The sequence below is a fragment of the Peromyscus californicus genome, unplaced genomic scaffold (assembly GCF_007827085.1).
Source record: "Peromyscus californicus insignis strain IS unplaced genomic scaffold, ASM782708v3 Scaffold_14__1_contigs__length_90479793_seg_2, whole genome shotgun sequence".
NCBI lineage: Eukaryota > Metazoa > Chordata > Mammalia > Rodentia > Cricetidae > Peromyscus > Peromyscus californicus.
In genome coordinates this window covers 80,160,652-80,232,740 of record NW_026294436.1, presented here as the reverse complement: position 1 = coordinate 80,232,740, position 72,089 = coordinate 80,160,652, and the positions used below count along the sequence as shown (strand labels likewise).

General features: G+C 36.7%; 1 protein-coding gene across 1 annotated transcript; it reads left to right on the top strand.

The window, feature by feature from the left end:
* The first annotated feature begins 24,121 nt into the window (after nucleotides 1–24,121).
* LOC128110188 (complement receptor type 2-like) lies at nucleotides 24,122–68,702 on the top strand. The gene is made up of 25 exons (XM_052738098.1): nucleotides 24,122–24,179; nucleotides 29,186–29,365; nucleotides 30,583–30,682; nucleotides 31,074–31,159; nucleotides 31,686–32,084; nucleotides 34,298–34,474; nucleotides 34,558–34,660; nucleotides 35,290–35,375; nucleotides 45,178–45,567; nucleotides 54,182–54,370; nucleotides 54,451–54,550; nucleotides 54,807–54,889; nucleotides 55,392–55,796; nucleotides 56,492–56,668; nucleotides 56,743–56,833; nucleotides 57,126–57,202; nucleotides 58,020–58,427; nucleotides 59,283–59,364; nucleotides 60,142–60,224; nucleotides 60,691–61,083; nucleotides 61,961–62,146; nucleotides 64,090–64,275; nucleotides 64,879–64,902; nucleotides 65,564–65,636; nucleotides 68,495–68,702. The coding sequence occupies exons 1-25, from the start codon at nucleotides 24,122–24,124 to the stop codon at nucleotides 68,586–68,588; spliced, it is 4,230 nt and encodes a 1,409-aa protein (XP_052594058.1). The 3' UTR covers nucleotides 68,589–68,702.
* Nucleotides 68,703–72,089: the final 3,387 nt, after the last annotated feature.

Below are 72,089 nucleotides of genomic sequence, written 5' to 3'. Positions count from 1 at the left end.
ACACAATACATGAAGAAGTGGAAAATAGGCCTGAACTGGAGGCCTCACAAATAGTTACTTGGCTCCATCTGAACCTCTCTTTCTAAAAATTCCATAGCTTCCCACAGCTAGAGAACAAGATTAAACACATGAACCTATAGGGGACATTTCAGATTCAAACAATATCAGGCACAGAAGAAAACCTAAGAGCATCAGCTTTAGACACCACTCTCAGGATGAGTAGCCTCACTTAGATGGAGGTGAGGGGTGGTAATGGAAGATGTAACTAACAGTCAATAAAGATTATATTGACAAGTTCTAACAAGGTGTTGATATGCCCTGCATGTACATAGGATGGCACTCATGTTGATCAATGGCTGGTAATTGAAGAACTAAAGAAAAGAGCTGGAGGCTAATGCCAAGCCATTAGGTTGGAAATATAGAAGATATGCCTTGACTATCATTTATTTAGTGATATTAACATTACAAGCAAACCATAAGAAGATAGAGCTAGAAACTCAGTGCACACAAAATGACAATACTACAAAGAGTGAAATTTAGATGTGTAGAACTTATATGCTGTTAAGATGAACCTGGATAGACAGCATTTCTTTCTCCTGTACTACCACAGGTGAATCCATACCACTGACACTAAGGTAATTTAAAGTTAAAAATTTTGGAAAAGTCCTCAATAGACTTGCATCTAGTAAGGGATATTGCAGTACACATAGAAAGAAAATTGGGATGTTGCTCCACTGATGAAAATTTTAAAAATCAAGTACAAAATAAGACTTTATAAAAGTTCCATAAACTTAAAATTTAACAAAATGTTATTGTTTTTGTGTAGAAACTATAATTTTCATTATTCCTTAACTATAAATAATGTTTCATTATGACTTTCATACATACATATTATTGTACTTTGGTAAATATTTCCACCCTATTACCCTCCCTTTTTACTTTCTCCCCACTTCTGATCTACTTCTCCCCTCCCATGTCATGTCCCCTCCCCTCCCCTTCTTTCATGTCATATGTATACATTTTAATCTAAATTCAGAATGTGATATTTGCCTTCTTGAGTCTGGATTATTTCCTTTAATAAGATGATGCCCAGTTCCATCTGTCTTTCTGAAAATGAAACTATATTCCCTATGAGTGAATAAAACTCAAATGTGAATGTATAACCTGAAGAAAGTGCAGAAAGCATGAAAATAGTAAGAGGACCAAGGCTAGGGGGAGCACTAGAGAGAGTAATAGCAGAATATACACTACTTGGAGGGAGATGGATAAAATGGAGGAGGCTTTAATTGGTGATAGGGACAGGAGGGCAATACAGAAAAAGAGGGAGGGTAAAATAACACTAAGGATGTCTGAAGAAGTCATAAGGAATCAACTTAATATTTATCTACCTAAAATTGCATATTATATATATATATAATTTTATGCATATACATTAAACAGATACAGTTTAAATCACATGTGAACCAACAATTCTCCTCTCAAGACTATTTAATAAAATTCCCAATGCCAGACATAAAAAAAAACCTTTCAAATTGTAGGTCATGGGAGTCCAAGACACTCCCAAAACAACACAGGCTATTCCTCTTGTCCTTGGTTACCCCACAGAGCTTAAAGGCATGTTCTTAATTCTGGAGATACCACAAATTTTAGACACAAGACCAAGAGGACCCAAGGTGGATTTGGCTTGAAAGCCTCATCTCTGAGGACTAGCTTTCATAGTACTGGAAGATGCTATGCAAGCTTCTAAGGGAGAGATTCAATAACACATGAACCACAATGACAACCAGTCATGATATCCCTCAAGATGCAGTAGTGGCACTTACATATTGGTAATAACCAACAGTTCTCTAATTGGACTTAAGGCCCACTCAACTGAAAAGAAATTACACTTGGCACTGGAAAACCAGCCAATTATCCAGTACTAGTGAGGTGATGGATCTTAGAGGAGAAACTACCATCAAAATCAGAATAATTTCTAATTGCATTCTAAATACTTATCCTTATACCCACAGATAAGTGCAGCTCTTACCCCTCATCAAAGTAACTTTTCTTTGCAACAGAAGGAGACCATTACATAAAACAACTGATTAAAATACAGAGAACAAATGATTGTGTTTGATATAATTGATCCACCTAACATAACTCCTGCACCTAAGGATCAAGGGGGAACATGGAAGACATGGTGGAAAGATTATAAGAGCCAGAAGACCAGAAAATCTGATGTGAGATTGTGTCTCCTTGAAAGGACAGAGATATTTCACTCATGATACCTCAACAATATGGCTGCTTAAACAAGGCCTGAAGAAGTACATCACCAATAGAGAGTTAACATAGAATAAGGAAATCTCATGGGGCCCTACCCATAGAAAAAGAACCACAGGCAACTAATGAATGCTGAGAGCAGATAAAATGATGTTCCCCAGAGATAATGCACTTAATTGGTTATCCAATACCAAGTGGTCAGCTTTGAAATTATATATATTCAAGTAACACTGAATGGACTGAGCAGGTTGTATTTATATATTGAGCTCTCTCTCTCTCTCTCTCTCTTCTCTCTCTCTCTCTCTCTCTCTCTCTCTCTCTCTCTCTCTCAGTGTGTGTGTGTGTGTGTGTGTGTGTGTGTGTGTGTGTGTGTGTGTGACAACAACAAAGAAAAAGAGGCCATAATTTCAAGAGTAGGTTGGGAGTAGAGCACAGTGAAGGTACTGGGGGGGGAACAAAGGGAATGGGGAAATGAAAAAACTTGACACTAATAATAAAAACTCTATTGCAGCCGGGCGGTGGTGGCGCACGCCTTTAATCCCAGCACTTGGGAGGCAGAGCCAGGCGGATCTCTGTGAGTTCGAGGCCAGCCTGGGCTACCAAGTGAGTTCCAGGAAAGGCGCAAAGCTACACAGAGAAACCCTGTCTCAAAAAAACCAAAAAAAAAAAAACAAAAAAAAAAAAAAAAAACAACTCCATTGCATGTATACCACATTTTCTTTATCTGTTTGTCAGTCGATGGGCCTTTAAGTTGGTTCCATTTCTTACCTATTGTGAATTGTGCTGCAGGATGTGCCAGTATTGTGATATGTTGACATCAGGAGTATGTGCATGAATGGTATAACTGGGTTAGATGTTACGTCTAGTTTTAGATTTTTTTTTTTTGGTTTTTTGAGACAGGGTTTCTCTGTGTAGCTTTGCACCTTTCCTGGATCTCACTCTGTAGACCAGGCTGGCCTTGAACTCACAAAGATCTGCCTGCCTCTGCCTCCTGAGTGCTGGGATTAAAAGCGTGCACCACCACCGCCCAGCCTAGTTTTAGATTTTTTTAGAAACCTCTATACCAAGTCCTATGTCTGCATCAGTTTACATTCCCATTAGCAATGTCTGAGTTCCTTCTTCTTTAGATACTTGCTGGCATTTGTTGTTGTTTATATCCTTTTTGTTTGTTTGTTTGTTTGTTTTTTGAGACAGGGTTTCTCTTTGCAGCTTTGGAGCCTGTCCTGGAATTCATTTTGTAGACCAGGCTGGCCTCGAACTCACAGAGATCCACCTGCCTCTGCCTCCTGAGTGCTGGGATTAAAGGCACGTGCCACCACCACCTGGCTGTGTATATATTCTTCAAAGTAGCCTTTAGCTAGAGAGTTTTTCCCTCTGGGTCCCGCCAAGCCCCGGCAGTGCAGTAGCCCTTTTATAAAATAAACATACAGATGCTTATATTATTTAAACTGCTCAGCCATTAGCTCAGGCCTACCATTGTCTAGCCCTTACTCTTTTACTCAGCCCATTTCTATTAATCTATACTTTGCCATGTGGCTCGTGGCTTACTGGCGCCTTACATCTTCCTTGTCCTGGCAGGGGTTCGCAGTGTTCCCTCCTGCCTTCCTGTTCTCTCAATTTTCCTCTCTGTTAGTCCTGCCTATACTTCTGCCTGGCTACTGGCCAATCAGTGTTTTATTTATCAATTAATCATCCACAGCTGCTGTGGGATGGTCTGTATGTCAAATGTGTTGCTTATTGGTCAATAAATAAATCACTGATTGGCCCGTGGCCAGGCAGGAAGTATAGGCAGGACAAGGAGGAGAATAGAGCTGGGAAGTGGAAGGCTGAGTCAGAGAGACACTGCCAGCCGCCATGATGAGAAACAGCATGTAAAGATGCTGGTAAGCCATGAGCCATGTGACAAGGTATAGATTAATGGAAATGGATTAATTTAAGCTGTAAGAACAGTTAGCAAGAAGCCTGCCACGGCCATACAGTTTGTAACCAATATAAGTCTCTGTGTTTACTTGGTTGGGTCTGAGTGGTTGTGGGACTGGCGGGTGGCAGAGATTTATCCTGACTGTGGGCCAGGCAGGAAAACTCAAGCTACACACAGCACTTCCCCTTTTTCTTTTTTTTTCAAAAAGGAAGGTTTTAACTTTAACATAGTAAAATTACATATAACAAAACAATTATCAAGCAAGAATTATAGTTACAATATTAAAGAAGATATCCTATCTATCTTATATTTGTGAGTCTAAGGTTTTATATCTAAGTTATCTTTTATCATAACTGAGGAAGTTATAACTCTAGTCTTCAACTACATCAAAGACCCCAGAAGGATATACTATTACTTGAGAAATGGGAGAAGGATGCAAGCAACTTTTAGGAGTCTTGCAGGGTAGACAGAGACAGCTGGAAGCCTGGACAGTCACCTAATGTTCCTTTGTAAAGTTGGGGCATCTGTCTTCAGCCCACAGGTCTAGAGTTTCTCAGTCACTTCTCTCTGTGTCCTATAGAATGTCTGGCAGTTTCCTCTGTGAAGCAGGAACCTAAAGGACCATATTGCCAGGCAAAGTTCAGTAGTCACCTTCCTATGCGTCCTGCATGTCCAGTTGATACATTTTTTTAAAAACAGTCCAGGCAAGAACAGTTTCTTGCCCAAATGGCTATTTTTGCCAAGGTGAAGATAAACTCCATATGGAGTGTCTTCGATACCCATCCTCATCTTGAAGTAAATCGGTGCTGCCAGGAGCAGACATGTCTCACTGTCCAGAAAGTCTAAATTTTTAAAACATTTCAAATGCCATATTCTGTAGGTCTTTGAAGTGTTTGAAGATTACCTATTTATCTGAAATATATCTATGTATACCTAGAAAACTTAACTAGCAAACTACAAGTTTGACTATCAAAGAATACTAATTATTAATCTATTTCTTAATTATCCATTACAATTTAAATGAGTTACATAAACATAATACCTCAAACAAGAGTAGAAATATATATATATATATATATATATATATATATATATATATATATATATACAGTATAACAAAATTAAGTTTAAACTTGTATCAATAAACTAAAATCCATAACAATGTAAAACATTTTTAAACAAGTTGCTCTTTAAAAGTAGGTTTAATAATCTACCCATTTATCCTATCATATCTATATCCCATTCCCTTTTTTTAGAAAGACATTATTTATAATTAACTTGTTTTAAATAAAAATATTGGTTTTTGTTTGTCCCACACCAGAGGGCTCTTCTGATATGGAACACAAGAATCTCTTAACCTTTTCTTTTTTAGTAATATGCTTGGGTTTAGAGAACAAGTGAGCCAATTCCCTCTCCAAAGCCAGCTTGGTATATTTGGGAATTTGGGCATAGATTCTCTTACTACTTCCTGCTGGAGGGGGGTGCTGTATCTTATGGGGACACAAAGAAAATTTTAGGATTATGGCGTAGTCCATGAGGGTGTATCATCTGAGCCAGTTGCCTTGAAACGGTTCTGGATGTTGGATAATCTGGGCCATGGTGTCATCGGAGACCTTTCAGGGGGTCTTAGCTGGTCAAACCTGATGTATCTTAATCTGGAACAAATCCATAGCCTCTGGAAACAAAAGCAGAGCCTCCTTTCCAAAGCAACATATCATTAGATCCAAATTTTGAAGTCACATACATAGTGGCTTAACTCAACAACTTTTGCAATCAAATGTTTTTCTGTAGTTAAAAATCCCAAAGACAACACAATCCAGATTCTCTGTGTAATATCCATCTTTACGTGGCTTATTTTTTATACTACCTTTACTGTCTCTTTAAAGACTTTATTTTTAAAAACTATTTGTTTATATAACTGTATATATTCCTTTTTCTCTCTCTTTCAAGCCTTTGTACATTTATATAAACATTGTAAAGCATTTAAAGTCTTGTTCCATCTGAATCTGTCTTATTGTGAATCTATTGCTTTAAACTGTAGCATTTCTAAGACTGAAACGGGCTGCTGTGGCTGTTGGCTCCGCCCACCTCAGTTTCCCAACATGGCGGTGGTACAGTTTACCATCTCTGGGTCTGGAGCCATGTGTACCATCAACTATCAGAAGCAGTTCTATCAAAGCAGCATGCAGCCCAGAAACCTCTCTCTCTCTCTCTCTCTCTCTCTCTCTCTCTCTCTCTCTCTCTCTCTCTCTCTCTTTTATACTAGCAAAGACTAAATCTACCACACAGCATAATGTGCTGCTGGCAGATGCCTCATTCCCGCCATACTGCTGGTCAAATGCACACACCAGGAACCCACCATCTTGAGAGAGACAACTAGGAAGCTGTTTTTAGCTCTGTTTTAGAATCTTTTTTTCTCAGGTTTTAGGTGGAAACTCTTGCCCCACATTGGGCACCATTTGTAGCTAGAGAGTTTTTCTCTCCGGGTCCCGCCAAGCCCTGGCAGTTCAGTAGCCCATTTATAAAATAAACATACAGATGCTTATATTACTTAAACTGCTCAGCCATTAGCTTAGGCCTACCATTGTCTAGCTCTTACTCTTTTACTCAGCCCATTTCTATTAATCTATACTTTGCCATGTGGCTTACTGGTACCTTATATCTTCCTTGTCCTGGTGGTGGCTCACAGTGTTCCCTTCTGCCTTCCTGTTCTCTCAGTTTTCCTCTCTGTTAGTCCCGCCTATACTTCCTGCCTGGCTACTGGCCAATCAGTGTTTTATTTATCAGTTAATCATCCACAGCAGTAGCCATTCTGCCTGAGATAAGATAGAAACTTTGTGTAGCTTTGATTTGAATTTCCTTGATTATTAAGAATGTTGAGGTTCATATCTTATGTTTATTAACCACTGCATTTGTTTTGAGAATTGTATATTCAGTTCATTTCATCCACACTTTTGGAATGAGAGTGTAGAGTCATAGTTAAGTTGGTAAATGTTTAAGCAAATTTTGGAATATGACTAGTGAGATCCTATATGAATATTGAAATAATGTATATGAATATTTTAGAAAAATTAAGACAAACAGATGAAAAGGTACACATATGGTATAGAAGTAATTTTTGAGACAGGGTTTCTCTGTGTATCTCTTGCTGTCCTGGAACTCGCTCTGTAGATCAGGCTGGACTCGAACTCACAGAGGTCCACCTGCCTCTGCCTCCAGAGTGCTGGGATTAAAGGCATACACCACCACACCTGGCTAAGAAGTAATTTCTAAACAATAAAATAATATGATGATAAATATTATTGGTATTATTATTATAACAATAGAAAATTTATTTTGTATTTGGATAATGATATATATGTATTATTTTAAGTATATTGGCTTATGATATAATCTTTTGTATTGAAATAATGGACATTTTATAAAATAGTTAAGTAGAATCTTTAGCCTAAAGTTAGAATCAATACATAATATAAAGTTTAGGGGGTTGGTAGAAAGAATTTAATGAATAAAATACATCTTTATCATATCATATAACCTTAGAAAGAATTGACAATTCATGAATAGGAAACACACAAGAAAAATGTACACTAGAATTATGTAGTGGTCAAAAGTGAATGAATGAATACTTTATACTGAACCATTTTAAAGTATATAATAAAAATGCATAAAAGATCATTTGACTAGACTACCAATCTCTAAAATTCTAAATTAATATAAAAAAGCTATAAAAATCTATAAGCTCTAGAATGAGTTTTCTGTGAGGTAAATGGCAACTTCCAAAAATAGGTTGCCAGTAATCACATGGAAAGACTTTTAAGTACATTCTCTATTTTGTAAAGATAATGCTTTCCTGATCTTCAGGAGTCATTGTCTATAACAAGCACTGGGGAAGAACTTGGGGCTGTCTTGATACACCATGAAAAACTTCCTGCAGTTTGGACATGACTGAAGTCGTTCTCTTTTTTTAAATGCATTTCTTAATCATAGGCATTTGGTGTTCTAAATTTATTCATTCTTTCTACATGCTGTTTTCATTAACAAACTCTATGATAATTTATTTTTACCCAAATATAAGTGGAAGTCATCGCCAGGGGAGGTGATTTCAGAAAAATGTTATTAGAGGAATAAGGAAATGAGAGAAGGAAAGAAACCAGTTGTCTTAGTTTGGGTTTCTATTGCTGTGAAGAGACACCATGACTACAGCAACTCTTATTTTAAAAAAGCATTTAATTGGGGCTGGCATAGAGTTTCAGAGGTTTAGCACATTTATCATCATGGCAGGATCTGGTGACATGCAGGCAGACATGATGTTGGAGAAGGAGCTGAGAGTTCACATCTTGATCTGTAGGCAGTAGAAGGAGAGACTTACTGGGCATAGCTTGAGCATGTATGATGAAACCTCAAAGCCCATCCCCACAGTGACACACTTCCTACTCCAACAAGGCCACACCTCCTAATAGTGCCAGTTCCTATGGGCCAAGCGTTCCAAAACATGAGTCTATGGTGGTCATACCTATTCATACTACCATACCAATAATACGTGTGTCATATTAGTAACCTATGAATACAACTGGACCTGGGGAACTCTGAGGGATAGTGAAGAATTCACCTGTTGCTTATCACAAAGGAGGGACAGAGAGGCTAACATGTCATCCTACCTGTCACCACCTTGATACATGACTCCAGCAGTTCTAACTTACTCTTTAGGGCCCAACATTTTCTCATAGTTAGAAAAACTCTATTGACAGTGTTATATTTGTACAGATAAATACTCAGGAGAATCCATTGCTATAGTACCTTCTTCAACAGCCCCTTTCATACAGGAAAAAAGTCATGTCTAAGACAGTGTGACTTGTTTTCCTCTTCTTATGTCCATTTTCCAAAAGAAGCCATCTTCTTGTTCAGTGCTTCATTTATCTTCTGGGTGCCAAACATTTTAGCCTACGTTTCACATTCTAGCATCTTCTTCAAATCCTGATTCAAATTTTTCACTTTCTGTGGCATAAGTTCACTTAGATATCTCAAAAGTCAACCTTCAAAATTCTAAAACTTTCTCATTGTTACAGTAAAATTTCATTCTCTCCACAAATATTTGTTGAACCTTAACTATGGTATTACACAGGTAATGGGGATATATCAATTAATAAACTAGATTTAACTTTAGCACAGTTTAAAATTTGAAGACAGTTATTAGAAAATAGATTAAAAAAACAAGTGATTCTAAGGTAAAAATCCCTAGGATGTGGACAGTCAAGAATATTATGAGAGACAACAGAGGACAGAATTTAACATGTGGCTAAGAGCAGAATAATTTCTCAATTAATGTTTTTCAAATGAATGAATGAGAAATAAATCACTTTTAAAAAATATACTTTAAAAAAGGAATACCCTATTCCATGGTGAGTAGCAAAACTGTTTACTTCATTGTAGCAATGAAGCAAAAAGAAAGAAATACAAGGTAGCTGGGGGATGATATCTAGTCTCCAAAGTGCATCCCCAAAGACCTTACTTCTATCACCTTCAAAAAGCTTACTAAATTATGAACCCATCAATAACCTATTAACTAATGCTAGAGATCTCATGATCCAATCACTTCCTCCAAAGCCCAGCTAAAGAACACTGATGTATTAGAACGAAGTCTTCAACACATGAGATTTAGGAAGAATTTCAGACTCAAGCTTCAACAGTAAAGAAATCAGAAACTGGCAAGCTATCAGTATTGGAGAAGAGGGGAGTAAAAGGCTAAATACTTCTGTATGAAATGTATTTTCATTGTCATTATAAAATGTTCCAAGTATAAAAAAATATAATAAAGAGCAATTGTCAAATTCAACAATATTTTGCCATTTAGTATCTGTTTTAAATTTCCTTCTCTTTTCAAAATAACAGATAGACTTGTTTAATGTAATTTCTTTTCTCTGCTTTTATTATGCATTTTCTCTAAGTGTATTTAATACTTTTTTGCATCTTTTGTATTTTTACCAAAAATGGTTGCAAAAGGAGTATTGTTTTGTATATTTGTATACAAATCACATCATCCATGTATACTACAATTTTCCATATCCACTCCAGTATGTTTTAAAGAATTATCTATATAGATACATGTTGCTTTAATCTACCCACTTTCATTGATATATGTTATAAAAATTTACATAGATGTAGATTTCATACCAGAGTTTCCTCTAAATACATATCTAGAGGTGGCATAGTTGGGTCAACACAAAAAATGCATTTTTGACTGTTACAATAATTAATATGTCAATTTGTTAATGAGTTTAGCTGTAACATTTCCATGCATAAATATATGGTATGTTGATCATGTCTACCATCTTAAAATATTTATTACATAAAAGGAGAAAGGAGAGCAATACATGCAATTGAATACTTCAGGAAAGAAAAGGATTAGGATAAAATAGTGGGAATTCATCAAGAGAGTTATTCTATCTCAACTGCAAAGCAGTATGAGCTTTCATTGCTTCTCTGAACTTCCTATCCTGTCAACCAGATAAAATATGTCTCATGAAATGGATTGGGTTATGACAGAGATGACTTGCACCATCCCTTGCTACTCTACAAGGTGCTTTCCAGAAAGAGTGGGGTTTCCACAATGCTGAAATCTGCAGGAAGCTGGAGTATATATGGAATCCTTTATAGACTGGAGCCTTCAGTTAATGTTTAGTATCACATAATACACTAAAAGGAGACTTACTTTTCCATCCAGCTATGAGAATAGTCCCTGAACCACATCATTGTTCAATATATTTATTGAATGGACAAGAAAATAAATTAATACAAATATAAAGATGTTACTACCATTCTTGCCTGTGATTTTTCAAAATATCAATCCTATCAGAGCCAGAACCTATGGGAAACGTCAGTTAATACTACAACAGAAGTGAGTAGTAAATGATGGGGAGGGTATACCAGCTCTCTTGAATTGTCAACTTTAAACTCCAGAGAGTTTTTTTGACTCTCAAAAAACAAGAATGAGTATGATACAAGGAGTATTTGGGGGAAGATTTCCTACGTGAGAGTGAGCACAGCCATCCAAGAAACTTCAGCCTGAAAGCTGGCAGCTTTGCTCCTTACACTTGGAGAAACAAATGCTACAGAGCTGTCTCATTTCCTCCAAACTACAACAAACAAGCGCCTGGATGATGATTCAATACGGAACAACACTTTCCCTTCTAAAATATGTAAATACACACAAAGAATACAGAAACGAGAAAAGGAGGTGAAAGAAGCCATGTAAAAAGTTACATTGTAAAGAATCTATTGTATGTTCAAACTGACTTCTGAGGCAGTAGAAGCTTTTGTATTTTTCCAGACTTCGGTAAGAAGTGGGAAAATCATGGCAAACTTTGATGACAATGAGTGGATTTTTAACAGTTGTAGGGATGTTAATCTGAAAGAAAGGAATGAGAACTATTAGGATGGTTAAAATTAATATACTAGAAAGGAGAAATAAAAAACAGTACTCAACAGTTAGCTATGCTGTACAGTAGTGTCTCTGTGTGGTTGTGTAGTTTTGCTTGGCTGGAAAGTAAAAGAAGAAAATGAAAGATAATGGAAGCCAGGCTCCCCAGCACAGGGCAAAATGTCTATCAACCAATCTTCAGAACTGCTGCTAAGCTTTCAAACTCACCAGTCCAAGTGGCACTAGTGTATACAACAAATGATCTTTAGGAAAAACTACATTTCTAATCACTTTGAGCAATTACACATTTTATACCTTACACTATTTTTTATACAAAGTGTTTTGAAATGAAACCTTTAGATGAACAATATAATATGGAATTACTACCTTGAACATTGTTATCAGAGGTTAAAAAAATAAATGACTAGTAATATAATAAGGAGTATGTTTAGACACAGAAGTTCACTAGCATCCTCATGCTATTTAACTTTCATGTATAAATTGCTTCTCAAATTTCTGAAGGAAGATTGTATCATCGGATTTGCTGTGTAGTAACATTAGAACTTGAAATGGCTACTGATTTTCATGTAATCATGTGTTAGCTAGCAAAAGCATGTAAGTTTGCAGAATGGTATATTGTCTATATTCCCTATCTGCTTAACAGATGTTTTTAAATGACTTCATTCCATACACCAGTAATTTAGAACAAAATAGAACATTTATTAATGTGCTTCATCAGACTGAGTCCTTAATGTCTTGTGTTGTAAGTTATAGATCCTTAATGAACTTTGATCTTTTTATCTATATCCTGCATTTGTAAATTTTAGATATTATTAGTTTATTTATACCATACACACATACACATGTCACAAATGTATATGAAAATACGATATCAAACAGTATTGCATTGTTCAAAGATTTAGGAAAATTTTAAATAGGCCTTGAAAACTGCTTATAAAATATTTTATTAAGTTTATTGTTGCTGCATTTTATTGCTTTTGTGTTTACAGAAAAATAGTAATTTTGATCTTTAATTTCTATAAACTCAAATAAACATACTGACTTGGGGCTCTTACAGGTATCTTAAATTTCTTTTAATAAGTTTAACATTTTTTAATAGATTTTATCATTTCTATAATGGAAAAGTTGAATTTTCACTGCTAATTATGTTGTTTTTATCAGTTAATTATTTATAGCTTTTTAAATAGGGACAAAACAAATTTATTGAGGTCAATGCAAGTGGTGGGCTTCGCAGTAGTAAAAACTCTACCTACAGTCTTTAACAGCTTTTTAAAATCAAATTAAAAACTATTTCACTTGTTTCATCTCTAATATTAAGAAAAATCTCTCTAACTTCTTTTTTATTTTTATTTTGAGGATTTACTTACTTTGTTTCATGTGTATGTTTGTTTGCATGTATGTATGTACAATCATGTGCCTGCCTGGTGCCCACAGAGGCCAGAAGAGAACATGAGGTTGCCTGGAAATGGAGGTATCGACAAGATGAGCCACCATATGGGTGCTGGGAACCAAACCCAGGTCTTCTGCAAAAACAGCAATTGCTCTTACCTGCTTAGCCATCTCTTCAGCCCTTCTCTAATTTCTCATAATACACAAACTGAACTCCAACTTGCAAAAACATTTTTGCTTTCAATTACAAGAAAAGTGCCTTTTAAAAATTCCAGTTCATTTGTTTTTTTAAATACTAGATTATATATATATGATAGATGATAGATGATAGATAGATAGATAGATAGATAGATAGATAGATAGATAGATAGATGATAGCTGACTAGTCTTATGTCTACTTGACACAAACTAAAATTATCTAAAAACAGGGAACCTCAATTGCAAAAATTCCTCCATTAGATCCAGCTGTAAGGCATTTTCTTAATTAGAGATTGATGGGGAGAGCCCAGTCTATTGTGGGTGGGGCTATCCCTGGGCTAGTGGCCCTAGCTTCTATAAGAAAGCAGGCTGAGCAAACCAAGGGAGCAAGTCAGTAAGCAGCATCCTCCATGACTTCTGTATCAGCTCCTGCCTCCAGGTTTCTGCCCTGCTTGAGTTCCTATCCTGACCTCCTTTGGTGATGAACAGCAATGTAGCAGTGTAAGATGAATTCCTTCCCAATTTCCTTTTTGGTCATGGTGTTTCATTGCAGCAATAGAAACCCTAACTAAGACAGATATTTCAATTATTTATCAATAATAAGCTTAATGTGTCCCTTTAGTTAATATTTAAATTCAATGAAAACCTTTTTTTAAAAAAAATTTTATTACATTTTGCTTTCTGATTTGAATTAGAGAGTTCTGAAAAATTATTGTTTGGAATTTGACTGTCACCCATAATTATTACTAGATTATTACCGTTCTATTTAACATGAGTTCTAGATTGAGAAGAAAAATGAAAGATTTTTGTATGTGTGAAGAAGATGATGAGACTAACCAGCATCTAGAAGTCAATGATCCCAGTTTAGACAAAAAGTTGGATATATATCAAGTAGGAGAAACAAAGAGCAAGAAAGAGTATTGATGTCTAGAGCATGGGGACCTGTTCTCTCACTACTTACTGGCTTTCACTACTCTTCTGGATCATGGTCAGGAAGTAGACATAGGATGCCATGATGGTACCAATCACCATTCCTGAGGGTCTAAGTGTAGTTTGTTTGGGTATTCTGCATGTCTAAAAACTCTGAATGGCCAATACTGTGCTTTAGTACCCCATAAATAAAATATCTGAAACAGGTTAAATATGTCAAATTGGTTATAAAAATCTACAAGTTTTACAGGAAGGTGTTTCCAAATTACAGGAAAAGCCTTTGTCTTGACTTCAAAGGATTAAAACATTAATGATCATGAAGTGCCTGCAGTGTTAAGTACCAGAAAGTGTAGATATAACCATCTTATTAAATAAGAAACACAGAGCCAATGCAGAGATGAAAGCCCAAGAGATCAGAGCTGAAAACCTTACCCTTCACTGCCACTGCTGTCTTCCTCAGCAAGAGACCTACTTCCTGTCTGTTTGTCCTTTTTATTAACTTTCTATTCTGCCTTCCCATTGGTTGTAAACCCAACCACATGACCTCCTCGTCACTGCCTGTCTGTACAGACCTCCAGGTCTTCTATGGTTGGTATTGAGATTAAAGGCCTGTGTCTCTATGCTGGTTGTATCCTTAAACACACAGAGATCCGCCTAGCTCTGCCTCCCAAGAGCTGGGATTAAAGGCGTGCACCACCACCGCCCAGCTTCTGCTATGACTTGCTATTAGCTCTGACCCCCAGGCAATTTTATTTATTAACATACAAATAAAATCATATTTCAGTACAAATAAAATATCACCATAAGAAAGCCCCTATAAATGTCCTTGCCCAATATTCTCCAGATCACCATATTCTATTATCACCACCAACACCATCATCTGGTTTTAAGGCTGCAATATATGCTAGAGCATTTTCATACACAGTTCAGGTAGAAGTATTCTGAGGTAGGGATGGAGAGATGGTTCAGTGGCTAAAAGCATGTGCTGCTTTCCCAGAGTGCCCAGATTCACTTCCTACATTGTCTGGCTTACAACTACCTTTAACTAAAATTCTAGGATCCAGTCACTTCTTCTGGCATTCATGGGCACACAGGCACACACACACACACACACACACACACACACACACACACACACACGCGCGCACAGAGCATATATTCACATGCATACACACAAATAAAAATCACAGTTAATGAAATTAAGTATTCTGTGGTAGTTAATTGAGAAGGTATTGAGTTAAGTACCCACCCATTTACGAGATGAGTTTGGAGAGCAAGAGAATAATCCTAACCATGGTCTAGACTCTGATTCTTCTCATCTAATACTACATTAATTCTATTTTCCAAAAAGGAAAGAACCCTATTTCTTATGATATGAATGAACTTCTTTCACTCTTAAGGGATCTACATGACAGCATGGAAATCCCCTAAAATATTCAGTTCCTCTTTGCTCTTTAAGCTAACTCACCAGAATGCTTTTACAAGAAGTCTCTATAAGTTTATTTTTATTTGTGTACATATAAATTTTGTGTTGTATGCAGCATACCCACATTACAACTCATGGGCTGAGATAGTAAAGCATTGCAGATATCTCATATTAGTGTAATGACAGGAACCCCTAAGTGACTTTTAAAATATTTGACTGGGAAAAATTAAGTATTGAGGAAACTGGCTTATTTATCTTAAAGCCAACTGTGAACTGTTGGCCAAGCAGTATGCCCAACCCCCACCTGTGTTCTTGGCAATAAATAGGTAATTCAAGTTCTTGAAAGAAGGAGCATCAGTTTTCCTTAAGGATATGACCACACTCCAGGGAATGGCCAGACACCCAAGAGTATTTGGGTGATAGAAATTGTACTAGAAGGGTTTTTTTTTTTTTGGAACATCAAGTTGTTTGGGTAAGGATATGGAGATGAATCTGGGAAGAGCTGGAGGAAGGAATAAATATGATCAAATTCTATTGTATAAAATTATCAATGAATTAATAAAATATTATTTTTACAATAAAATAACACAAGATTAAGTGCTCTTATTTATTCTTGGTAGGAATATATTGCATGATTTTTTCCTGGAGCATCTATTTCTATTCACCCCAGGTGGTGTAATAGTGGACCAAAGAAATGATTCCATCAAGTGGAGCTTTATGAACAATGTACTTAATTTGGGTTTCTGGGCACCAAGTTACAGGAGCATGGACAACTTAAGGGGAGCTTTACTGTGAAGAATATGGTATAAAATATATTTATAAATTGTTATGTGCTGAGTGTGCTTACTAAAAGCAGATTCTGGGCATGAGAAGAGCTCCCTTTTCCCAGATTCCAATATGTTTATTTCAAGTGTCCTCCAAAGCTCCCTGTCTAGCTGCCTACCTCTGTAACAGGGAGGAAGTAAAATAGCAAACAGCCAAGGGTATTAAATCAGAGCATCATTTAAAAAGCTAGAAGGTAAATCATATGGTATCTGTGTTCATTTGTATTGGTGTGGCCATTCATTCTTGTCTGGTGCTCTTCATGGTGCCATCAGTGCACCAGGCAATTATGGACATGGCCAGAATTCCATACAGTACTTTGTGTGGTTTGGTTTTCGGTTCTACTAATTCAAGGAGTTTCAGTGGCTTGAAAGAACACTGATCATATCACAATTTGCGTGACATTGGTGGCAGAGCTCATGAACACGAAACCACATTGCTATGAATGTACATGTTATTTTTGCAGTTTGATTCGGTGCTATCACAGAAAGAAGATAGGCTGAAGGCCTTAAGTCTAGCAAAAAATTGGATATGCTGTTTTAACTGTTACTAAAGTTGAATCTATAAAGGATTCTGTCTGTTGAAATGCCTTGTATATTGCTAATAATTGCTGTTCTAGTGCTATATCTGAGCTTCTATCTCTTTCTAGGACTGGGACCAATATTCTATAGGAGTTGTTTAATTGATTTTTCTATCAGAGTCCTAGATGTAACCCTTTGAGCTTCTGTTAACTTCCAGTATATAAATTTGTCATCAAAATTATTGAGGCACACAAATTAGCCTGCCCTCCAAGGATTCTAACTTGCTCAAAAGCTTCTTGATATATACTATCTGTATCCTATGTGGGACTCCTTTTTATCAAGTCATATAAAGGATGGACATTTTAAGTAAGATGGCTATGACAATGCAGCAATTCTCCCCAGAAATCCCCCAAAGCACCTGTAGTTGTTTTACATTCACAGACACAGGCTTATGTAGACTTTTATCAATAAGCTTGTCAGGTATTACACCCAACTTACTTGGCCATCATACTCCAGAGAATTCCACAGTTGTGCCTGGCCCTCACACCTTTATGGACTGACTTCCTACCCTCACTTCTGTAGGTACATTTGTGAATCTTCAAGATACTTTTGTAAATCTTGAAGACTCTCAAAGGATGTCATTATATGAACTATATAATGAGGCCTTTTATAGGGCTTGCAGGATAACAAAGCAATGCCCATGACAAACAGTAGGACCCTGAAGATGAACTTGGGGAAGGTGAACTGCTATCTAGTCCAAGTTTGGGCATTCAGTAGCTAAAGGGGAAAAAAGCTTACATTGTTCAATACAGCATGGAAGTGTCCCATTACCTGCATTTTTTTTTTTTGTCAAAAGAGCAATGTTGGTTACTAGTATGGATGAGAGACACAGCTTCATTTAGCTCTCTATAATCCATGGTCATTTTCCATGAGTCATCTAGTTTATTTACTGGCCCCATAAGGCTTGTGAAAAGTCTCTGAGCAGGTCAAATTATCTCTACCTTTATTACCTTTATTGTCTGTTATTTACCTCCCTTCAGGCACTCAATTCACTCAACCACACAGGACTACCTTAAAATTCTTATCCCCAGGAGAAACTCTCCAATCATTGTATGCGAGAGGTGTATTATCAGTACATCCATCTCCAATATCTTTTCTGGCAAGAGAAAAATGTCTACAGTACACTCTCGGGAGGCATGATCACCTCTCTTTGGACAAGCAAAGTCCTTTTTACCTTGACTGTTCTATCTCTATATCCACCCACTGCTAGTCATCGCTCCAGTGCTTTGGAAGTTGTCATGAATCAATGTACACTCAGTCTCCACACCCACTAAAGTGCAAGTATTTTACACATCACAGAGGACTTCAAGGTGCCTTGTCTAGCCCTCAGTTATGATTAAACTTGGCTACTCTGATAGAAGAGTGGCTAGGAGGGCTCTCATCCTCATCCTCAGCAGAGGGCATAGTAGGAAACACACCTTTTCTACCCTTTTATTGAACTATTGTTCAGTCATTAAAATCTTCTGAAGGTTCACAAGCATTGGATTCAGCTTCCTGTCAATTTTCCTTCCCCTAGAAACTCCATCTTGACATATTCTTGCCACTTTTGTTTTACCAGGGCCAAGATAGACTTCATCATCTGCCTTGCCTTTCTTTATTGCCTCCTGCTTGCTTTAGCACCTTACAAACACAATTTACATGCTACCTGTTGTGTTGACTTTTCCTAGGAAGACATGAACAAACACTATTCATCCTATATAGGGAACCAATACTATATCAATGAAAGATTCCAAATAAGTCTAGCTTAGTGAGTGAATGAGTTTAAATGGTGTTCCTGACAGGAGCATAGGCAACTTACAGTGGCTACACTATTGAGGAAAAAAACTACCCCTCCTTAGCAAATGTGTACCACTTACATATCCTCACTGAGGAGTGGGACTTTGTTTGCCTTATGAGACTCCTATGCATAATTGCAGCTGCTCTGATTTTTTAAAAGCAACAGTCATGTTATGTCTAAAGGACAGAGTTCTACAACAGAATGGATATTGACACTTTTTTTCAGGGAATTTTTTATTAGCTAACAAAACTGTATGTAAGTTTTCCATTTGACCAAGCAATTTGTAGAATTTTAAACTGAGGGTATACATCCAACAACAGAAATATAAAAATAAAAAGATGGATCCTGCTTTCTAATCTAATCTGTTAATCTGTGTCTCTTAATTGGGGAATGGAGACTGTTAATATTGAGAGTCTTTATTGAACAGCCTAACATAATCATATAAGAAAATGGTTGAATAAGTCATAGTTCACCCATTCAGTGAAGTACCATGCAGCAATAAAGGCAGTAAGGAATATCTATTACTGTACATGGAGTGAAGTCTAACACATTTGTTAAGTGAAAAAAAGTAAAGGAGGTTTGGGGTTATAACCCTAAGCTATAGCATGCTTTCTTTTATGTGTGAAAGAGAAATAAGAACACAAATATTTATTTGCTCACTGGGGCAAAAATAAGATAGATAAACAAGAAAATAATGAAATATATTACCTATAGGCAGGAAGTGAAAATAGAATGAAAAGAAGAGACATTTCCCTGATCATACATTTTTGTATAATTTTGATATTTAAAACTATGTTTTTTCTAAGTAAAAATGATGGAATATAAACTAAAATGTAATATAAAGGGAAATAAGCCCATCTAAATGATTAACATATTCACACTCGAGGAAGATACTTAACCTAAACAGTTTAGGGTGCCTATACTTTCAGGCATGGATGAGAATACTGTGAGTTGGAGATCAGTGGTTTCTATGCTTTCAGGGCACAAACAAAATAAAACTTTAAAATTTTCCAGGTTTCGTTCTTACCATGATAAATTTAGGAACCCTAAAACCTATTTCTCTGTAAGACAAATACATAAGTATATTGTTGAACTAAGTAACTTGCCTTTGGAGAACAGAGTTACAAATATAGATAGAAGGAAAGATGGGGAAAATCTATAATCACAGACTGGAATTGAAGACATAATATAGATCAATGGCAGATATAAAGAAGGAAAAGTTTACATAGACATAGAACTAGACTGCATTCTTCACGTGTACTTTTCTTGTTCTGTCTGCTGAAAGGTAAAGAGGCAATGGTACTCCATGAGCAATGAATGTAGTGTTCAGAGTTTAGATTCAAACCACAATGAGAAAAGCAGAATGAAAACATGTACATTGATTTAAAAAAAAATAAAGAAAAACCAATATTCCTTAGAGAAAGAGCAAATTCCAGCTGTGGGTCTTAGAAAATCACAAAGTGAATGTCAGGCATTTTGTTTTACCTGAACATAAGGAAGTACTCAAATTTATAAGAATTGAACAAAAAGGAAACAGGAACTATTTTGAAATCTTCTACAGGACAAATCAGAAACAATTTGGGAATTAAATAACTTCAGTAACAGATCATGGCTCATTAAATAAACAATTTCTTATTGATATAGATACTGGTTCCATGGTGATTTCATATAGAAAAATTAATGAATAAATGAATAGATGAGAAAGCTTTTCTTTACAATGGAATATCAATTAATGAATATAAATGTAATGGCTGAATATCATTTGGGAGTCATCTGAGTAGTAATTAAGTAAGACAATAATCATTAATGAGCTAAAATTACAGGTGAAATTTTGATTTTTAAATGAAGTATTTATATAGTGTTGAAATATCCCTTCCTAAAAATACTCATTAATAATAAGGGCATAACAGTAACTTAACACTACAGAAACCTACTTATATGATTAAAGTGACCACTACCAATAAAAGGACCATTAGGCAACCCGTACATCCAGACAAGCATACAGCATCCATCCTCTGATATCTCTGGCCCAAAAATGCAAAACTTCAATCTAATTGTGAAGAAGCATTATATAAAACCAAACTGACTAATGTTAGCAACCAGCCTCCATGATGGTCCCCCCTCATCTCTGACTCTCAGTATCCCATCCATGCATAGTGTCTCTCTGGCACTAAGAAGAGGTTGATCTTTGTTCTGAAAACCCTATGACTGCTGAGAATCATGAAAGACATTCTGGCTTCTGTCCTTCTTGATCTAAAAGAAGTTAGCTGTCATAAGGTGAGAATTTTCAACCTCTACAACTCAACAGCCCAATGACCATAAACACGTGATAAAGAAATGAGATATCCAGCCAACAGCCACTGAGTGAGCATCTTCTGTGTGGCTTTTCCTGTCCCAGTCAACCAGATAACTGTAGTTCCAGCTATCGTTTTGACCACAATATCAGGGAAGATGTCCAGTCCAGCTAAATTGCCTCCAAGTTATGACTTCAGAAACTGAAAGGTACTATTTAGTCTCACTTTAAGCCACTACTAATCTTAGGGAAATTTGTTACCATACTATATAAAAGACAAATATTTTAAGTGCCATTCTAGAAGCTTCAAAGATATCAAAGACAGTGAAAGAAACAACAAAATTCTGGATCCAGAGGTTGGAGAGGGCTGTCAGTAAAATGCTTGTCATACAAGCACAAGGGCTTGAGTTCAGATTTCCAGAATCCAGGTAAAAAGCTGTACCCAGTCTACCTGTAGTCCTATGTAGATGTAACCAACCGTCTTATTAAATAAGAAACACAGAACCAATGTAAAGAAGGAAGCCAAGAGATCAGAGCTAAGAGCCTTACCGCCTGCTGCAGCTAGCCTCTTCAGCCAAGAGACCTCTCCGAAAGAGAGCTACTTCCTGTGTGTTTGTCTTTATATAGTCTTTCTGTTCTGCCTTCTCATTGGTTGTAAACCCAAACACATGACTGCCTCATCACTGCCTGTCTGTAGAGACTTCCAGGTCTTCTATGGTTGGTATTGAGATTAAAGGCATGTGTCTCCAATGCTGGCTGTATCCTTGAACACACAGAGATCTACCTAGCTCTGTCTACCAAGTTCTGGGATTAAAGGCGTGCGCCACGAACGCCCAGCTTTTGCTATGGCTCTAATAGCTCTGACCCCTGGGGCAACTTTATTTATTAACATACAATTAAAATCACATTTCAGTACAAAAAAAATACCACCATAGTCCTAGGACAAGGGAGACTGACACAGGCAAGTGGAACTTGTTGACCAGCCTAGCACAATCTGCAAGTTTGGGGTTTGGAAAGAGACCTTGCCACAAATAAGAGGGTGAAAGCAGGCAAGAAAACATTTCTCTAGTCTCTACATACATCTTCATGCACATGTACATGAACATGTACACCCACATATAGCACACACACACACACACACACACACACACACACACACACACACATACACACACACAAACTACCACTCCCAGAGATTTTTTTTTCAAATTAAAGAAAAAGAGACCCAAGAATCAAACATATGATCCTGAAGGGTGGAAGGTTTTGTTGTTCTTATTTTGCCATAACAAAGACTATTGAAATAATCATCAAAATTTGAATACAGTAAAAATTATAAAATAGCACTGTACCAATATTAGTGTATGGTGATATTTTATTTGTACTGAAATGTGATTTTATTTGTATGTTAATAAATAAAGTTGGCTGGGGGTCAGAGCTAATAGCAAGCCATAGCAGAAGTCTGGCAGTGGTAGCACACGCCCTTAATCCTGATCACATGACAGGCAGATCTCTGTGTGTTCAAGGATACCACCAGCATGGAGACACAGGCCTTTAATCTCAATACCAACCATAGAAGACCTGGAGGTCTGTACAGACAGGCAGTGATGAGGAGGTCATGTAGTTGGGTTTACAACCAATGAGAAGGCAGAATAGAAAGTCAATAAAAAGGACAAACAGACAGGAAGTAGCTCTCTTGCGGAGAGGTAGGACAGCAGCGGCAGTGAAGCATAAGAAAGGATTTTCTAGCTCTTAACTACTGCTCTGACCTCTTGGGCTTTTAACTTTGAATTTGGCTCTGCTTTTCTCATTTAATAAGATGGTTACATCTACATTAGTGTCTTGTAATTGATCTTGCACTATACTTATAGAGAAGTGTCCTTATTTTTAGAGATAAATATCAAAATATTTAAAGGAGAGATAAATGCCTATAATTTATTTAAAAATATCAAACATAACAATTACATAACACAACTGCATAGTCAAAGATATATACTTTTATATATTTTTATACCGACAGAAAGAAAAAATTTCTAAAATGTCTACCTTTAGAAAACCTCTTCAAGGTCATCAAGATTATGATGGGGAAACCTACAGAGACAACCAAACCAAACCAGTGGGAACTCATGAAATTTAGATCAACACCTGTGGAGCCCATATGGGACTGGACTAGGCCCTCTGTATAGCTAGACAGTGGTGTAGCTTGATCTGCTTAAGGGGCCCCCCTGGCAGTAGGATCAGAATCCACCCCTGGTGCATGAGCAGACTTTTTGGAGCCCACTACCTATGGTGGGACACCTCCCACACCCTTGAGGCAGGAGGAGGGGCTTAGACCTGCCTCTACTAAATGTACCTCACCATGGGAGGCCTTATGTTCTTGTAGGAGGGGATGGGGGTGAGTTGAGAGTGGGAGGCTGGAGGGGCAGGAAGAGGGAAGAGGGGGAATCTTTGATTGCTATGTAAAATGAATAAAAAAATTTCTTAATAAAAATAAATAAATCTTTTTAAAAAAAGAAAACCCCTTCACAGATACACAGAAATTAAAATTTTCGATATTTACACTAGAGTGAAATACTGCAATACCAGGCAGTGTTATTCCTAAATTTCCACATTAAGTTGTTTTTTCAAACTGAGAGTTGACTACATTAGTTGGGTTTGGAAATGAATTCACTGGAACAAAATACAAAACAAGTTTAAAAATACAATACTGTACATTAGCACAGCATATGAATATTGTATTTAGTAGGAATGAGTATTATTTTGTGAAATGATTCAGATCTAGGCGGGGAAAAGGTTAATGTACTCGGTTGCATAGTCAACAAAAAGTAGGAAAGCCAGGCGCTGAGCAGGACCCAGCTTGAGCCAAAAGCAGACTTCCCCGGGGCCGCCCCTCCCTGTCTCTTCCGCCCCTGGCCACCTGCAGATGTGCTCCACAAATCTTCAGTGCCCAGAGCTGAGCAGACTATTTAAAGGTCCCTTCCCCACAGTTTACAGCCAGCCGCCTGCAGCTAGCCAAGTCCTCCTATCCTTGCTGGAGGCTCACAACTCTGAGAAAGCAACCCGCTGATGGGCTGCTGCGGTGGCATGGGAGCCTTGGGTTCGCTCTGGGTTTTCTTCACTCTCATCACGCCAGGAGTTCTTGGTGAGCGGGGCATGGGAATGCAGATAGGGGAACTCCTGCGGGGTTGGAAAACTTCTGTGCTTACACCAGGGCTAGAGACCAAACCAGGAATGTCGGGGCTCTGCTGGATACTTGCGTGTCCCTGACAGCTTTTGAGACTCCCTCAGTCTCTGATGCAGAATGTCTCCACTTCTTCTGGGAGCTGGACCACCACCATTGAAGCCTGAGCCACATATGGGCGCTTTGGAAAGACTGCTGTCTTGGTTAGGTGGTTCTCTCTTCTCTCCAGCTCCCAGTCTCCTGAGAATTCAGCAAGTGCTGAAACAGTTCCACCAACGGTCCCAGTTGTGTTCAAGGATCACAGAGCACATGTGCCTCTGTGCATGCAAAAATCCTCTCCAGCTATGGAAGGGTGGTTGAGTCCCTGTTTCTTTTCTTGAAGAACACCTGATTCTCCAATACGGGTCTCAGATTTTTTTTAACTTTGATACGATATTTAAAATCTAACTGGACTTAGTTTTTAAAGTTGAACATGAATCAAAACTGCGACTTCTGTAACGGTGTGTGCTTCCATAGGTCCTCCTTCAACGTTCTTCATAAGAGTTTTTGTTGTTGTTTTGTTTTTGTTTTTGTTTGTTTGTTTTTGTTTCACCGATTGGCTTGCTTTTAAAGTAGTATAATTTGCTCTGGTAGTGAAGGCATAAGTTACAAGACATTCACTGTAAGCAAACCTCAACAGCTGGGTGAATTTTGGCAAGTTGCAATATAATTTGTTCTCACAGTGAATGTATTCATAGTTTGTAAGGCGTTTACTGTAAGCAAACATCAATAGCTGGATGAATTTTAGAAAGTCAGTTAGAGCCCCAACCCTCAGTTTCTCATATATGAAATGAAGTTAGAAAGAGCTGTGCTACCATTCCACAGAGCTGTGAGAAATCAGGAGCTGCCAGAGAAATTATGTCAAAGGCAGTTGATGATACTAAGTGTAGCAATTAACAGCTAATGGTGGATCTAGGCATTAAAGGGTCTGAATATTATGCATTAGTTCTGGTACAACTTCTACTGGAAAATAAATCCTAGGGATGGCTGGACCTTGTTTCATGTTCACTGATGAATGTTTTATGCTTAGTACCATACTTTCCTTAACATACATGACTCATTTAAAAAAAATCATCCTTTAGATAGCCAGGAACCCCAGTATTCAGGCATTTGATGATAATTTTCATTAATGATCTCCCCCATTTCCTGCTTTCTGGCCAACTTTTCAGATTTATTTTTATCCTATACATAAATTTTCCATCTACTTTCAAAAGATTTCTAAATCATCCATGTAAAGCCCCTTAGATCTAGATAGTTAATTGCACCCTGTCCTCCAGAAACATTTTCTGTGTTAAGTAGTCACTACTCTGATCTTCACTCCTGGTGTTAGAAAGAGGTAAAGAGGGATCAGGGACTTTCAAGAAAACCCTATCATGCAATAACTTGTAGACTAACCTTTCTTTTTCTTTGAAAAATTATTACATGTATTTATTTGTTCATATATTTGTGTGGGGGTGGGGGTATACATTCAATGACATGTGCTTGAAGGTTAGGTGACAATTTACTGGAGTTAGCTCTTTCTTTTCACCATGTGGGCTCCAGGGATTACACTCAATTGGTCAGACAGATCTGACAGCAGTGCCTTTAGCCAGGGAGACATCTCACCTGCTCCTCTCCTTTTATGATTGGAGGAGAAACAAATCTCTGGAAATTCTGTACTGTGGCCTGGGAGGTGGGCAGTTTCAATAGAAGTCCAAGGACTCCATACTAGAGACTTCCATTAATCCTCACCCAGAAAGAATAATTGTTGCCTCATTTTAACATGGAAAGTCACATTATAAAGTTCCCTCTTCTTTTGTAGTTTCCAGATCTTGTATTCCTCTTGGTCTGTATTGTTACTACTTGTTGAATCTTATGAATTTAAATGGTTTTCCATATTGTGGAAGATAATTCAGTTTTGTCCTTATTTACATTTGATAACCATAGATTGTTACCTGGTTAGAGTAACTGGTAGAAGCAGTATCACATTGTGAAGTCTATCTTCACTGTTTTTAAAACTTCATTTTTCTTAAAGTCTTTCTTGCTGTTTTTCACAGAGTATGTATTTGGGGACATTGGTAGGTATTAATGGAAGAAACCAAAGAATAACAAAAGAGGGACCCACAGTAATGTCTAGCTCCTAACAGCAGTGACTATTTTTCAATTCCCCAGCACAAGCATGGGGTTAGAGAAAGACTGCATTTGGCTGCAGCCATGGGTGCTCAGGGATGTCTGAGTCAGCAGACATTCTCTGTTTAACTTTTACCTGTGCCAGCCTCACACTTCTATGGAAAAAAAATGAAAATTTGTAAATTTTCAGCTATACTTCTACTCTTGGAGGGTTTCACAAATGGCATTTTTGCCTAAATTACCTCTGATCTGAATAAGAGTGAACTTCTAGATCTCTGCAAATAAATTTAAGAAGGTAAAATGTGAGTCTTCACTCAAATATAGAAAAATTACTTTTCTAGGGACATACTCAAGTGTATGGATGTTGCAGGTTCTTAGCCATCTCATAGGGTGGAATTTATTTCATTGTTAATGACTAGCTCTTTTCTCTGGTATATAAGAACGTCTTACTAGATATTTTTGGGTCTAATTACTCTAATTGGTTAAAATAAGGAAATAAATATCATGAAAAGTGGAGTACTAAGAGGTTGAGACAGAAGGATTCCAAGTTCAAGGTCAGCCTGGGTTATACAGTGAGGCTCTATCTTATAAAACTACAAATAATAAATAAACAAATTCAATAAAGAATAAATTTTCCTTATACCCTAAAAGTTTAGTGATTAAGATAATCCTATAAATCAATTAAAGTAATTTTGATTTTATAAGATCTCTGTAGTAACATAGTTTCCAATGCTAAAAGTTTTTATTTATAAGATTTTTTACTTGTAAGGCTGGAGAGATTGCTCAGTAGTTAGAGCACTTGCTGCTCTTGCAGAGGACAAGGGTTCGGTTCCCAGAACCCACTTAGTGCCTCATTATCACCTATAACTCCAGTTCTAGGGGATCTATTACCCTCTTCAAGACTTTGCAGGCTCTAAGCACATATAGTGCACATACATACATATAGGCAAAACACTCTTAGATGTGAAATAAAAAATAAAATCCTCAAAGAATTTTTTAAAGAGATTTTTACTTGTATATTTCTGGTTTTTATTATGAAACCAGAGGATGTTTGCTGTACTCATTATTGTTTGAATATAATATGTCTACCACAAGCTCACATATTTGAACAGTTGATCTACAGCTGACTCGTAGAACCTTTAGGAGGCCAGAAATCTATCTGGATTGTGGATCTTAGAGGTTATATCTCCTCCCCACGTCCAGCTAAGCTTTCTGCTTCCTGGTTGGTATCATGTAACCAGCAACTGATGCACTTCCCTTCCCCATGGAACAAGCTGCTCCAGTCATATGCCTTCCTCACCATGATGGATGATATCCCCTGGACTATGAGCCATCTAATCTCATCTCCCTTAAGTTGTTTCTGCCAAGTATTTGGTCACAATGATCAGAAAAATAACTGGTACAAATAGCTCACATAACTTCCCTTCCACCCCACCAAAAAAGTGTGTGGACTCATTATTTTATTATTATTACATAAAGTTATATAAGGCCACTCTCATGCAGCTATATAATGTACTTTGAGTACATCCTACTACCATCTCCTTCTTAATCTTCTCCCCTCCCATTAGTACCTTTTGTTCTCCCAGACTGTTTGTCTCTACTTTCAAATATATATGACAGAAAAAAAGATACCTGTTTTTCTGAGCCTGACTTAATTCACTTTATATTATCTCCAGTTGCATCCATCTTCTTAAAAACAACATAACTTCATTCTTCTTTATAACTGAAAAAGTTCCACTGTGTATATATACCACATTTTCTTAATCTATTCTGTTGCTGGGCATCTACATTGGTTCCATAGCTTAGCCGTTGTGAATAGTACTGCAGTAAGCTTTGATATGCAGGTACATCTGTGACATACTGACTTGGAATCTTCTGGGTAAATATTAACAAAAGTTCTGGATCTTGTGGTAGATCTATTTTATTATTATTAAATATTATTTACTATTATTTTGTTGAGAAATCTCCAGACAGATTTTCACAATGACTGGACTAGTTTACATTCTCATCAGCAATGTAAAAATGTTCCCTTTTGTATACAACCTTACCAGCATTTGTTCTTATTTTCTTTATGAATGCCATTCTACTAGTGCAAAATGGAACTTTAATGTAGTTTCTATTTTCATTTCTCTGATAACTAGTGAAGTTGAATATTTTTTCATATTTATTGAACATTTGTACTTGATTTAAGAACTGTATTTTCACTCCATTAGCTCATTTACTATGAGGTTTTTTGTGTTTATGTTCTTTATATATTCTAGATAGTAATCAGATATCTAGTTAGCAAAGATTTTCTCCCATTCTGTAGAACATCTCTTTACCTTTGTACTTCCATGAATTCTCATTTGTCACTTGTTGGCACTATTTCCTGAGCAACTGGAGTCTTGTTTTAAACAGTGCTTTCCTAAGCTGATGTCTTGCAGCATTCTTCCTTCATTTTCTCTATTACTTTCAGAGTTTTGTGTCTTGTATTAAGTTCTGTATATTCATTTCTGAAGTTCTACATGCTTTTCTTATTTTTCCTGACTTCACTATGCAAAAAAACAAAACAAACAATCCACCCACAGTTTTAAATTATAAAATGGTAAGAAGATGAGAAAGAAGTTCTCCAGATATTTCTCTGAAGTCTGTTTTTAAAACTGTTTGAATCTCTGTATTTATCTGTGTCCATCCATACTGGAATGATTTTCTTAGATAATATTGCTACAGAAAATATTATTTCTAAAGATCAATTTTTTTAGAATACTTGGTGGCAGGAGAGAAGCAGAGAAGCTTTAGCCTTTCTCAGATTTTGATATTTCTGTGGTCCTTATTTCTAGGTCAGTGTAAGTCGCTGCCAAAGTATCATTTTGCTAAGCCTATTATTATGAGTGATAAGTCTGAGTTTGCTGTTGAAACAACTTGGGAATACAAATGCCTCCCTGGGTATACTGGGAAGCCATTCTTTATCACCTGCTTAGATACCTCCAAGTGGTCAGATGCTCAGCAGTTCTGTAAACGTGAGTACTCCAACAAGCCATGTTTGGTCTATCATTTTGTCTATATAGAATAGTATGTCATTTTCCAGATAAAAGACAAATGAACTAGTATGTCATGGAAAGGAAAGGATGATCCAAGCCTCTTCATTTCCTTTAACTTCTAAATTTTCTGGGTACTAGGGTTTAAGTTATCATCATGGTTTAACCTATCATCTTCATGACATCATTCTATGACTTCTATATTGTGTTAGAGATTAGATGTTAATATACAAAAGAATATTAGTTTCATCTCATTCTTACTACATTCAATTCAAGAAATATTTTTATTAACTAACATGTGTGAAGCAATAGGCAATGGATCTTGTAAAGGACAACAGATATTACACATATGTAATGTATAATTGAGATTCAACACAAGGCATTGCACAGGCTAGGCAAGTTCTCTATCATTGAGATATAGCTCCAGACTTTATGATGCCATTTAATAAGGGAGGTAAGCTGCTATTAAACCATAGAAAAATATATGCTGTCTAAGAGAATTAGGGATATTGAGGCCTTCTGGACAAAAGTATGGAGGAAATGATATCTTTGGAAAAATGGAAAAAGATCAATATGATTTGAACACATATAAACTCCAAGATTGTATACTTTTTCCTGTGAATAATGGTAAGGCATCATAATTTTTAAGTGGGAAGTACAATATGACCATATTTATAATATAAAAAAGAAACTCATGCCATGCTATGGAGGAAGTGCTAGACCAAGGCAGGCATTAGAAAGGTAAATTTTGCCACTCAACAATCCAGTAAAACTATAAAATAAGGGATTTGGGGAGATATTCTGGAATCCAGGCACTAATATTTTGTAACTAATTGAATTAGATGAAGGATTAGAGGATGAGTTACAGAAAGAAAATGATGACTGTAGGTTTTTAATACAGGAGACTTGGTAGATGATGCCATTAGCTGATAGATTTTAATAAAGAGAAAACAGAGGTTTTTAAGTTAGAATTGACTACAAATAAAGTTTTCTTCTATACACAGAAATATAGACAATAGGGTTTGAACAGTGTTCCAAAACTGACTGATCCTTGAGAAAGTACACATTTTACATATTTCAAAAATTGCTTTGATTAAACATAATGCAGGCCCATCAGCAAGTCCAGTCAGGGAATTTAATAGAAAACACACAAAGTCTTCTTCATCCCAGCCCCAAATCCTATTTTGTTTCCCTTGTAGGTAAATCATGTACAAATCCTAAAGAACTCCTCCATGGCTCTGTGCATATAAACACGGGTATCAAGTTTGGGTCAACAATTACGTATTCTTGTAATAAAGGGTGAGTAGGCAGGAAGCCTCTGTAGGATGTGTAGATACTGAAATAATATTTCTAACCAGAAACCCTTTAATATGAATGAATGCAAACAAAAGCATGGTCTCCTTGACCTGCTTCAGAAATGGCATTTCAGTGTTGCTCAGTTAAGAGGATCCTTAGAAAGAGCAAAGATGGACCTCTCCTTCTTCAATTTTAAGTCTACAGTGCTATTGATGAGGAAGTCAGACCTCATCTGGCTATAGACTGTTGAGCCTATTATAGAAGTCCTTTTTACTACTATTTCACTGTATCGTGCATGATATTCTACCTTTTCTCATTGTTTAAGTGGGAAAAAATTAGGCTTTTCTAAAGTGTTAAGTAAACTGGATGTGATCCATCGCCTCTTTGCCTCCAGATATCGACTCATTGGTGAATCATCTGCTACATGCATTGTCTCAGACAATCGTTTAATTTGGGATAATGACATGCCTTATTGTGAATGTGAGTAAAATGATCTCTTTATGGCATCCTACTAAATTTCTCTTATCCCTTTCTAAATGGAAACTGGGCATCTGCACATAAATATGAGTGCCTGGGAAGTTTCACTAGGTTTGGGTTGTGAACACAACTCTGACTGGTATTCTTCCATGATCTCTAATTCTATCACACTTTTCCATTAATGTTCTTTTATGATGTTATTTAATAGTGAATAGATTCTTATATTGTAATATGCATGAGATTATACACTGCCAAATGCAACCATGCAAAAGTAGATCACCCCAAAAAGTCTCTAGTAACAGAGTCTCTGTACTCTATCTGTGCTCAAAGCTTTTTGACTTTTTATCAGCCAGTTTCATGCATTTTCCTTTCTGGCTTATTTTTATTTAGATCATAATATAGAATTTCAATATTATAAATAAATTGTATGTAAAGTTTAAGTTTGGTTTATGAAAATGAAGACTAAATTTTCAGAAAAATATAATATTTCAATGCCTTCTCTCCTTTCTTAAATACTTCCCTCCAAAAGCTATTCCTTGTGAGTCACCTCCAGCCATCGCCAATGGGGACTTCTACAGCAGCAGTAGAGACAGCTTTTTCTATGGAATGGTAGTAACTTATCATTGCCATGTTGGAAAGAATAAGGAAAAACTGTTTGACCTGGTGGGTGAGAAGTCAATATATTGCACCAGCAAAGACAATCAAGTTGGCATCTGGAACAGTCCACCCCCTCAGTGTATTGGTATAGTTAAGTGTCCAGTGCCAGAAATTGAAAATGGAGACGTGGAGTCTGGATTTAAACACTCCTTCTTCTTAAATGATACAGTAATGTTTAAGTGCAAGTCTGGCTTTACTATGAAAGGCAGCAATATAGTGTGGTGCCAGTCAAACAGAAAATGGAGCCCTCCACTGCCAACATGCTTCAAGGGTAAGTTGAGCTAAAATGTTGGGTATCTGTAAATAAAACCAGAGGTTTTGCAGAATAGATACATGGTACCTATAGAAAGTGTAGGAGGAATATGTGACTAGATTTACAGGATAAAGAATTTGAAAGTAAAATTTGGAAGTAATATTTATTAATTTTACCAATCCATCATCATTGGAGATCTCTGTTAAAGAAATGAGGATTTTATTTTATTCTAGGACAGTGCTATAATTGTAGGGGAAAGTATAACATACCCTTAAAAAGTCATTGGAATGTTTTCAAGTAGAATTATGAGACATGAAACACTTTGAAGAACATGGGTATATATTTAAGATCATTGGAATAGTCAACATGCTTTGCATAAGACTATGAAAAGCATAGAAAACAATGGTGAAAATAGACTAATGGTACAGAATAAAATGTTTCTCTATGATAAGTAAAACAATAGAGTGAAGAGAAATCATACAGAATGAGAGAAAATATTTCCAAACTCTACATCTGACAAGGAATTAGTACACAGAATATATAAGGAACTGAAACCACTCATAGAACAAAAGAAATCTAACTTCAAAGTGGACATTAGACATTTCTCAAATAAAATGGACAACAAACATATGGCAAAGTATTTAACATTACTAACCATCAGGGAAATGCAAATTAAACAACAATGATATATGACTACTTTTCAGTTAAAATGACTCCTCAAAAAAAAATATAGAACTAGGGAGATGGCTCAGTGTATAAAGTGTTAATTGTATAAGCGTGAAGGTTTGAGCTTAACACAGAACCTATATAAAAAAGCATCATGTGGTGGCACATGCTTATAATCTCAGAATTTGGGAGGCAGAGACAGACAGATCCCTGAGGCTTGTTGACCAGCCAGTCTAGCTTAGTTGTTGAGCCACAGTTCCCATTGAGAAGCCTTGTCTCATAAAACAAGATAATGTCCTCTATATGCTTGTGTGTCAATGTATACTCTAACAAACATACACATACACACACACACACACACAAGCATGAGGACCTGAATCCACTTCTACACATATAAAGACCCCTCCATTACCCAATATATCAATTGCTGTTAAGAATGGAGATAAAGGAGCTGGAGGGATGGCTCAGAGGTTAAGAGCACTGGCTGCTCTTCCAGAGGACCTGAGTTCAATTCCCAGCACCCACATGGTGGCTCACAACCATCTGTAATGAGATCTGGTGCCCTCTTCTGTATACATAATAAATATAAATAAATAAATAAATAAATAAATAAATAAATAAATAAATAAATCTTTTAAAAAAATGGAGATAAAAGTCAGATTAGGTAGAAGAAATAAGTTCTGGTGTCCCTACAAAGAGAATTCCCACTGTATATTATGATAGTTTGTTGTATATATTTTAAAATCTAGAACAAAAGATTTTGAAGGTTTTCACTGCAAAAGAATGATAAGTTTTAGAAGAGAGATATATTTGCCCTTATTTTCATATTACATAGTATACTTATCTGAATATCACATGGTATCTCATAAATATGTACAATTATGTCTTTTAAAGAGTTTTAAAACACAGTAATTAAAAACCCAGTACAAAGTTCATCATTAGAGTTTTTAATGATTATATTTTATTCAAATAAGGATAAAATAAACTCCGTATAGTCCATATTTTAAATATGGAATTGACTAAGATAAGAATTTGATTCAAAATTTTGCAGACATCTGTCTTGATACTGAAAATGTAATTTTGTGGAAAAAGGCTGGTAGTTAGTTTTCATGAGCCTGTGGCCCCCATTCTCTCCTTCTCCTCCTAATGTGAATTGTCTGCCTTTCTAAAATCCTGATGACAAAACTCAGAAGCCTCATGAACCTTGTTTTTGGAGTAAAAAGGATGTAGCAGATTTGGGTGGGAGAAATTGGTGTTATTTGGCCCTTGTCTAACCTATTGGTGGAAGGATATCTCAGATTTTTTAGTAGAATAAAGTGAAAAATGAGTAAGAGTATTATTTCCTGGCATGGATCAAGAAAGAGAAAGCAGATAGACATATGGCTTTCCAAATATGGGCCGAGAAAGGCACATTAACCTCACTCTATGACTCTCTGCCTTAGTGTGGGAGAGTTGCCATGAACATCTTTATCCCATCCAACTAAACCCAACATAGCTCTAAGTTATAAAGAATAAAGTTCTTATTGCAGAAATAAAAGGACTTTCTGGTACTGTTCTTTCCTCAGGATGTCTACCACCTCGAAATATCCACCATGGTGATTATAACAAAAAAGATAAGGAATTCTTTTCTGTTGGCCAGGAAGTGTTATATAGCTGTGAACCTGGCTATACTCTCATTGGAACTAACCTTGTGCAGTGTACATCCTCAGGAACCTGGAGCCATGCAGCCCCAACATGTGAAGGTGCCCAGAGCTTCTGCTCTATTCAGAGGAAACACAACTGTTTCCTGACTCTTCATGTGCAAGCCTTCTCTCTTCTTTCCTAGTGAAATCATGTGATGCCATTCCAAACCAACTTCTTAATGGCCAGGTGTTTCTTCCTCCTAATCTCCAGCTTGGGGCAGAGGTTTCCTTTGTTTGTGATCAAGGGTGAGTGTGAAACAACATGTCCTCCACTGACTGTTTCCCATAAGGATTTCAAAGTGAGTTCTGAAGACAGTTAAGTTTTTAGTCTTGTTTTCTTTCCTTTTCTTGACCTTTTCTCACTAAAAACTCTGTCATTAATCAATTCCTTTTTATTTTCTTCAAGTGTGTATATTTTGTGCTTGACTAGCAAAAGTGGGAAATGTCATTTCATCGTCTGGAAACGCAGTTTTGGTTCACAAATTAAGACTCCTGTTATGGAGAATGAATATAAAATTTGGATTTAGTGAGACTCATTAGAATAAGCTTGGGAAACAAGGTCTTTGCTATTTTCTCTATAGGAATTGAGACTGTTTTCATCAAGATGATCAAGATAATCTTGATATTTGGATGTCAAACAGGAGAGGGGGAATTCTAAAAAAAAAAAAAAGATGTATTTTTAGTATGTTTTAATCCATTATTTATTGATTTATTGTTTAGTGGAGCAGATTCACAAGTAATTGTGGGCTTTTTCTTAAGCCAGAAATATTTTTTAAATCCATACCATTCTATAAATACTTGAGAGAAGTGATTCACTTTGTACAATTGAAAAGTGGTTTGTTCTAGTGATGATTTGGTGCTCCTTATTGTTTAAGGTTCCAGTTAAATGGCAAACCTTCTAGTCAGTGTGTCCCAGAAGGAGAGACAGTAATCTGGAATAATGAGTTTCCTGTCTGTGAACGTGAGTAGAAAATAAGAATAATCAAATATGGATCTGTCTCTTTATTCTGTTTTCCTATACCATACAGTTATTAAATAAAATATGTTACCCAATTATGTACTTTAAAGAAACATTTGCTACTTTTCTGTTTAAAATGCATGGAAAAAGTATTAAATTTGTTCACTTGTTAACATATTAAGTTGTGATTTTATAAATAAAGTAATAGCCAGGCGGTGGTGGCGCACGCCTTTAATCCCAGCACTTGGGAGGCAGAGCCAGGCGGATCTCTATGAGTTCGAGGCCAGCCTGGGCTACCAAGTGAGTTCCAGGAAAGGCGCAAAGCTACACAGAGAAACCCTGTCTCAAAAAACCAAAAATAAATAAATAAATAAATAAATAAATAAATAAATAAATAAATAAATAAATAAATAAAGTAATAAAGTAATAAAGGTTCTGGAAAGCTACCTGTGACAAAACCAAGCATAATCCTTTCTAGTGTACTAAAACTCTGGTTGTGCCTCCATATGTCATTTCTTGTACTGAAGAGCTCTACCTAGGGCCAAATGGACATTACTGGAAATACATTGATGTAGATGTAACCAATGGTCTTATTAAATAAGAAACAGAGCCAATTCAGAGAAGAAAGCCAAGAGGTCAGAGCTAAGAGCCTCACCCTTCCTGATTCAGGGATCCGCTTCAGCCAAGAGAGCTCTCCGAAAAGGACCTACTTCCTGTGTGTACGTCTTTAAAGTCTTCCTGTTTTGCCTTCTCATTGGTTGTAAACCCAAACATGTGACTGCCTCGTCACTGCCTGAATGTACCGCTCTCCAGGTCCTTAAAGGCATGCGCCACCGTCGCCACGCACTTGCTATGGCTCTAATAGCTCTGACCCCCAGACATCTTTATTTATTAACATACAATTAAAATCACATTTCAGTACAAGTAAAATACCACCACATTTCCCCTTTTCTATTTTAATAAAAAGGAAAAAAAGAAAAAGATTATAACTAACAAAAGAAAAACTATATACAAAAGTACAATGATTATATACAATATATACAAGTAATAAATGTATAAACAATTTCTAGTTCATTTGTATTTGACAAATTCAGAGAAAATAATTTCATTATCTATCCTATTTTGTTAAGTCCAAAATGTATCTAATTCACTTTCTATCCTAATTAATCTTCAACCATAACTAACTAACCTTCAACTATAACTAACTAATCTTCAACTCCCTCAGAGACCCAAGAAGGAAATAATATTAGCTAACAAAAATAAAAACAGAAAGTGCATGCAAGCAACTTCCAAAAAATTTGTGAGTTGACAGAAACAGCCAGCTGCCTGGACAGTCACCTGAGGTTTCTCCACAATGCTGGGGCATCATCTTCAGCCTAAAGGCTTAGCATATCTGACAGACTCATTTGTGAAGTAGGATGTACACAAGGTCAACAGTTCAACCTCACATTGGGTGAGAGCAGTCCATGTACCAGAAACACCTGAATTCCACTAGTGTCATGTCATGATTCAGGATTTTAAATTCTGGAAATTGTTGATGGTTTTTTAATTCAGCTGTCCATTCTTCTTGGCTGTGTATATATGGCTTCATCTCAGCATCCCATTCTTCTCCACATCCCTCTGTCAAATGCCAGTTTACTATTGAGAGGCGTGAGCTTAGTTACTCTTCAAGAATAACTGTTTCAACTGCTGTTCCATTGCACATCAGAAGCCATCGGCCCACTGCCTGTTCAGTTGCCTTCAAAGAAAAGGGCACTGTACCTTTTCCGAATTGCGAAGGCCATTTCAGGGATGGTGCCATATTGTCCTGGCCTCAGAAGATGCCTTTTGATAAAGCCATAACCACACTTGTTTTGGCAAGAATCAGTAGTTTTTTGTTTCATGTCCTGTCTGTCCATTTTGTCAGCAGTTGATTCGAGGATACTTTGTTGTCCAGTGGCTAACTTTTGCCACAATGAAAGTTAACTCCATATGCAGTTTCTTCAATGCCCATATTTTCTCTGAAGTAGATTGATACTGCCAGGAGCTGACATGTCTCATAATCATAACAAAAAAGAAAAATTTTCTAAGTTATTAAAACATTTTAAATGCCATATTCTGTAGATCTCTGAAGGGTTTGAAGATGACCTGTCTAAAATATATCTGCTCAATTTTTAAAACATATCTAATATGACTACAAGTTCTATTGTAATGTCTAACTACTAACTTTCATTTCTTTATATCCTAATAGTTGGTAATAATAACATTCGAGGATCAGAAAATTGCATTGTTAAATGAACGGTATAAGTACAATTAGAAATATACATATAGCATTTTCTAACAATATCAATTCCAATATATATAACTTGTATACAATATAAAACAATCCAATCCAATGTAAAATATTTAAAACTAGTAATTGTCTTTTTCTTCTTCGTCTTTTTTTCTCTCTCTCTTTTTTTTTTAAACAAGAACCTTAAATCTAATCTCCTTTGCTTAGCCTTTTTCCTAACCCTTGACAACAACTTGTAACCAACCCCCTAAACAATGAAAATTATCCCAGACCCAAAACCCATTAAAAAGACCAAAAAACCACCTGCCCCACACCACCTCTTTGGGAATGTGGGCGTCGTATTCTTAAAATTGCTTCCTGCTGGGTATGGGCGAAGTTATCTTTATCCTGAAAGAAAAATTTTAGGTTAATTGTCAAATTCTAGGAAAGGTAACCATATCCTTCATTATCCAGTCTGTGTATAATGCCAAAGTTCAGGGTTTATCTCAAGTCCTTATTCAAGTAGTCTTTGAGACTGGATCATCTCAGCTAGTCATCTCAAAATTGCTCTGAGTACCTTGTAGTTCAAAACTGATCTGTAGATGATGTTTGTCAGCTTAGTGATATTATTATTGTCCACGTGGAATTGTTGTTGTTGTGGGGCCCCAACTTCTTCCTGGAGACTTCAGTTGATGTTAGGCCTGGCCGTGATTTCCTGCAGAAAACTGAAAAGAGACTCGAATACAAAGACATATATATGCAGCTAATTGAAGCCTTTTTCTAGAATTAATTAGTACTCTATATGACCATTCATACCTTAACAAAGTTTAAAATGTATATATAACTATGTATCTATATATATTAATCTTGTAAATTTTGATATGAAATTTATACTTTAAGAAAAGTTTTAAAGAATCAGAATAGAATCAAAGAGTTGAGATTAGTAATAGAATAGTCCCTTAATTAATTTGGCTTTTCTCCTGTCCCATAGCAGAAGATGGCTCTTTTATTCTGGCATGATACAGGGGGTTTGCATTTTCCTTTTAACAACATGCTTGAGTTTAAAGAAGGAGAGAGCCATTTTCCAACTCTAAAGTCAGCTTTAAATTTTAATTGAACTGGGGCTATTAGAAGACCAATAATGTTAAATTTTTAGAGAAAAGCAGAAACAAACCTTTAGGAAGACATAAAATTTTTTAGATAATATATACCCATACGCCGTTTCACTCTGTTTCCTGGGATAGATGATTTGTCCCTTTTCTTCAGTTGTCTCATTTGTCCAGTGTTCTTCAGATTCCTTAACCTTCATTCTCCTAAAAGACAAAAACAAAAACCTTTCCCCAAGACTAATTTTGGGGATGTTCTTTTTGGCAAGTTACTATCTGATTAAATGAAAAGAAATGTGTTACTGGTAAGTTAGTTTAATTTGGATGTTCATGCTGGTTGATGAACTATCACCTCCTCTAATTAAGAGGTTTCTCTTGTTCAAATCGAACCTTTATCAATTTTGATGGTACCCACAGCTTATCTTCTCCTGTAGAAACAAAAGCAAAACCTCCTCCCCAATGTAACACATACCCTGGTTTCCATTCTGAGGTCAGCACATCCTTAAAGTATATAGGCTGATTTAATTCTGTAGTTTTTTTCTACTATCCAATGTCTCTCTGCAGCTGTTGTTCCTTTCTCATTGGCATGAAGAAAATTCAAAGTTAATAGAGCATTATGCAGTCTATTTCTGGGGGTTTTTGTTACCGCTTTCTGTTTATTTAGCATATCCTTTAGAGTTCTGTTTGATCTTTCTACAATTGCTTGACCTGTAGGATTATCTGGTATGCCTGTAATATGCTTTATATTGTAATAAGCAAAAACTGTTTCATTTTAACAGAGACATATGATGGAGCATTATCAGTTTTGATGTGTGCAGGTATACCCATGATGGCCATAACTTCGAGCAAATGAGTGATTACAGAATCAGCTTTTTCAGAACTCAAAGCAGTTGCCCACTGAAATCCTGATTAAGTATCGATAGTGTGGTGTACATATTTCAGTTTTCCAAATTCTGCAAAGTGAAACACGTCCATCTGCCAGATTTCATTCCTTCAAGTACCTTTTGGGTTACATCCAGCTGGTAATGGCGTTTGATTGTAGAAGGAACAAGTAGGACATTTCTTTACTATTTCTTTGGCTTGTTGCTAGGTTATGGAAAAATCCTTTTTTAAACCTTTACTATTGACATGATGTTTTTTTATGAAATTCTGAGGCCTCCAGCACATTTCCTATCAATAATTTATCAATCTCATCATTGCCTTGTGCTAGAGGGCCTGGCAGACCAGTATGGGATCGAATGTGAGTTATATATAAAGGATGACTCCCTTTCCTGATTGTATCTTGTAATTGAATAAATAGTGAAGTTAATTCTGAAGCATCAGGGATAAATTCTGCAGTTTCAATATGTGATACTACTCTTTCAGCATACTGAGAGTCAGTTACTATGTTGAGAGGTTTTGAAAAATCCATTAATACCAACAGAATAGCATACAATTCTGATTTTTGAACTGAATTATAAGGACTTTGAACCACTTTACTTAAATTTTCTGATTTGTAACCTGCCTTTCCTTGTTTGTTGGCATCTGTATAAAATGTACAAACTCCAGATATGGGTTTTTCCCATACAATTCGAGGCAAGATCCAATCAGCTCTCTTTATAAGATCAATTCTATCGCTTTTGGGATATTTGCTGTTAATTTCTCCCAAAATTTACTGCAAGCTCTTTGCCAAGGTTCACTTTCTGTCCATAATTTTTCAATGTCCTCCTTAGTTAAAGGTACGACAATTTCTGCTGTGTGTATTCCTGCTAATTGACGAAGTCTCAATTTTCCTTTCCAAATCAAGTCAGAGATTTTTTCCACATAAGTTTTTAATTTTTTATTTGGTTTATTTGGTAAAAATATCCATTCTAATATAATATCTTCCCTCTGCATTAATATTCCTGTAGGAGAATGTCTAGAAGGTAAAATAACCAAAATGCAATCCAGCTTTGGATCAATACAATCCACGTGTCCTTCATGTACTTTCTTTTCTACCAAGGCCAATTCTTTCGCAGCTTCAGGTGATAATTCTCTTGGACTATTTAAGTCCTTGTCACCTTCTAAGGTTTTGAACAAATTATGCAGTTCATCATTTTTTACCCCAACAATAGTTCTTAGATGAGAAATATCTCCAAATAATCTTTGAAAGTCATTAAGAGTCTGTAGTCTATCTCTCCTAATTTGCACCTTTTGGGTTCTAATTTTTTGTAGCTCTATTTTATATGCTAAATAATTAATAGAATCTCCTCTTTGTATCTTTTCAGGAGCAATTTGTAATCCCCAGCAAGGCAAAATTTTCTTTACTTCTTCAAACATTCTTTCTAAAGTATCTCCATTTGAGTCAGCTAGTAAAATATCATCCATATAATGATAAATTATAGATTTAGGAAATTTTTTATGTATCACTTCCAATGGCTGTTGTACAAAATATTGGCACAGAGTTGGGCTATTCAACATTCCCTGTGGGAGGACCCTCCATTGAAATCTTTTAACCGGTTGAGAATTATTATAAGTAGGCACTGTGAAAGCAAATCTTTCTCTATCTTTTTCTTGTAAGGGTATTGAAAAGAAACAGTCTTTTAAATCAATAACTATGAGAGGCCATCCTTTTGGTAACAGAGTAGGCAAAGGAATTCCAGATTGTAGAGAGCCCATTGGCTGAATTACTTTGTTAATTGCTCTAAGGTCTGTTACCATTCTCCATTTACCAGATTTCTTCTTAATAACAAATACAGAAGAATTCCAAGGGCTGGTTGATTCTTCAATATGCTGAGCATTTAACTGTTCTTCTACCAGCTCTTCTAAAGCCTGGAGTCTCTCTGTTGTTAAAGGCCATTGCTGGACCCATACAGGCTTGTCTGTTAACCATTTTAAAGGTAGAGCTGTTGGTGTTTTTGGAAGATCATCAGTTGTTGTGCCCTGTTCTTGTATAATATGGATGGCTGGTGACCACTCAGAATAATGCCTTCTAATATTTCTCTCAGAAACATGTGCTAGTTTATGATTTGTTTCTGAGATTGGAGGGATGTTAATCTGAGTATTCCATTGTTGTAACAAGTCTCGACCCCACAGGTTCATAGCTATGTTAGCCACATATGGTTTTAATTTTCCTCTCTGTCCTTCTGGACCTATACATTCGAGCCATCTTGCACTCTGTTTCACCTGAGATAATGTCCCAATTCCTAACAGTTGAATGTTTACCTCCTGAAGAGGCCAAGTTGGATGCCAAAATTCTGGTGCAATTATGGTAATGTCCGCACCTGTGTCTACCAGACCAGACAACAAAACACCATTTATTTTTATCGATAATTTTGGTCTTTGTTCATTAATAGAAGTTTGCCAAAAAATTTTCTTTATGTTTTCTCCTGAATTTTCTATTCTCTCTGTTTCATCATCCTGACCAGCATGACTTATTCCAATAGGCATTTGGTTATTTAATTGCTCTGAGTAGGGGTTTCCTCTATGACTGCAGGAAAGGTTTGAACTGGATTTGCTATTGGGGCCTGCATGAGGCCCCTCTGGGAGTTTCCCGAAGACTGAGGCAAAGGATTACCCTGTCTGTCCCTTGTTGATCTACACTTGTTGGTCCAGTGTTTTCCCTTACCACACCTTCTGCATACTGCAGAAGGAAGGGGTAGTCTGTTGCCATTGTTCCTTGAAGAAACATTGTTTCTAGGAATGACCTGTTTACAGTCCCTTTTCAAATGTCCTTGCTTTCCACATCCAAAACATCTAACATTCCTCAAACCTTTTGAAATTGCTTCTCCTACCCACGTATCATCATGCTCATGAGCTTCAACATTAACCGTGTCTCTAATCCAATCTTCCAAAGGTGCAGATCTTGCCTTTAATGGCCTGATTATTGTTTTGCATGCTGCATTTGCATTCTCAAAGGCCAAAGATTCAATTATTATCTTACTAGCTTCTGAATCTGGGACCATTCTCTTTACTGCTGAAGCCAGTCTTTGTAAAAAATCTGTGAAAGATTCTTTTGGACCTTGTACAACCTTTGTAAATGACTCAGTTTTTTTTTTCCTGGTTCCTCAACTCTGTCCCATGCATTCAAGGCTGCTGTTCGACATAAAATTAGGGTTTGGACATCATATAAACATTGTGCTTGTGCTGAAGTATATTGACCTTCTCCAATAAGCTGATCCTGGCAGACTTGTATTCCTTTATCCCTCCACTGTTTTTCTATGTTTTTAGCTTCGTCCTTGAACCAAGTTAGCCACTGAAGCCTTTGACTGGGTTCAAGAACAGCTTGTGCCAGCTCCCGCCAATCCTGTGGTACAATCCTATTATATGTTGACCAAGAGTTTAACATTTGCTTTACATATGGGGAATGCATGCCATAAGATACTATTGCCTCCTTAAACCTTCGTAAATCTAACATTTCAATTGGAGCCCAAATATTTTGTGTAGTCATTTGATCAGGCAACTGCTGTACGGTTACTGGACAAACTAAGGGTGACTGTGTGAAAACAGGCTTTCTTTCTGTAACCCTATGATCCAATCTTGAAGCAACTTCACTGTTAGTTTCTTCTGTCTGAGTTTTTACAGGTTTATCAAGTTTTTCTAAAGCTGTCACCCTGGCACTTAAATTGACTATCTTTTTAAATAGTAAAATGAGAATAAGCGTAGTAATAAAATGCATAATTCGGTCAACATTAATCTTCTCATATAGCTGTTCCATTGTCAGACTGTCTAAAATTACAAACAAATCCCAATTTTCTTCCAATGAACACAGAAAACCCATTTTTTTTAAATGTGGAAAAAATTTCTCTTTTAAATAGTTTCCTTTAAAATATTCGATATGTTAAGTGACTTACCAACTCCTCGTAGAACAGTACAAATCTGAGGGAATTTCAAAACAGCCACCTAGTGTCCAAGGTGTGAATCCAAAGAGAGAGAGAGAGAGAGAGAGAGAGAGAGAGAGAGAGAGAGAGAACACCAAGAACCGTAGCCGCAAGTTCTGCCTAAGAGCTTGAATCCAGCCACGTGTTACTGCTTGAGCCTAGTCAAGCCTTGGCTCTGGCTACCTTAAGCTCCAACCATGTGCGTTGGCTTTACAGGCAGGGGCCCTGTTCGGCAGGGCAGGCCTGAATTGTTTGTAGCACCAGCTTTAAGCAAGTAGCTCAAAGTTAGTCTGGCCTGAGGCCAAGCCAACCTGGGCCCGGGCTAGGGAGCCGGCCTCCCTGGCGGGAAACGGGACCTGCCAGCCGCCCTGGCAGGAAACCGGACCTGCTGCCAAGCCAAGTTAAGCAGTTTTTAATGGATTCTTGTCACGTTGGGCGCCAAATGTAGATGTAACCAACGGTCTTATTAAATAAGAAACACAGAGCCAATTCAGAGAAGAAAGCCAAGAGGTCAGAGCTAAGAGCCTCACCCTTCCTGATTCAGGGATCCTCTTCAGCCAAGAGAGCTCTCCGAAAAGGACCTACTTCCTGTGTGTACATCTTTAAAGTCTTCCTGTTTTGCCTTCTCATTGGTTGTAAACCCAAACATGTGACTGCCTCGTCACTGCCTGAATGTACCGCCCTCCAGGTCCTTAAAGGCGTGTGCCACCGTCGCCACGCACTTGCTATGGCTCTAATAGCTCTGACCCCCAGACAACTTTATTTATTAACATACAATTAAAATCACATTTCAGTACAAGTAAAATACCACCACACATTGACAACTAAAGATATGTATATGTCATAGTAACTGTTAACAACTAATATCCTTCATGGGACCAGGATATATAAAGAATATGAAATCAATATTCAAATGGTTTTCTCAAAGGAATCTGGCATTAAGGGGTCACAAATGACTTGTAATGAGCTGCAGTGGCTTTGGTAACAGTATCAAATGTGGCTATGCTACCCGCAACCTGGCTTTGTGTTTTAAACAGGCACTCAGTGACTAGTGAGTTTTGGATACTGGACATGCCTATTTCACATGCTTTTGTCTCACTATATTTTTATCATACCTTATATAGCCTGAACTATAGACTGGGAAACTGAGGCTAGGGGAGGGTACACAACTTGCCTAATGTCATACAGCTATTGAACAACAGAGAGGATTTGAAACCAAGACTATTGAGCCCAAATCAGTCCACGTTGACTCCCTACATGCAATTAGCATGTCATTAACATATTTTAAGTTTGCCTTTTTATTTATTAAAAGTGTTTAGAGTAAAAGATTATAAAAATAATCCCTGAAAGTACAGATTAGATAGATTTGGAGGCCAATTCTATTTCCTTGTTGTCTGATTAAGGTGATTTATATTGATTTCTTTGACAAGGATCAAGAAAGAGGTAAGAACTTACACATTTGGAAATGAACAAACTATAAGTAAAATCATAACAAAGCATTCAATTTCTAAGTATATTTCTGGGAAAGTGATTTGATCTATACTTGGAACTTTTATTTATTTAGTTTTAAATGATCAATATGCTGACCTGGTCTCTTTTCTACTTTTCAGAGATTTCTTGTGACCATCCTCCTAAAGTCGAAAATGCTCGGAAACCCCATTATACTATTCCCATACCCCTTCAAACTGTTGTGCTGTACACTTGTTTACCTGGCTTCCGTCTCATTGGAGAAAAGACTATTTTTTGTATAAGTAAAGATCAAGCGAATGGCACTTGGGATAAAGCTCCTCCTGTATGTGAAAAACAGAATACAATCTCTGAATGCTCAGAGCCCAGAGTACCAGGAGGATTCAAAGATAGAAGATCTAGACCACCATTCAAACATGGTAATTCTGTGACATTTACTTGTAAAGCCAACTTCACCATGAAAGGAAGCAAAACAGTCTGGTGCCAAGCAAATCAAACGTGGGGACCAACACCACTACCAATCTGTGAGAGCGGTAAGTGTGGAAATAAAACCTAGTCAAGGGCCTTGGGGTCTTCCAGCTTGTGAGAGCATTGAGGATGGAAGCAAAGCTCCATCAAGAGCTGGGACCTGCCAACCTATGAGAGTGCTGAGTACGGAAGTAGAACTCCACTAAAGACTATGATCTTCCATTTATGGGAAAATCATTTGCTGCATGCTCCCAAAGGAAGAATTGTCTAAGTATTGTCCCTGGAGCTTTGGGAACCCATTCCCCATGCTGGGTTGCCTATGCAAACATGTTCACAAGTGATCTACTCTTTACTCAAACCACTACCTGGGCTGTAGCGTTTCAAATCAACTAACTTTAAAAATAGAGACTACTGTGAAAGTTTTACTTTCTTTCATCTGGTTTATATTGCTAATAAATCTAAATCCAAAGTTTAATTCTGTAAGTAAGAAATTGTCAGTATTTGACAAAATTACTGTAAAAAATTTTAATAAAGAACAATATTAATAAATTCTAAATAGATTATAGAACTTAGGAAGTGATATATTGTTTATAAATATGATTCACTCTGGCCTGGGAGCACAGAGTTGCAATCTCAGCTTCACAAGAGGCTGAAGTAAGAGATTCCAAGCTCAAGGGCTGCCTGGGCCACATTGTGATTTTAAAGCCAGCCTGGGCAACTTAGCCAGATCTTGTCTCAAAATAAAAAGTAACAAAAGGGATTATGAATGTAACTCAGTGACAGAGTGCTTTCCTAGTTCAATCCCAAGTACCACAAATTATATTTATTTCACTTATATATCAGTAGGTTGATTAACCAGTAATCTCAAAATGGGATTTGACTTTCTGTACCCTGCCATCTTCCTTCCTCTCTCTGCCCAGTTCTATCACTTCCTGTCTGTCTGTATAGACCTCCAGACCTCTATGGTTAACTAGTGCTGGGATTAAAGGGGTATGCTACCACTGCCTGACCTCTATGTTTTATATAGTGGCTGGGTTTGTCCTCTGATCCCCAGATAAGCTTTATTGGGGTACACAAATAAAATATCACCACATTTCCCCTTTGTTTAAAATAAAAAAGTTATAACTAATATAAGAAAAACTATATACAATAAGTACAATGACTATATACAATATATACAGGCAATAAATACATCAACAATGTCTAGTCCATTTGCATTTAACATATTCAGAGAGAGAGTATTCCATTATCTATCCTATTTTTGTGAATCTAAAGGATTGTATCTAATTTACCTTCTATCCTAATTTTCATTACCAAACTATCTTTTGATGTCTTTCAAATTTATGCACTTTACACCTCTTTAGTGAGTGTCTTTTCTGAAATTGTTAACAAGGAAAACTATAAATATCTAATCTTCAACTCCCTCAGAGACTCGAGAAATAAATCATATTACATAGTTAAACAGGAATTGCAAACAAGCGACCTCCAAAAAATATGAGTTATGACAGAAACAGCTAGCTGGCTGGACAGTCATCCAAGATTCCTCTGTAACATTGGGGCATCCATCTTCAGCCCACAGGCTTAGTATATCTGACAGACCCCCCTGCGAAGCAGGATTGCTAAAGAGCTTTCCTACCTTGTCTTGGCAAGAATCATCAGTCTTTTCTTTTGTGTCCTGCTTGTTCATTTTGGACAGCATACTGTCAACAGTCAATGCAAGGGCATTTTCTTGCCCAGTGGCTAACTTTTGCCACAAATAAAATAAACTCCATATGGAGTTTCTTCAATGCCCATCATCTTCTCTGAAGTAGATTGGTGCTGCCAGAAGCAGACATGTCTCATTGTCATAAAAAAAGAAAAAATCTGTTATTAAAACATCTTAAATGCCATATTCTGCAGATCTCTGAAGTGTTTGAAGATGACTTGTCTATCTAAAATATATTTCTGCTTGACCTTGAAAACATACCTAATATGACTACAAGTTTGATTGTAATAACTAACTACTAACCTGCATTTCTTTATTAGCCTAATTAGTTGGTAATAATAACTTTCAAGGACTAGCAAATTGTATTACATTGTTAAATGAACTGTATAGGTGCAATGCCATGAACAAGATTAGAAATATATGTACAGTATTTTCTAACAAAATCAATCTCAAATTTGTATGAATATATGTAATTTGTATACAATATACAAAAATCCAATCATATGTAAAATATTTAAAATTAGTTAGTGCCTTCGAAATGTAGATTCAATAATCTACCTTTTTATCTATATCGTATCTATATATCCTCTTTTTTCTTTCAGAGTAGATTCAATAATCTACCTCTTATCTATATACCCTTTTTTATTTTTTTAAACAAGAATCTTAAATCTAATCTTCTTTGTTTAGCATTTTTTTCTGACCATTAACAATAACAACTTGTAACCAACCATCCTAAACAATGACAATTATTCAAAACCCATTGAAAGACTAAAAATCACCCACTCCACTTCTTGGGAATGTGGGCATTGTGTTCTTAAAATTACTTCCTGCTGTCTGGGGGCAAAGGTGCCTTTAGGGGACCCTGAAAAGAAAAATTTTGGGTTAATTGTCAAGTCCTGGGAGAGGTAGCTGTATCATTTGTTGTCCAATCTCTGCATAATGTGAAAATGAAGGGCTTGTCTCAAGTCCTTGCTTGAGAAGTCTGTGAGGCTGAATCATCTCAGCTAGTCATCTCAAAATTGTCCTGAGCAGTTAGTAGTCCAAAGTCAATCTTCGGGTAGGGTTTATTATCTTAGTAGTATTATCATCATCCTAATGGAATTGTTGTTGTGGGGCCCCATCATCTTTTTGGAGACTTCAAAGTCGCTGTTAGGCATGGTCATGGTTCCCTGCAGAAAACTAATAGAAACTCAAACCAGAAATCATGTACAGGAAGCTAGATGAAGCCTTTTTTCTAGGATTAGTTAGTACTCTATATGACCACTAATATCATGACAAAAGTTGAAATATATATATGTATATATATATATAATCTTATAAATTTTGATATAAAATTCATACCTTAAGAAATGTTTTAAAGAGTCAAAATAAAACCAAAGAATTATGAGATTAGTGGCAATAGAATAGTCCCTTAATTTTGGTTTTTCTTCATCCCATAACACATGGCTCTTCCAATATGATACAGAGATTTTTGGATTGTCTTTTTAACAAGCATGCTTGGGTTTAGAGAAGGAGAGAGCCATGCTCCAACTTCAAAGACAGCTTTAATTTTTAATTGAACTGGGACTACACAAAGACTGTGTTATGAGTTTGTAGTAAACAGCAGAAACAAACATTTAGGAAGACTTAGGAAATTTTATATGTGATATACCAATAGGTCAATTTACTCTTTTACTTGGGACATTTTTTTCTGGATGATCTGTCCTTTTTCTTCAGATGTCTCATTTGTTCAGTGTTCTTCAGATCCCTTAGCCTTCATTCTCCTGAAAGAGTAAAACAAAATCCATCCCCCAATCCTAACTTTGGGGAGGTTCCCTTTTGGCAAGTTATATATGATTAAATGAAAAGCATTTGCTAGTGGTATAAGTTAGTTTAATTTGAATGGTCATGCTGGTTGATGAACTATCACCTCTTCTAATTAAGAGGTCTCTCTTGTTCAGATCTAACCTTTATCAATTTTGATGGTATCATAACTTTTCCTCTCCTGTAGAAACAAAAGCAAAAACCTCATCCCCAACACAATACATATCCTGGTTTCTATGCTGAGGTCAGCACATCTTTAAAGTATATAGGCTGATTTAATTCAGTAGTTTTTCTCTATTATCCAATGTCTCTCTGCAGCTGTTGTTCCTTTCTCATTAGCATTGGGAAAATTCAAAGTTAGTAGAGCATTATAGAATCTATTTCTGGGAGTTTTTGTCACTGCTTTCTGTTTATTTAGCATATCCTTTAGAGTTCAATTTGATCTTTCTATGACTACTTGACCTGTAGAATTATGTGGTATACCTATAATATGCTTTATATTGTAATAAGCAAAAAATTGTTTCATTTTTAACAGAGACATATGCTGGAACATTGTCAGTTTTAATTTGTACAGGTATACCTATGATGGTCATAACTTCTAGTAAATGCGTGATTACAGAATCAGCCTTTTCAGAACTCAGAGCATTTGCCCATTGAAATCCTGAATAAGTATCAATGGTGTGGTGTACATATTTCAATTTTCCAAATTCTACAAAATGAAACACATCCATCTGCCAGATTTCATTCCTCTGAGTACCCTTTGGGTTACATCCTGCTGGTAGTGGAGTTTGATTGTAAAAAGAACAAATAGAACATTTTCTTGTCTTGTTGCCAGGTTATGGAAAAATCCTTTTTTGTTTTTTATGAAATTCTGAGGCCTCCAGCACATTTCCTATCAATAGTTTATCTATCTCATCATTACCTTGTGCTAGAGGGCCTGGTAGACCCATGGGATCAGATGTGAGTAATATATAAGAGATGACTCCTATTCCTGATTTCTTGTAACTGAATAAATAACAAAGTTAATTGACTGATCAGGGGTAAATTCTGCAGTCTCAATATGTAAGACCACTCTTTCAGCATACTGAGAGTCTGTAACTATGTTGAGAGGCTCTGAAAAATCCATTAATACCATCAGAATAGCATATAATTCCAATTTTTGAACCAAATTATAAGGACTTTGAACCATTTTACTTACATTTTCTGATTTGTGACCTGCCTTTCCTTGTTTGTTTGCACCTGTACAAAATGTTTGAACTCCAGATATGCATCTTTCCCATACAATTCGAGGCAGGATCTAGTTAGCTCTCTTTGTAATTTTAATTCTATTGTTTTTGGGACATTTGCTGTTAATCTCTCCCAAAAAAATTACTGCAAGCTCTTTACACCGCCCTGAATCAGAATTGCACCTGCCTTGTTAGCATGCATTGAGGTGGGCATTTCTGATAGCAACTTCTCTTGGGGCTTGTGTTTTTTCTTAGCCAGTCAGTGAAAAACAAAAGCATTTGCAACAGAGCTTTTCCATAGTTCCTTCAGAGAGATTTTCTCCCACTGATAGATCTTTATCTCATTTTGCTTATCCCCCACCCCCACCCCCACCCCAGATGCAGAGCTTTAGATATTTCAGGCTCTGCTCTGTTCCTCTGCTAGCTGCCTCTGGAGGTAAGGGCTTCCCCACACACACACACAAATGTGTCTCAAACTTAGCAGCTTTCATTTTCTGGGGAGGAATTTGTCCCTTCTCCATTTCTTCTTCAGAGTCTTTCTCCCCCACAGTTCCCAGTTTGGTCTCAGTTTATTCCCTCTGCCCCAGAAATATTTCCGACACTATAGTGGCAGCTTTCCCTGCTACTGAAGGTAGGGGCTTTAGTTCGTCTCTATTTTCAGGATCTGTGTGGTTTGTGTACAGATTGAAAATGAAGCTTCTGCTTTTTCTGACAAGGGAGGTTTTTGCCATCTCTAAGCTGTCATTAGGACAGGTGTACTTCCCTCATCAGGCCTTTCACCTGACCCAGTCCCCTAATTGGTTGTGTTTGTTCCTTCTGTGTTCAGACAGAGCTATCGCCTGAGGCAATCACCCCTTAGGGCTACACTCCCGCCTCTCACCAGAGTCAGTTGAAACAAAGTTGTTTTGTTTTGTTTTGTTTTGTTTTGTTTTGTTTTTTTCAGAAAGATGCTTTCTCTGATAGAAAAAATACCTTTACTCCTGGATAGTTCTCCGTTCTGCCCTGGCTGGGCTCTTTCCCCAGACAGTGTTCCTGACTTGGCAGCCCAATTGCATCAGACACAGTTCAGCTTTATTGCTTTCACAGAAAGGTCCTTTCTCTGATAGGAAAACTTTTCTCAGATTTCTTTTTTGCAGCTGTGGACACTGCATAGCCCCACTTAACAACCCAGGACTTGCAGGAAAGTGGGCAACTGTGCCCTTCCTGCTGGCTTTAGCTTTGCTTGTTCATTAGCAGTTTTCCCCGAGTCCTGCACCTTCCTGCCTCAGCTGTGCTCTCCAGAAAGTTGTTCACAACTGCAGGAACCCTAGTATCCCTGAAATGCACTCCAACTCGGAGACGATGGCCAGTCGCCTCTGGGATGTTAGTCCATTGGTTAGAAGTGAGGACTTCAAGGGATCTTTGAGCTGGGGCAATTAGGAGCACCCTTTCATTCAACAAGTGCTCACTCAGAAACAAAACCCTTGATGCCTCAGCTCAGCTGTAACTGAAAGGCTTGGCTTTTTTGCTTTTCCCAGTGAACAGTTTCCTACCCTATTGGGCTCTTTATGGCTCTTCACCTACACTTTCCCAAGCGTTTCCCTCAGGGTACTCTGACCCACTGTCTTTTAATAGCTTAAAGAAACAGAGCTTAGAGGTTTTTAGGAACTCCATCCCTGCCTCCTGCATTGCAGGGAGAATTTTTAAAGCTTGAAAGAAAGAACTTAGAGAGGTTTAGCTGTCTTAAGAGGTTTGTTGTTTTCTCTTAAAGCTAATCACAGGTGATTCCCATACTAATCTTTTCAGGTGATTCTAATTTTTGTCCTTCTGAGAGAGAAAGTTAAAGGCTTTAGTTTTTAAGCTTTCTAAGAGAGCTTTTGGTTTGAGAGAGAAAGATTAAGGCTTTTTAGAGATTTTTTTTCCCAAACTTTCCAAGTTTTTTAGTTTAAGAGAAAGATTTTTTTCTGAAGAGAAAGACCAACTTTTCCCAAAACTTCTGAACTTTAAATTTTTTGGCTTCTTACATTTGCATTTTTGCTTCAGGGGGAAATCACTTTCTCCTGCCACTTGGACTTAGCATTTCAACTGTCCCTAGGCCAAAAAGCTTCCATAGGAATCTTTTCTTTGCCGGATAAGCTCAAAGAAAGTGTTTCCCCCAGTTTACATATAAAGCCCCCAAAGTTAGAAAATTGAAGAGTTTTTCTATGTAGTTGACTTATCTTAAATTTTTTCTGCACTATCTTACACTTCTAAGTTTTTCCTACACTGTATTACTGCACTATACCTTATACTTATTTTTCACAGATAGAAATTGAGAAAGAGATAGAAGATAGAAATCTTGATAGAGGAGATTTTTGCAATGCAACATCAGACATCCAGTCCATTTTTCCTTTTCTCTCAAGGATAAAACCCCCTGCCATATATATTCCATTACAACACCAGATATGTCCCTTTTTTTTCCACTGGCAAAGATTAACTCGCACTTTCGCCAAAACTCTGTAATAAAACTAAACATTGCTATTATTTTCTTTTGTCTTTAGTCCCTATTACTTTGTCTTTAGTCCCTGTTCATTTGTCTTTAGCCCCCCCCCCTTTTTTTTCTTTAGTCCCTGCTCATGGTGCCATTCTGTGGGGCATTTACCCACCACCAACCCTACAGTTGCCCAGAGTTTTCTTGAGTGCAAGCAGTGGGAAATATTAGATAGAAGGATTTAGATTGTGGAAATTAACAGATAGAAAATACAGGATAGCCTGGAGAGGGCCTGAAACCTATTCCAATGGTCCCTGACTGTCTCTGCTCTAAGGTATTTATAGAAACACCAAGGAGTAGAATAGAATCTCCTCTTTGTATCTTTTTAGGAGCAATTTGTAATCCCCAAAAAGGCAACATTTTCTTTACTTCTTCAAACATTCTTTCTAAGGTACCTGCATTTGAATTGGCTAGTAAAATACCATCCATTTTTTTATTTTAAACAAAAAAGGGGAAGTGTGGTGATATTTTATTTGTGCACCCCAATAAAGCTTATCTGGGGATCAAAGGAAAAAAACAGCCACTATATTAAACATAGAGGTCAGGCAGTGGTAGCACACACCTTTAATCCCAGCACTAATTAACCATAGAGATCTATACAGACAGATAGGAAGTGATAGAGTTGGGCAGAAAGAGGAAGTGATGTAGCTGGGCAGAGAGAGGAAGGAAGATGGCAGGGCACTGACAGGTCTATAGGTGTGAGTATACAGGAAGTAGATCGCTCTTTGCCTGAGGATTTCCTAGAGGTAAGATGTGGCTGGCTTGCTCTCTGATCTTTCAGGTTTCACCCCAATACCTGCCTCAGGTTTTTTTTAGTAAGACCTTTTAAGATTCGTGTTACATATACATATTCAAATGAAAAAACATCAAATATATATATTGTGCCATGGAATAAAAAGAAATTAGCATGTTATGTGTTATACATAATGTACATATTTATATACATGTTATATATTATATACCAATAAACTGTATTAGTAATGTCTATTAGGATAATCCTCTGAATGATAGGCTTAAAGATGAATAAAACTGAACCTTTCTAGCAACTGAAATTTCTCTCAAGGTAAAAGTAATTCATATAATATAATTAAAGATGAAAATAACACAATAAAGCTGGGTGTGGTGGTACATACTTTTAACTACACTTGGGAGGCAGAGGCAGATGGATCCTGTGTGTTCAAAAGTATCTTGATTTATGTAGAGAGTTCCAGGCCTACCAGGGTTTCATATTGAGACCATGTCCTCCCAAAAATTGTAATAGTTTTTGCATAAAAAGGAACAACTAAGCCATATCTGGTTGGGAATAAATTGAAAGTTAATGATGACTGGTTACCACAGACTGCATGCTATTTATTTAGATCTGTGTCCTAAGCTGGCATCTAGATTCATAAGGATATATCATCTGATGGCTTTTTCCCCTATGTGTATGTATAAAGATTTCCCTTTAGAGTGCCCATCACTTCCCATGATCCACAACGGACACCACACAGGACAGCATGTTGGCCAGTTTGTTGCAGGGTTGTCTGTGACATACAGTTGTGATCCTGGTTATTTGCTTATTGGACAAAAGACAATTAAGTGCTTATCTTCAGGAGATTGGGATGGTGTCATCCCCACATGCAAAGGTACCTTAAATTTACTATCTACTGGGGCTGGCCTGATATTTTCCACAATTTATTTCTTATTCTTGTCATTTTTTTCCTAGAGGCCAAGTGTGAACCTCCAGGACAGTTTCTCAATGGGCAGATAAAAGAGCCTCTGAGTCTTCGGGTTGGCAAAACTGTGTACTATTCCTGTAATGAAGGGTGAGTGTCAGGAGGGTCTTTAAAATTTAAAGCACTTGGATTATATGTGCCTGCTGTGAACTATAAAGCCTATAGAGGGAAGAACATTGATGATTCTGGATGTTATTCAGGAATTATCTGGAATGAGGTAGTGAAAGGGAATACTAATAAAAGAGTAGCTGTAGAGATTAAGTGGACTTCTAGATTTGAAGTCAAGCTTACTCGTTTTTCCAGCACAAACTGCTTAATAGTACTAAATTCCAACCCCGGTCTCCAGGTACCGATTACAAGGACAACCTTCTAGTCAGTGTGTAATTGTTGAACAGAAAGCCATTTGGACCAAGAAGCCAGTATGTAAAGGTAGGTAAGATAATGGTGGTTTGTAAGGAAATACAGGGGTCCACACACGCTGCATCCTTGGCTTTCCTATAAGTATGTCCTTTTTCCTATAAGCATACATTTGTGTGTGTGTGTGTGTGTGTGTGTGTGTGTGTGTGAGAGAGAGAGAGAGAGAGAGAGAGAGAGAGAGAGAGAGAGAGAGATCACAGCAAAAACCAAAAAACAAACTAGAAATCTTATGAGTCTGGTCTGCACTGCAACGTCCTTCAATTGCCTTTTTACACTATTTCCTTAAGTCAAATGAAGCAAGCAGCTTTCTTTTTCTCAAAGACACAGGCTCTTGGTGAGGGAATTTGAGCTATGTACATAAAGAAGATTGTGTATTTGGTAACTAGAACTAATAAATCATCAAAGGAGACATACTCAAAAATAAAGTTTTAAAATCACATTTGTAATAATATTGCATTAGCTGACTGAATGACTAATTGTAGATTCAGAAATCACTGTCCTTTACCTTTTCTAGAAATTCTCTGTCCACCACCTCCACCTGTTCTTAATGGAAGACATACAGGCAGCTTTTCAGCAAATGTACCATATGGAAGCACAGTTACCTACACCTGTGACCCAAGCCCAGAGAAAGGAGTGAACTTCATTCTTGTTGGAGAGAAGACTATCAATTGTACCAGCAACAGTAATAAGAGTGGGATCTGGAGTGGCCCTGCTCCACATTGTGAACTTTCGACTTCTGAAGTTCAATGTCTGCAACCCCAGATAGACAGAGGGCAAATGTCTATTTTGAAAGATAGATATTCCTATAATGACACTGTGACATTGTCTTGTGAATCTGACTTCAACTTGAAGGGCAGCAGCAGAATTCGATGCAATGCTCATGGCACATGGGAGCCATCGGTACCAGTGTGTGAAAAGGGTGGGTGCTTAATAATCAGAAGATGAATCATTTCAAAAATTTAGAGGAAGGGCCTATGGACTTTACACAGGGCCCTTTGTAGTACCTATACCTACAGTCATATGATAGTGGATATAAATTATAAAGAAGGCTTTCTTAGCACTCCTTCAACCACTATGGAAAATACACTAGAGTTTCTAAGTTGTCCATTTCTTTAGGAAATATGAGAGCAAAAATACTTGTTTGTCTTAACAGTGATTTTTTAAAGGAAAGTCACCAAAGCTTTCACATGGGGGTATATTAAAATCTTCCATAAAGTCTTCTAAGATAATTCCTTCAGAAGGGAAAAGCTGGTGTAATGGCACATGCCAAAAAATGCTGTAACTGAGGAGAATGATATAAGAAGGTTGTGTATTTGGGGTACATAGTAAAATCCTATCTTTAAAAAAAAGTAAAAGGAAGAAAAAGAGAGAGTGAGGATGAGGGACAGGAGGTGAGTTATAGCAAGCAGAAGCCAAATAGATCAGTGGCAGCCTGAGTACAGAAAAGAAAATATGATTGAGAAACGATAACCTGAAATTATCTAAGGACTGCAAAATACCCTCTGTTCCAGACAGCTGCCATAATAATGGGATTATCATATTAATTTTGACTTCTTTGGCTCAGTTTCTATTTTGTACTCTAAAAATGTTTCATCATATCCATTTTTCCTTTAGAATGTCAAGCTCCTCCTAAAATCATCAATGGGCAAAAAGAAGACAGGCAGTTCCTCAACTTTGACCCTGGAACATCCATAAGATACAGCTGTGACCCTGGCTATTTACTGGTGGGAGAGGACACTATACACTGTACTCCTGAGGGGAAGTGGACACCCACTGCCCCCCAGTGCAAAGGTACTACACTACAACTGCAGATATTTTGCCTTAGATTGTCGTATGTTGTTCCTCATCCTTATCTTTTTTCTTAGTTGCAGAGTGTAAGCCAGTAGGACCACATCTCTTTAAGAGGCCTCAGAATCATTTTATTAGGACAGCTGTTAATTCTTCTTGTGATGAAGGGTGAGTTAAACATGTCTCATCCTGAATGAGGTCTGTCTTATCAGCACCCACTGAAAACTGTATATAAGAGTTCATCTTAAAAGGTCTTCCCTTGTCCTGTGCTCATGGATTGTTTATCACAATGTTTTTCCATGCATGGGAACTACAAAATAGATGGATGTACTGAAGTTGGCTGTATTTTTTTTTCCTGTTGCATTTGTCCTAAAATTTGTCAGTCTATCTCTGGAGCCCATAGTGCTTGCTTAGCTTATTGGTAATCACATGGCCAACTGATATTACTCTTTGTCTCTAGGTCCCAGTTAAGTGAGAGTGCTTACCAGCTGTGTCAAGGTACAATTCCTTGGTTTATAGAGATTCGTCTTTGTAAAGGTGAGTAACAAAATTGACAGAGGACTTAAAGTGGTATAAGATGGATGAGTGTCCTATTTTAGACTATGTTATGGGAATTAGCACATTATTTTGTCAAGTTTTATGGCTATTTTGCCATCTTGCTTGTGTCACCTCTTTCTACTTTAATCAATCAAATTCCATGTACTTAGTTACCAAGTTTATGTTGTGGGTTAGGATTATCAGAATATAGCAAGTTATAACTATCTAAGCCACTATCCATACTTTGGGTTACACCAAGGTTTAGTGAACAGATTAGGAGATTGGTGTCAAATATGAACTCAGATTCTGTTCCTTCTGTCTAATACGTATATGACCTTTAGCAACATATATGACTTGCAGACACTCTAGTCTCATCTGTAAAAGTATCACCAAATTGCAGGTTTCCGTTATTAGAATAAAATGGTACTGTACCTACCTTCTGGATGATGAAACTTCCTATTGTAAAGTAGGTGCTCAATCAACAATACCTGTCCTTAGTCAGCCATATAGCTATTGTAATAGGATATACTCCAAAAGTATGATTCTATCACTTGTACTTTTTATTCTCATATTAACTGTGATAAATAATTATTAATTTAATTAACAAGTGAATATTGGGTCTTATTATGTCATAATATGTTCATTTTCAATACCAATCTTATTTTCAGTGAAATCCATTTAAATCAAATTTTATATGCACAATAACGTTTGATATAACTCACAGCATGAGCATCCACATCTTCCAGAGAAACATGATCAGAACTGCTGCACTTCTAACCCTGGGTCAGATGTCTACAGTATCTTTTTATGTCTCCAGAAATCACCTGTCCACCACCTCCTATTATCCACAATGGGACACATACAGGGAGTCCCTCAGAAGATGTCCCATATGGAACTGTGGTCACCTATATGTGTTATCCTGGGCCAGAGGAAGGAGTGCAATTCAACCTCATAGGGGAACGCACTATCCGCTGTACAAGTGACACCAGAGGACGAGGATCCTGGAGTGGCCCTGCTCCTCTCTGTAAACTTTCTCTCCCTGCTGTTCAGTGCTCAGATGTCCATGTGGCAAATGGACATAAGCTCACTGTCAATAGTGCCCCATATTTCTACAATGATAGTGTGACATTCAAGTGTAATAATGGATACATTTTGAATGGAAGTAGCCAGATTCGTTGTAAAGCCAATAACACCTGGGATCCTGAAATACCACTTTGTGAAAAAGGTAAGAAGCCAGACCCAATAGGAATTTTAAATGGTATTTACTTTTTACATTTTTCTTTTCTGTTTTTTAATTGAAGGACTGGAGATGAAACTCAGGGCCTTGCACAACTAGGCAAGTATAAGCTATAGCTACAGCCTCTATAGTTTAGTCTTACTTATTATTTCCTACTCAAAACAAATCTTTCATTTTTTATTTAAAAAAAGGCAAAAGAGACACAGATTTCCTTCATATTTCCTCCATAACACAGAAAGCTATACATTGTTGTATTGTGATCTTTGCATGAGTATACCCTTGGATTTGTAACATATTCAAAGTATATGATGAGAAGAGCTTTTAAAGAAGCCTCAAAACAAAAAGAAAGACAACTTAGCAACTAAAGGAACATTCACACACATCACAGTCAGGACTTCACAGTCCTGAAGACAAACAGTGGATAGATTTGTTTCATACAGCATGAATCTAGGATCACAAGTATAGCCACAGAACAGAAAGCATTCTATGATGGATGAGAACTTCCAGAACCAGGCCTTCAAAGTTTCAGATGGGCACCAGCTGTTGTTTTTCTTACAGTTCTGGAGTAGAATGCTGCTGTTGGTGTTTGTGTGGGAAGCTCACTCTCCAGGCCACTACTCTCTAGGGCACCACTGTGGTTGGTAGACATGTAGAAATATGCTTCTGTCTCTGGGATAATGTGAACATGCTTGTGACCCTTACTACGAGTTATGGGAAACAAATCCACCCACTGCCTTCAGGACAATAGAGTCTTGCCTATAATGTCAAGATTCTTTTGGTTCCTGAGTTATCTTTCTTTTTACTGTGAGGAACCTAAAAGCAATCGCAACTTTGTCCCCCCAGAAGGATGTGAGCCTGTGAGAGACCTTCATGACCTTCCAGATGATTCTCATGTAAAACTAGTGAATACTGCCTGTGAACATGGGTGAGTGTTAAGTTGTTCATTCTAAAAAAGAATGCCCACCTTGTATTTTGTATTAACTCTACCCACAGCTTTTCTTGGTAAAACCCTTCGGGGATTCCTCATGCTCCTAGCCACAATGGTCTAACTAGTAGGTGTAACACAAATCTTGAAAGGTCTTATAATAAAAAACTCAGAGCCAAATATTGGGATGAAAGCTGAAAGATCAGAGAAACAGAACAGCCACCCACAAGTTCTTACTTCTACGAAATCCTCAGTCTAAAGAGAGTGAGTTCCTGTTTCCTCATGCCTTGTATACCTTTTTCTGCCCTGCCATCTTACTTCCTGGGATTAAAGGCATATGTGTTTCCCAAGCAAAGACATGAGATCTCAAGTGTTGAGATTAAAGGTGTGTGCCACCATGCCTGGCTCTGTTCCCAGTGTGGCCTTGAACTCACAGAGATCCAGACGATCTCTCTCCCAAGTGATAGGATTAGGGGTGTGTGCCATCACTATCTGGCCTCTATGTCTCTAATCTAGTGGCTGACTCCGTCCTCTGATCCCCAAATAAGTTTATTGGGGTGTACAATATATCACCACAAGTAGGTCCTGTCTGCTTTTCTGACATGGGAAGGGCTTTGCTGAGAGTTTCTTCTGTAGAAATAGTTTTCTGATTTGGAGGACCAAGAGTTTAAGTTTCTTTGCGCCAAAGCTGTCATTTAGAAGTACCTGTATAGTTGTACAATCTTTGTTGCAGAGGTGAAATATTGAGAATAAATGTAGTATAACATCTTTTTCTAGGTACCAGTTGACTGGACATACTTATGAGAAGTGTCAAAATGCTGAGAATGGGACTTGGTTCCAAAAGATTGCAGTTTGTAAAGGTAAATTATAGACATGGGGGAAGACAACCATGGATTAGGGAGTTAGAAAAGGATAATCAATTAGTGAAGAATAAGTTTACAACTTCTTTAATAGCTTATACTTCTCCTTGCTATGTATAAGATATGGAAAATCTTTTAGTTTTGATCAACACTGGCACTGAGAAACAATTTGCCAAGTAGGAATGAGTATTTACCATATGTATATGAATATAAATATGTATATATATTCTAATTTTACTAAATAGAAAAATATGTGGGATATTTCTGGGATATAGGAACACAGCTGTATTTCTTTATACTTTATTTTATTTTCTGAATTTTTTGGAATGAATCTGTACATAAATTGATAAAACATGTTCTAATTTCCAAATTTTAATTAATTTTTTATTCATATAAATTATAAGGCACTTGTATTGTGTCGTTTATATTGGGATGAAGACTCAAATTCTCCAAATCTCTTCTGCAGTTATTCTTTGTCAACCTCCACCAACGGTCAAAAATGGGAAGCACACAGGCATGACAACAAAGCACTTCCTGTATGGAAATGAAGTCTTTTATGAATGTGATCCAGGGTTCGATCTTCAGGGAGAGAAAAGTCTGCAGTGCAGAAATGATCCTAAAGGACATGGATCTTGGAGTGGACCTCCACCAAAGTGCTCAAAATCTTCTCCTCCAAATCATTGCCCTGATCCAGACGTCAAGCATGGATACAAACTCAATAAAACTCATTCTGCATATTCCCATAATGACACAGTACATGTTGCCTGCAATCCTGGCTTCATCATGAATGGCAGCCACTTGATAAGGTGTCATACCAATAACACATGGGTGCCAGGTGTACCAACTTGTATCAGAAAAGGTAAGCCATTTTCATGGATAAAACGTGAAATGTTTTACAAAGTAAAGAAGGTTTTTGAGTATGTATTCTACCTAAAGGAAATCATCTAAAAGCTAAAGCATTTAGTGTTTTATAAGATGAACTGCCTTTTCCTATCTCCTCACTTGATTCTTTTTTCTCTTTCCTTTATACAGAGTAAGAGCACCTGAAATTATGATTAATTTATATATCAATCAATCTCTAATTTATTCATTCTCATGAATTTAGTTGGAAAAGTGGGCACACTTTTTGGCAAATACTTGACAAAAATGCTGTTTGAAATTTTTATATTTAAGGCTATTGTGCCATCCAGAAGGAGGATGTTGGATGTTCTGAAGAATGAACCTGACCTTCAAACCCACTAAATTATCTCATAATTTTAGCTGTTATTTGACAGCTTGTTCCTGCTAGTGATTGTCCTAATCAGAGACTGCCAGGTGCAGCCTTGTTAAATTAAGTTCCACAGAGGTGTGGTTTCACTTCCTTGTTCCTGGGCTTCTGTATGTGTGGTGCTTAGATTATAGCCTGTTTTCAACATAGAAGGAAGATAATAGATCAATTAGTTGCAAACACTATTACTCTTGGACCAACTGAGGGAATATAATAGAATACCATAGGCTAATAAATTATATTTGTAGACCACAGCTACATCTATTATAGCATCATAGCATCATATGTTCAACTCTTTTCTTCCAATCATATATGGTATAGAGAGTAAAAGCACACATTTGTCCAAACTTGAGGATTAACTAATTGGCTTGTTTCTCATTGCTTTTCTATGTTGCTATTACCCTGGGATTGTGTTTTCTAAGTGTTATTCTGTGCTCAATTAAAAGTCTTTTCCTTGTTGATCTCCAAGCTTTCTTAGGGTGTCCTTCTCCATCCACAATCCCCAATGGGAATCATACTGGCAGAAATATAATTCGATTTTACCCTGGAATGTCAGTCATGTACGGCTGTTACCCAGGTTACCTTCTAGCTGGAGAGGCACTTCTTCTCTGTACTCATGAGGGTACCTGGAGTCAACCTGCTCCTTATTGCAAAGGTATTTTGTCTGCTTTGTTGTTGTTCTTTCTAGCAAAGTAATTTGACCCAAATATATATGTTCAGTTAAGCATTTCAGCTTGAAATTGTTAGAGATCAATTCTATAATTTAATTGAGTACATTTCATAAATTATATTAATTTGGGATAATATATTAATCCCAAATCTTAAAATAAAAATAGCATAACTATATGGCTAATAATTATTTAGTTATTTATATGTAGAAAGTTGAAGTGATTTTTGTAATCTAAGCAATTAAGCAAAGGTTATAATCACTCTATTGTTAAAGTTTAGGTAAGAGTGCATTTGACAAAACATCAATAAAAATCACAATGTTCTTTTGATTCTCTTTCCTTACTTGGTAGTGAGTTGATGGGCAATTTTTTCTATTGATTATTTGGGAATCTCACATCATGCACCTTGATTGCACTCACCTCCCAATCTCCTCACGTTCACACCTCTCCACTGTGACCTCTCCCTCCACAAAAGAAAAAAATCCATTTTGTGTTGTTCGTATACTCACTGGAACATGGTCAAATTCCTAGTGGCCAGCCACTCAAGTGAGGATAACTCTTTCTCCACCTGCATCAGGCACCAGAAGCCATCAACTGAGGAGAGCTGTGTGATGGCCTGAGAAGGGAGGGGCCAGCTCTCCAATGCTCACTCTACAGCCTATGGTGCAGGGACAGCTCTCCTGCACCCACCACCATTGTGTGCTGGCAGGTGAGGGGTGGAGCCAGCTCTCCCACAATACAATTTTTTTTATAATTTTTTACACATTTTATACAGTAATTATTACCAACAATGTGTATGAAACAAGAATAATAAGTCAGTTTATAATATTGCTGAGGATTCTACTATATGCCAGATGCTGTGCATTGCTTCTATTCTTATCTCATTTAATGTTCACGAAACCCCCAAGAGAGTTGTACCATTGTTATTCCTGCTTTGTAGATAAGGTTCCAATGTCTCAGAGAGATTTGTGACTTACTCAGATTCATACAACTAGCAGTGAGGATTCAAGTCCAAGGTCTTATCAGGCATGTTTCTAATTTTCTTATTGTAAAATGATGTTATAATTTACAAAATTCATGTTCAAGACCCGTGCAATTGGGGCAAAAGACAACTCAGTAGTTAAGAGTGCAAGCTATTCTTCTACAGGACCCAAGTTCAGTTCCACCTACACAGGGTGACTTACAGCTACCTATAACCAGATCCAGAGAATCCAATGCAGAAAAAGAGGATTTTTCTGGCTTCTGAAGGCACCTGCACACATATTCTGTATTTATGCATGTGCATGCGTGCACACACACACACACACACACAGAGAGAGAGAGAGAGAGAGAGAGAGAGAGAGAGAGAGAGAGAGAGAGAGAGAGAGAGAGAGAGAGAATTCCTAAAAAAGAAATGTACAAATAAGTTGCCAAAAATATTACAAAAATCATAATATTCTAAATATGTTTAAGATTTTGGGTCACATTCATAGCTATCCTAGGCTGAATGTGGCCACCTGTGGCCTGCAGGCTCCAAGCTGAACACTAGTGGCTCACATGCTCAAAATATTAAAGAAGAAATGAGAATGCATATTCATGTATGAAGAATTAGAGAATAAGATTAGAAACCAAGAAGGAACAGTAATTTGGAACAAATTAATATTATATGTTTAGCCTTTATTATTTCTCTAAGAAGCCATTAGAATTATTTAAACACTGTTAGCACAGACACACAAACAGAAAACAACCCAGCTTAAGTTCATAAGTAGGTTGTTGAAAAATAGACAATAAAGACTGCACAGAGTATTGCCTTATTATGCTATCCGATGAAACTTTGCTTACTGATAATGAAATAAGTTGATTTTACAATCTTTCTAATAAGGTCAGCTTCTACTTAGCTGGTAATAGGACAAATCATGACTATGTATTAGTAAGATTTCTTTAATTGCAGAGGTAAACTGTAGCTTCCCTGAGGATACAAATGGAATCCAAAAGGGACTCCAGCTTGGGAAAATGTATCGATATGGAGCTACTGTGACTTTGGAATGTGAAGACGGGTATACCTTAGAGGGCAGTCCTCAGAGCCAGTGCCAGGATGACCACCAGTGGAACCCTCCCCTGGCTATCTGCAAATACCGTAAGTGCAAGTGCCTCATTGCTATTTGCATGTGGAGGAAGGAAATGGGGTGTCTATCAGTGTAGGAGAGTCCCAGGGCTTTGACATAATGAACAGTGATGTGACAGCAGATTAACTGAAAGGCAGCAGTCACTATAAAGAAAAATATAGTTGAAGATGGGCACATCACATAAAGAGGGGCACAATAGTCTAAAGGGAGCCCAAATGTAAAACTCACAGCCTTCTATTTTGAAAGAAACTTCTGTCAGACTTCTCTTCTGGCTGATTTTTAAGTGCTTACCAACTTGAGAGGTGTTCCGAAAACACGTCAACTAAACTGTTATAGCAGTTCATATTTTTATTTGATCTCAAAAATCACTAACTATAAAGCTGAATGTATTGATCAACTCCCACAACTTAACTAATTAAAGTGGGAAGATATCCATTGAATTTTGACATAATAAAAGAGTAGATATAACCTGGGGAACCAATACCTATATCATAAGTAGACTAAATGGGAGCTAAGTGTCAACTTCTGGGACATTGCAAAATGTAATGATATCTAGAAAACATTGACTTCTACAACTAGATTGATGTTTCATGACTTTTTTAAATTCTTTTTAGGGTCAACTATTCCTCTTATTTGTGGTGAGTTCTCTTAAATACTTGGAGAAGAGTTCTTAAATTTTTTTGTAAATATATATAATTAGATGTTTTACATTCTACACATTAATATGTTTCATTTTAATTCATTGGGTCTGATGTTTTCTCATGTTTTAAAAGTATTTTAATGTTCTTGGTGCATTATAAAATGTCCATCTAGGTTAGAGTTGAAAATGTATCCAAGGTTTTTAAATTGAAAGTCTCATTTCATTTGTTCTTGGTATTTGGTACAATTGAAATAAGTAATCTTATTCTGCTATAGCAAAGTATACTTCACAACTAAGGGTCAAATGTTATTATGCAAAATTATGGGATTCTGGTGTCCTTCCTATGTTCCTAATTACACCCTAGAGACAAGATTATTTGCCAGTGAAACTGAAAAGAATAGAAAAAACTTGATGGAAAGTTGACTGGAGCTAACTGGTCCATATGCCTGGTGCTGCAGACAAAACATGGACTAGATACAACTAGAAAAACTTAAAGCTCAATTATGATTATTCAGTAATTCAGTGTTTATGGTTAAGAAAATGTATTAGAAAATCACATTAGCAACTTCTGTACCATTAGGAGCAAGCCCTACAATCAGTTCCTAGTCATACGTGTCATTTTTTTCTGGCATTAAACATTCATTTTTTTTCCCCTTCAGGTGTTTCTGCAGGCTCAGTAGTTATCATTTTGGTTGTTGTCGTCTTCTGTATGATGTTAAAACAGAGAGAACGGTAAGTTCAAATGAATGCTTGACCAATATGTACTACATATTTAGTTTGTCTCCAACTAAACAAAACACAACTTATATGAACTGAAACTACAATGTGATCACTAAAGTGTTTTGCGGTATAGAGGGCAGACTTCTCAATAGGAACTTAAAAGATACCCAATACACATCTTAATTTGTAAAAATCAGATTTAAAAAAATCCAGGAAATAGCACAAAAAACCCAAACAAACAAATATCCAATGATAACATCTGAAGATATTTTGAAATATTGTTTCATGGTTCTCCTGTATTCTTTCTTTATTGGTGTTTTGTAAACTTTCATATAGCCTTTTGTCTAATTTCCTTTAGTTTATATAAAGCTTTTTCACAATTATTGTCTTTCTGAAATATAAAAGTAAATATATTGGTTCTAAAATTAAATGATTTATATAGAAAATACACCATTTATTCTTCTGCACTACTACTGATGTCTTTAAAGCCCAATGTTAAAGAATGTCAGGGATTTTCTGAAAATGCATCTTGTATTGCTCTGTCTAGCATATATACACATGATTTTGTAAAAATTTTGCAAGTGATGATAGAGAAATAGGAGGCATATGAAAAGATGATGATCGTGTCTGTTCATTGGTGATACAGTAACTGTTGATTGCCTTTTATATTAGCACCACACTAGACTATCAAGACATAAACTTTGACATGAAGAAGGTCACAGTCTGGTAAAAGAGGACAAACTTGCAATTCAACAAGTACCATGATGTTGCCATAGTTAATTATATGCTATTTGGTGGGGACACAAAGCAATGGTTAATATTTGATAGTTTTATTTGAATAGTGAAAAAACTGTTTCAGATGAACCAATAGATGGTGAAAACAAAGAGAGAATGTGTTGTAGGTAGAATGAAGAGTTTGATAATGGACCAGAGGCTTGGCTTCCCATCATGAACTTTGAGAACCACACATATAATTGGATATGACTGGAAATAGTGTATGTGACAATGAAGATGGGATAGGTTTAGGTACAGATGTGACGTAAAAGCCCTCTGACACTTGAATCTTGTGGAAACTACAGAAAATTTGGTATATGCAAAGGATATCTTTCAAAAAGCACATAAAATAGGTATCAACCTGGAAAGATATGCAGATGAAGATTTGCCAAGTATCAGGTAATTTTGAGCTGGGGAAGCCCAAGTCATGCTAGCCCAAATATCACACACACACACACACACACACACACACACACACACACACACACACCCCAAAAATACAACAAATTATTTCCAGAAAAATATACTTTAGCATACTAAGCCACTTGTATTTGTCAATTTCCCATGACACCAGTGCCATATGACACCAATGCCCACAGTTTCATGTCTACTCCAGGCATGAGACATGATGGGATTACACTACCATCACATGATGATGGTATTATTGAACCTACATAAGACAGGTTTAGTCATGTTCTATAACTGGCATGCACTAGTAATTACCAGGATGCGTATCATACAACCTCAGATTTGAGAAGGACTTCAGAGTTCAGCACCACAATAGGACTGAGAAATACTACAAACTCCTATTTTTTTATGTAGGTTCAGAATACTTACAAGAATAAAATATGGCAATAAAGGAGCCTATTTTGATTTTTATTTGAGTTTTCCAAATGAGTTAGACTATAGTACGTTTTTTAAAAAACATTTTTTTTAATCCATAGAACTAACAATGTTCCACTCAGCAGGCATTGAGGAAAATCTAGCAAGGTCATAAGGAGTTGAATCATGAAGGAGCCTTGTTGCCATGACAAGGAACTGTGTGTCCTGTAAGATCATTGCAAAGAAATAAGGTTCAGATTTGCGTTTCCAGAGCAAGATCAGGGACAAGGGAGCTGGAGCACTGGTAAAAACCTTTGATATGAAGAAAATAAATTTCCTGAACTTAGTGATTCACACTAGATGTGGAAAGAAAAATCACATAGAAAGACTCCAGGGAAAGGGATTCACTGAGGGAAGAGGGCAGGCTCTGAGAACACATAGTTCTCTGAGGTACCTGTGATGTAGAATTTAAAGGGATCTGGACTCAGGTAGGTAACAGACAGTGGAAGTCTAGAGATTACAAAGAACAAAAAAGGTAAAAGTAGGAATGAGAACAGACATCAAAGAGATAATATTAAGGAGTAGAAGGAAAAAACATAATCAGAGAAGGAGCAAAGCTAGGAGAATGATATTTAGGGAATTCAAAAGAAAGAAAAGCATCTAAAAGACAAACATTGGGCTGTCATTTACATGGCTTTCCTCACAGAAAAGAGATAATTTAACCAAAAGTAATTAAATTTTTAAATAAATAGAAAATGTGGTTTCTACATTTACTATCAGAACATTACATGTACAGGGAAGCTTGAAAAAAATGGAATATCCTAAAATAATTTATAATGTTCCTGTCTGCTTGCGATCACTTATTAGCATGTTATATCATAGGGCACTATGTTCTTTAGTCTCAATTGATATTAACAAAACAAGTATGTTTTAAAAAGTTCATAACACTTATTTCAATTCCATATTCTAAATTTACTTAAATTTATTTTCTACTAATTGAAATACAGTTAAGCTTTTATTGTTATGTAAATGAAAATAATAAGTTATTGAGGGTCAGCTTCTAACTTGAACAATTACCAAACCTGTAAGTTATTTATTTTTATGTGCCCTTAAAATTGGGACCTGTGGTGTTTAATATTTAAGAGAAAGAGATGAAATCACATGTGAAAATACAATTTTTCTGGGATGGTAGAAAGCAGACAGCTAATCAGTTCTCACCATAATCACAGTTAGTGAGTAAAGATTTGACTATTTTTCTTATGTCTCTCTTTTAGCAACTATTATACAAAAACAAGGCCTAAAGAAGGAGATTTTCATTTAGAAACACGAGAAGTATATTCAGTTGATCCATACAACCCAGCAAGTTGATAACATGACAAGATGGTATATAATGAAACTGAAATTTATTATTAATATATATGTCAAGATTTTCTTTAATATTTTCTCATAGTGTTTCTTAAGCATTATCTTAAGTAAATATTGTTTGATATCAGTCTTTAATAGCCATGTATAATATTATTAACTTACCCAGTTCATATTGCCAACTGAAGGTCTTAGTTTTAAAAACTTGTCTATTCAGTAAATATGTAACAAATGTGATTAACAAGATTATTAAGAATAATTTTAAATGATTAAGAATGAAATGAATTCAGACATTATGGCATGTATTAATAATTATAGCACTTGGGAAGTAGAAGAAAGATCAGGAATTAAATGCCGGCCTCAGCTACATAGTGAATTTTGAGGGCAGGGTTGTGTGGATGAGTCCCTGTCTCAAAAGGGGGTGGGAGATAAGAATAAAATATCATTAAAGACAAATAAACAGGGAAAGAGGATAGAGAGAAGAAAGTGAATACATAGAAAGTATTCACTAAGAAAATGGCATTTATGCAAAGACTGGAGAAAAGTAGGGAGCCAGACAAGTAGCTACATAGAAGAAGAGCATTCGAGGTATATACAAACAAGAGCAAGTTCAAAGACTAAGGTCTTGCTGTGTTGACATAACAAGGTGGTTTGTGTGGCCTAGAGTAGATTGATCAAATAGGGAAAACATACTCAGAGAGGTACTTGGGAAGGAACTGGATGACTAGATAGGGTGGGCTAGGTCATTCTAATAAGTTATTATTTTGAGATGGGAAGCACCACCTGAGTTTTAAGCAGAAGAATAACATAATCATCTTAACTGCTGGGTTAAGAAGAGGCTATAGGAAGTTAAGGATGGAAGAAGGAAATCAACAAGGAGGCTGATAAAATAATCCCGGCAAGAAACAACAGCCTGGCAAGAGGAGGCCATATTCTGCATGCATTTTTAAGATAATAACAAGAGGGCTAGATAATGGTTTGTATCTGGATTTAAAGGAGCTGAAAGGTACCAACAATGATGCCAGGGATTTGGGACCTTAGCCACTGGAATGATAACGTTGCTATTAAGATGATTCAGAATGTGATAAGTAGACTAGGGAGAAGTCAGTTCTGCTTTGGGGATGCTAAATGTGAGATATCTAATAAATAATCAAGTAAAAGTATCCAGAAGGCAGCTGACAAATTCACATTCCAAGCATCACATATGATACTGAACATACAAATACATACATAATAAAGATACTGAATCAGATCATCATAGAGTTTAAAGAGGCCACAGAAGAGAAAAAGCCCAAGTATCGAGCCTCATGGCTTCTAATGTGAGGAGCTGTAAAAGAAGGAAGACTAGCAAAAGAGGCAGCCTCTGATGCAAGAGATACCCAAGTGTGGTGTGCGGTGGTACAGAGAGTTTAGGGAAGAGAGAAAATACAACTATGAAATTGCTGTTGACAGCTTAAAAATGATAAGCAATGAAAATTGACCATTGGGTTTAGCAGCACAAAATTTGTTGATGAACTTAACAAAAATAATTTTAGTAGAAATAAATGTTCAGAAAGAAGTTGGATTAACCTTAAGAGAAAATGAAAGAACAGAAAATGAAGTACCAACTATAGATAGCTGTGCTATCTCTAGGAGATTTTCTATAATGGGTCAGATAATCACAGCAAAAATAAAGGAATGACTTTTGAATAATTAATAGATGTATCTATGCCACAGTTCCTATAAGCTGATGGAGACAATCTAGTAGAAAGAGAAAAAAAAAATAAAAACAAGGAAGTAATAAAGAATTTCTGGGCCAGAATTTTAGTGGAGGAGTTCCTCAGATGGGAATAAAGGTTCAGTCACAAAATAACAGAAACAAGGAAGATGCTCCCATATGATATGATGGCGAATGCACAGCCATTCTCCTTTAATGGTGTAGCTTGCAATGACTAGGAAGTTAACTGATTCGATGAGAATAAGACTGGAGAAGATTCTAGAAATTAAGAGAAAGGAGGAAATATTGAAGTTAGATGTACATAGAAGATTGAATGATGAAAAGTACAGAGGGGTGAGCAAGCACTATTTATAATCTAACTAAGGTACCAGAAAAATGTGAGTGAACACTAGAAGGTATACTTTGCTGAGACTCTTTGATGCCGTATCTCACTCAGAAAGACTTCTCTACCATTTTGAAAGATAGCTATTGATAGCTCAAAAATGACAAGAAATGAAAATTGACCATTAGACTTAGCAGCACAAAATTTGTTGATGAAATTGACAAGACTTCTTCTTGTAGAATAAAGGGGAAAGATGATAGTAAGCTGAAGTAATAGTCCAGATAGAGAAAGTAAAGCTAAAATATTCTCTTGGCCTAAGAATTCAGAATAAGTGTCTGGAAAAATGAATGATTCAGAGGTTAAGAGCACATATTCCATTTTCAGAGGACCCAGGTTTAATTCCCAAAACCTTCATGGTGGCTCACAATCAGTTGTGACTACAGTTCCAGAATATCTGATGCCTTCTACTGATTTCTGTGAACTTTTGCAAACATGTAGTGTTCATGCATACAGTGAGGCACACATTCATATTTATAAATTCTTTAAAAGAGAATTTAGGTTCAGTTGTGGCTTTAAACTGATTCCTATATATTTGACAGATACTTTACATTCTTGGACTCACTTTATTAGGACAAAAAGACATACATATAATAGAGTAAGAATAAGTGTACAAAGAAACTATTGTAGTATTTGAAGAGAAAAATTTTACTTGTGTAGCTGGAGATTTCTCCAGTCCCGCCAGAGCCTGTAGCCACTTAGACCCAAGTAAACACACAGAGACTTATATTACTTATAAACTGTATAGCCATGGCAGGCTTCTTGCTATCTAGTTTTTATATCTTAAATTAACCCATTTCTATTAATCTATAAATTGCCACATGGCTTGTGGCTTACTAGTACTTTACATCTTACTTCTCATTGTGGTGGTGGCTGGCAGTGTCTCCTGACTCAGCCTTCCACTTCCCAGAATTCTCCTCTCTATTTATCCCATCTATACTATACTTCCTGCCTGGCTACTGGCCAATCAGCGTTTTATTTATCAACCAAATCAGAGCAACACATTCACAGCATACAGAGCTGTATCCACAGCATACTTGCTCCCAGGGAGTCTTAGCAAAGGAATATAAGAGAAAAGGAACATTGTATCAGAGGGATCCCACACTCAAAGTAAGGGAGCCAAAGAAAAGTTATTGTATTTGTTAGATAGACATTGATTTTTATTTTATTTGTATTTATCAGCATAAAATATAGTTGTGTGTTCCAGTTCATATTATCTGAAGTACTTCCTAATAGAATGATATCATCTAATTGTTTAATGGTTGTAACTGTCAAATAGAGAGAATGTTGATGCTCTAGTCATGTTACTTAAACTTGAGTTACATTATTCACATTGTTACCTACTCAGAAATTATCTGTTTTGGTGTCTCCTGGCTTGGAATTGCATTGAACATTGATAAGAAAGAAAGTA

Coding starts and splice junctions, on each gene's coding strand:
- LOC128110188 (XM_052738098.1), top strand. CDS start 24,122: ATGGGAGCCTTGGGTTCGCTCTGGGTTTTCTTCACTCTCATCACGCCA. Junction 54,551..54,806: donor TACTATTCCTGTAATGAAGG/GTGAGTGTCAGG, acceptor CCCGGTCTCCAG/GTACCGATTACAAGGACAAC. Junction 61,084..61,960: donor ACCAACTTGTATCAGAAAAG/GTAAGCCATTTT, acceptor TTGATCTCCAAG/CTTTCTTAGGGTGTCCTTCT.